The sequence below is a fragment of the Hemiscyllium ocellatum genome, chromosome 23, assembly GCF_020745735.1.
Source record: "Hemiscyllium ocellatum isolate sHemOce1 chromosome 23, sHemOce1.pat.X.cur, whole genome shotgun sequence".
In the NCBI taxonomy this organism is placed as follows: domain Eukaryota; kingdom Metazoa; phylum Chordata; class Chondrichthyes; order Orectolobiformes; family Hemiscylliidae; genus Hemiscyllium; species Hemiscyllium ocellatum.
This window is the reverse complement of record NC_083423.1, coordinates 32008691-32080779: the sequence shown is the minus strand read 5'-3', so window position 1 is coordinate 32080779 and position 72089 is coordinate 32008691.

Below are 72089 nucleotides of genomic sequence, written 5' to 3'. Positions count from 1 at the left end.
CCGCAACGACTCCTGTGGCTTTTGAATACTTTTCTGGACGTCTGGCCATAAGTTAGTTACAAAGTGTATCCTCAGTAGCCCTTCAGCTACTAGCCCTTCTGACACGGGCTGTTTTCCATTGACATATGCTTTATTTTATATCTCGTCAATTCCCTGTACTTTTCATACGTCCCCGACCACCAAGGCAATACTTAAAGGTCTATTTTCTTACCTTGGTCTGTGCACAGAGTTACCTGGTCGTTTCAGCGCACCCCGTCCCACGGCAATACCTGCAGCAACAACTGCTGCCTACCCCAGTCGCCCGGATATATCTTTTAAGACCTTTCCTTACCTGGGTCTTGTGCATAAGAGTTACCCGACCGAACCCGCTGCATCTGCCCGTCTTGTTTTCAGGGTCTCCCAGTCTGGATCATTCTCTCCCAAACCGCGAACGACAACAAGGGAGTCGGAGATCACCGAAATCAGCGAGGTGCACCTCCCCTGTCGTCCCAAGAGTGTTAAGCGGTTGGAGTTTTGGATCCCGGACGAGCCCCCAACTACGAGATACAGAACTCACTCACAAATCAGCCTGAGACAAAGCCTTGGAAACAAGAACAATTTATTACAGCCTTGCACGTACCGGACGCCTCTGCAATCAAGCAAAAAATGCGTGTGAAAACAAAGCATGTAAGCATTCTTATTCAGTTGGCAAGTTGCGGAATCACGCCTCCCTTTTCCCATCCTATCGTAAACCGATTACCTCACTTGTTTTTCTCTAATTTTCCTTATCTGACTACCCTGCTGTCCTTGTCCTTGTCTGTTACAGCCTGTCTGTTATTTTATCCAGTTCTCCTTATCATACTATAAGCTTATTGTGAAATGCCCCTCCTGCTTCTTTTGTGGTCAGCTGCAACACTTTAAAGTTATTTCTTAGTCTAAAACTATTTCTTAAACAAAAACCTCTATATTCGTTAAAATCTTAGCCTTAAGGATGCTGCAAGAATCCCGCGACCGTTTGTGTAATGTTCCCCTTCCCCTTCCCCCACAACACCCCTCACCCATCTGCAAAAACAACATCTCTAACCACCACCACCTGCAGAAACTACATTTCTAATCTCCCACACCACCTTGTGCTCTGAGTGCAATCGTAGTGATGGCCTACCACTCCTAATATTGCTAACAATACTGCAGAGCTGAGAGCCTTTTAACACTGGACCTTCTGTCCCAAAAGGGTGGATGCCCCAGCTCTAGTCTATTAACAGCCATTCTTCCCTTGCACAGTCCTCACCTTACCCTACCTTTTGACTATGAGTGCCAGGACCTCAGCACCCAACAAAATCTGCGCCTTTCTTTTGTGTCAATGTGCAAAATGCACATTATATGCACATGATCTTCTGCTACTGCAACCACATCTACTGTTCAACTATAACCAAGCATCACCCAGAACCCTGTCAATCATGCTCAAAGAAGCAAGGAAAATCAAAAATGCAACTTATGTTTCCATAGTGACTCTAATGTAGGAGAACACTGCTGGATTGTAAAACCCTGTTGTTGATCGAGTGGTTTCTTGCTGGATGTGATTATTGTCTGTTCTTCATGTATCAGAACTTTCCAACAAGCACCAATACATGGCTTGGCTCGTGGTGAGAAGGGCTCTGCCTGTGAGATCCTTTATGTATGCCCAGACTCTCTGCTGCACCACATGCTGCCCTCGAAGTGGCTGTGGAGGGGACAAGACTGTCACACACCTCCTTCTGGAATGTGCCTATGCAGAGGAAGTCTGGAGAGGAATGCAATGGTGTTTGCCGAGGTTCGTTCTGAGCAGCTCTGTGACGTGGGACTCTGTGCTGTTCGGTCTGTTCCCCGGGATGCACACCGAGACGAACATGTGCCTGGAGGATCATCAACTTGGTCAAAGATGCTCTTTGGTCTGTCTGAAACCTGTTGACCTTCCAGCTGAAGGAGCTGACCCCGACTGAGTGTTGCGGACTGGCACTTTCCAAGCTCCAGGATTACGTGTTGAGGGACGCGCTGAAGCTTGGGGCAGCTGCCGCCAAGGCACGGTGGGGAAAGACCATCGTGTAACATCTGCCTGCCTAATGAAGAACAGGGGGCCCAAGCAGTCATTTGGGCTCTGCTGACGCCTCAGCTAAATATATGGATGGTAAATGTACAGACCTGAAAATACGAATGATTAATTCCAAACTCTGTATGTAAAGAAATAGAATGTATATGTATATATGGCGCCATCAATTGTACAGATCATCAAAATATTTATGAATAAAGTATATTTTTGAAATTAAAAAAATGTTATTTGCAATTTGGCAACCCCAACCTGGATGTTGTTTAGGTCCTGCTCCTTATGAGCACAAGCTGTTTCATTAACTGAGGAATTGTAAATGGAATTGCACATTCATCAACAAACTTCTGAATGGTAGAAGGCAATTCATTAATAAAGCAGTGGAAAATAAATGGACCAAGTTGTTGCCCTGAAAACATTCCAGACTGATGTCCTGGAGGCTGTAATATTGGCCTTCAATAACCACAACATTTTCCTTTGTATCCAGTACAACTCCATGTTGGAGATCCTCCTCTTGACTTATGTTTGAATGCCTCTACCATAAAAATAAATATGAAATTCTATTTTCACAAGTTTAGCATTTGTTTTTGTCTTTAAAGTATCCACATTTCTGTTTACCACTCATTTTTCATAATATACTTAAAATAATTTTTGACATTAGATTTGATATCCCTTGAAAAGCACTTTAACTATTGCCTATTTGTATTTGACGTTTTTATATCTCTCTACAATCATAGTTCCCCAAGCCCATTAAATTTCCATGCCATGCATTTGTGTTATCCTTCTGCCACTTAACTGCATTCATTTGTTGATCTCGATGCTTAACTACACAAGTGGAGTTTATACCTTTCAGAAATGTACTTTAAATAGGTGGTTCAGTGGATAGCACTACTGCCTCACAGCACCAGCGTCCCAGGTTCAATTCCAGCCTTGGGTGACTTATCTGTGTGGAGTTAGCACATTTTCCCTGTGTCTGCGTGGTTTCCTCCCAAAGGCATGCAGGTCAGGTGAATTGACCATGCTAAATTGCCCATAGTGTTTGGTGCCTTAGTCAGAGGGAAATGGGTCTGGGTGGGTTTCCCTTTAGAGGGTTGGTGTGGACTTGTTGGGCTGAAGGGCCTATTTCCACACTATATCTAATCTAGTATTTGTAAGTTTACTCATTAACAATTCAGCTCTCTTAGCTAATTAATTTCTCAACCCTTCAAAAGGTTATCTAACCTTAGTTAAATTCTGACTTGTAGTTTGTTTCTTCGGTCTCAATATCAAATTCAAACACATTGTGGTCACTATTTAAAATATTATGATGATTTTCTTTTGTATCTATTTGTGCTATGCTGGCAAGCAAATTGTAACATTTAAGCAAAGAATGTTTTGCTTAGTTACTCCGATTGTTGATGCCCGGGGAGTTATTTTTTAACAAATCACTCAAAACAGTTTGAGGATCACTTGTAGTTGTAGTCTATGTTGGTGCGACGGTAGTTTCCCTGCTGCTGGGTTAATCATTCCCTGCTTCAAGTCTGACTTGCACCAAGGATGTATAACAATGTCTCTGAACAGGTTGATTAGAAAATATCTTAGTTTTAGTTACTGTCAAAGAGAAAGGCTGCCACTGGACTGAAAAGAAAAAGCCTTAGAGTCATAGAGTCATAGAGATGTACAGCATGGAAACAGACCCTTCAGTCCAACCTGTCCATGCCGACCAGATATCCCAACCCAATCTAGTCCAACCTGCCAGCACCTGGCCCTATTCCCTCCAAACCCTTCCTATTCATATACCCATCCAAATGCCTCTTAAATGTTGCAATTGTACCAGCCTCCACCACATCCTCTGGCAGCTCATTCCATACACGTTCCACCCTCTGCATGAAAAAGTTGGCCCTTAGGCCTCTTTTATATCTTTCCCCTCTCACATAAACCAATGCCCTCTAGTTCTGGACTCCCCCACCCAAGAGAAAAGACTTTGCCTATTTATCCTATCCAAGCCCCTCATAATTTTATAAACCTCTGTAAGGTCACCCCTCAGCCTTGACGCTCCAGGGAAAACAGTCCCAGCTGTTTTCAACCTCTCCCTGTAGCTCAGATCCTACAACCCTGGCAACATTCTTGTAAATCTTTTCTGAACCCTTTCAAGTTTTACAATATCTTTCCGATAGGAAGGAGACCAGAATTGCACGCAATATCCCAACAGTGGCCTAACCAATGTCCTGTACAGCCGCAACATGACCTCCCAACTCCTGTACTCAATACTCTGATCAATAAAGGAAAGCATACCAAACATCTTCTTCACTATCCTATCTACCTATGACTCCACTTTCAAGGAGATATGAACCTGCACTCCAAGGTCTTTTTGTTCAGCAACACTGAATTAAACTCCATCTGCCACTTCTCAACCCAGTGGCCCATCTGGTCCAGATCCTGTTGCAATCTGAGATAACCCTCTTCGCTGTCCACTACACCTCCAATTATGGTGTCATTTGTCAACTTACTAACTGTACCTCTTATGCTCGCATCCAAATCATTTATGTAAATGACAAAACGTAGAGGACCCAGCACCGATCCTTTTGACACTCCACTGGTCACAGGCCTCCAGTCTGAAAAACAACCCTCCACTACCACCCTCCTCCTTCTACCTTTGAACCAGTTCTGTAACCAAATGGCTAGTTCTCCCTGTATTCCTTGAGATCTAACCTTGCTAATCAGTCTCCCACAGGCAACCTTTGTCTCTCACTCTATCTCTCTCTCTCTCTCTATTCCTCTATGAAACATCTGTAACCAAAACTAAGCAGTTGATTTCATGGGTCTCCTGAAATCTTCATTGCTACAAATCAAGAATTCTTAAGAGAAACTTCCAAATCAATTCTCCTATCTCCAAAGGAACAAGAGAATCACTCTAATCATGTCTTAGGATATTAAAAAAAAACATTTAAAAGACATCTGGATGGGTACATGAATAGAAAGTGTTTAAAGGGATATGGGCCAAATGCTAGCAAATGGGACTAGACTTATCTGGATATCTGGTCAGCATGGACGAGTTGGACCAAAGGGCCTTTTTCCATGCTGTATATGTCTATGACTCTGAGATGTGACCGTTCCAGTGAGAAATTCCAGCACTAGCAGCTATTGTAAGCAAAAGTAGCTGTACAGGTGGAAACAAGTCTCTGGAAAAGCTACGAATAATTTTCTTTCCTGGCTTTAAATGCTCCTTGGCCAATTTTTAAAACTTAATCTTCTGCAGGCTCTTACTGTCTCTTGTATATTTGATGACATGCGTGTGTTATTTTTGCATTAATGGATAAGTAGATACATTTTGTTCATTTAAAACCTTCTGTTAATAATTTCTGCATCTTTGCTTGAGTAAGTTTTACTCAAATAAAATTGTTTACCTGTTAATTTAAATAACCTAGCTGTTTTAGTTCTCACCATGTTGCACAGAATGAAGAGTTATTTTAAATTGGCAGCTTCCTTTTAAATTCAAACACTATTTTCGCCAACTGAAGCATGGAGTGAAGAGAAGAGTCAGTTCATTCCTCCTGGCTTGGTTATCATTATTCTTTGAAATTTTTTTAACATGTCTGGTTTATTATTCACTAATACATCTGTTTTCTGTTTGCTGAATGATCATCTGTCAAAGCAATGGGAGAATCCAACACCAATAAATCTCATTAAAAACCAAAAGAACTGAGAATGCTGGAAATCAGAAATAAAAACAGAATTTTGCTGGAGAAGCTCAGTAGGTCTGGCAGCATCTGTGAAGCAAAATCAGAGTTAATCCTGTTCTCAGGGAGGGTTACCGGGCCTGAAACATTAACTCTGATTTCTCTGCACAGATGCTGTCAGACTTGCTGAGTTTTTCCAACAATAAATCTTGCATGATCTATTCCTCTTGGTTCTACAACTTCTTTTCAAAGGAACCTCTCTGAATATTCATTCAAACACTTAGCATATTATTTGCAAGGTGTTGGCATTGATTTATCAGAAGCACCCATGTGTCTGGACTAGAAAGTTGTGTCTTCAAGTCATACTCTGAAGACTTGATGCAATCTGTGCTGATGTTGCAGCAAAATAAAGTTTGCACTGTCTTTGGGATGAGATATTAAACTAAAACACCATCTGCCATCTCAGATGCGTGCAAAATACTTTTTTGTGCCATTTGAAGAACAGGGGTCTGCTGTCTAATGTCCTGGCTAACCTTAAGGCTTCAATCAGCATCACTGAAGCTAGCACAAAAGCAAAATATTGGAAATCTGAGAAATTTGACGTAAAAATAGAACTTTCCCAGATCCTGCTTCCTGAAAAGATTCTATTTCCATTCAGCTATCTTCTCTGTTTCCAGCACGGTGGTTCAGTGGTTAACACTGTTGCCTCACAGCACCAGGGAACCGGGTTTAATGCCAGACTTGGGTAAATGTCTGTGTAGATTTTGTACATTCTCCCCACGTCTGTGTGGGTTTCCTCCCACAGTCCAAAGATGTGCAGGTGAGGTGGATTGGCCAATTGGCCATGCTAAATTCCCCGTGGTGTCCAGTGATGTGGATTAGCCATTGAAACACAGGCTTACACAGATAGGGTAAGGGGGCAGGTCTGGGTGGGATGCTCTTTGAAGGATCAGTGTGGACTCAATAGGCCGAATGGTCTGTTTCCACATTATAGATTCTGGACTGTTGATGCAACCTTCCATAGCAGCATGCCTACTCTATCTTCCTTTTCATTTAACTGAAGGTTCTCTCCTGTGCTGTTTAACTGAGCAGTTGTTTGTTTGCGTCCTATTTTCTGCACCTCACTTGCTATCTCTGCTTTCTTCTGAAATCATGATAGGATTTTCCTTGCAATTACCTTCCATCCCACCAACTTCCTCTTTTGTCTTAAACCCTGTGGAATTTCTAACTTTTTCCACTTCTAAGCAAACCTTATTGACCTGAAATATTAACTATTGTCTCTCTTTCTATGCCAGACCTACTGAGCATTTCCAGCACTTTCTCTTTTTTATTTCACAAACACAAATTACTTTGTCGTTATCTCATGGTTGTATATGGGCACTTGCTGTGCAAGTGTTTCCCTAACTTACTAGAGTTACTAACTTCAAAAGTACTTACTGAGTTCTGAAGAACAGTCGCATTGGACCTAAAACATCTACTGTTGTTCTCTCCCCAGATGTTACAATACTCCCTGAGTTTCTCCAGCATTTTCTGTTTTTATTTCAAAAGGCTGTAAAATGCTTTGGGTTTTGCTGTGGTCAAGAAAGGTGTATATATGTTCAGATCCTGCTTCATTAGGTGAGCAATTCTGATTCCTTTATATGGCTAAGTAAATTGCCAGTACTTAGTCATAAAGATGCTATAGCAAGGTACTGACACTCGTGCAACTGAATCCCAATGAGTACTTATACTTTTCAGAAGAGCAAGCAACAATCTGAGAAAGGAGAGTCAAATGTTTTTGGTAAACAGGAAATGGGAAGATCTGCTTTGAAACGACTTGAGATTCTCAAGATATAAAACATTATGAGTATCAGATTGAAAATCAAATCTCACTCAGGTTATTATTTGTAATGGGAAATATTTGATCAGGTGCACTTTCTTTCTCAGAATCGATTTTAAAGATGGGTGACCTAAAAATGTAAGCCAAAAGTTGTTAAACCTTATCCAATTTTCTACAACGTTATAGTTCTTTAACAAATAGAAACATATATCGATAAGCTAATATAACCAGAAAAATGAAGGGATATCCTAGCAACTTTCTGAATTGATTCCAAAAACAGCAATGTCCATGAAAATCAGTCAAATGTGATTTTTTTTTCATTGTTTGAAAACATTCCTGACTAAATTTCAATGATTCAGAGCAATGATCCAAGCCTGACTGAAGTGAAGAGCTTTAAGAAGAGAGTCAGAGATGCCAGAAGTTCAAGGAAGGAATTTAAGAGAATGTGATCTAAGTTGTTGGAGATCAATAGTAATATTTGTAAAGTTAAAGAGTTGGAAATTGAGGTTTTGAGGACAATAGTTATAGATCTGTAGGAGATTAAAGTGATTGAGACAGCTGAGGCCATGGACAATGAGAAATTTAAATTTGAGGTTAATGTGAAAAGGAAACTAATCTAGGTCAATGAGCCAAGAGGAATCCAGTCTTACCACACAATATTGGCAGTAGATGTTTGGATGTGTTTGTAGAAGAAAGAAATACTTGAGTTTTCTGAAATATCCAAGAAAGCGTGCAAGAAAGTTTAAACACATTATCAAATATAAACTAGTCCCTTTCATGACTATCTCTAATTGTTTCAGGACTTTCCCTTTACACTTCAGATTTAAACTTCTCATTGTCCATGGCTTTAGCCACCCCAATCTCACCAATCTCCTATGGACCTATAACTACCCTCCTCAAAACCTTCACTTTCAACATTTTAACCACACTATTGACCTCCATATTTCCAACAACCTAGACCCATTGTCTCAAATTCCTTCTTTTAGTTTCTGGCACCTCCAACTCCCTTCTTAAAGCTCTTCACTTTGGTTAAGCTTTGATCATTGCTCCCAATTGTTCATATTTTAGTCAGGAATGTTTTCTTTGAGCTGTTTTCAAACAATGAACCAATGATCTAATTTGACTGATTTTCCTGGACATTGTCATTTTTGGAAATAGTACAGAAAGCTGCTGGGATATTCCTTAATTTTTATGAACATATTAGCTCATTGACATATGTTTCTATTTGTTAATGGACTGTAAGATTGTGGAAAATTAGACAATGCATCTGGAAAAAGATAAAAACAGGAAAACCAATGATTTCATCAATTGAAATGACCTTAGTTAAACCACAATTGTAGCACAAAGGCCTATAATGCCAACCTTGAATAATTAAATGGCAATATTTCGAATATTGTCTTATACATTTACTTTCAGCATTGGAAAGATTTTAGTGAGCTTTGAAAAACTGTAAGTGTCGAACTACATAAATATATTGCATAACCTTTTAAATTAGTTCCTTTTGTAAGACATCTGTAAACAATTTTCATGCCCATCATTTATCACTAACAAAATACAGACATTTTTAGGTTATTTTGGTTTTTATATCTTCAATTCTTTTTTTTTTCAACACCGTTCCAATTTTTGTTTTACCTCTATCTAGGCAAAGCAATAAATGGATTCTTATGAGGATTATGACAACTTCCTGGAAAGTGATCATTGCATGATGCAATTTCCTGTTCACTAATCAGTTGGATACTTTTGGATGAGAAATTCTTTTTAATGAATGTTGTCTTCATTTAGTGTAGAGTTCCAGAAGGCCTCATAAGTACCATCATTAACCTCCAGATATGTATGTATTAGAAGTGATTTCACGTGACAAGTAGTTTGGATTATTTTATTTTATCTCAATTTCATTTGTATAATAAAGTTCTATTTTATTGTTATAACAAAATCTGCAACATTGAATTTTTTAGTGAGAGACCACCTTGTTAAAACCAAAACCAAAAACTAAATATGATCTATCCAACTAAATTTCAGTCTGGGACCTGACTTGTTCAATAATAACATCAACTGGCATCATAACACTGTGTTATAGCATCAATTATGAATGTATTGTTGCCCAAGTCAAAAAATATCATCAATTGAACGAAAAATAAATACACCCATGAATGAAAAGAGGCTCAGTGAAAATCTCTCTCGATCAGCAGATTGTTTAAGAGGGTCAAGCACATTTTATTTGCATGATTGAGAATTGAATTGTGATGCATTGAAGCTGGAAGAAAGTGAGGAATGCAGATGCTGGCGATCAGAGTCAAGAGTGTGGTGCTGGGAAAGCACAGCAGTTCAGGCAGCATCCAAGGAGGAGGAAAATCGACATTTCGGGTGCAATGGATACAGTAAATGACATTGGTAGAGATACAGGCAAATTTCTGTTGGATGTGGAAGGATCCTTTGGGGCCTTGGACGGTGGTGAGGGGAGTGGTGTGGGTGCAGGGTTTGGACTTCCTATGGTGGCAGGGAAAGGTGCCAGGACTGTGGTGTTGGTTGGTGGGGGAGGCATGGATCTGATGAGGGAGTCGTGGAGAGAATTGCCAATGAGGTTGGAGGCTGACTGACAACCTCATTGTCTGTGAACTCTGTACCGTCCGATTCTATCTCCTACCAAAGATTCACAAACCTGACTTCCCCGGTCGACCCATTGTCTCAGCCTGCTCCTGTCTCACTGAATTCATCCCTGCATACCTTGACATTGTCCTGTCCCCCTTAATCCAGGAACTTCCCACCTACATTCAGGACACCACCCACCTCCTTCACCTCCTCCAAGATTTTCATTTCCCACCCCCAGTGTCTCATCTTCATCATGGACATCCAGTCCCTGTACACATCAATCCACTATGATGAAGGTCTCCAAGTCCTCTGTTTCTTCCTCTCACGCCGTTCCAACCAGTACCCTTCCACCGACACCCTCATCCACCTGACTGAACCAGTTCTCACCCTGAATGAATTCTCCTTTCAATCCTTCCATTCCCTCCAAACTAAAGGGTTAGCCATGGGCACCCGCATGGGACCCAGCTATGCCTGCCTGTTTATTGGATATGTGGAACAGTCCATTTTCCACATCGGCATTACCCCCCACCTGTTCCTCTACATCGATAACTGTATTGGCGCTACCTTGTGTTCCATGAGGAGGTTGAACAGTTTATCAACTGCACCAACACCTTCCACCCCAACCTTAAATTCACTTGGACCATCTCAGACACCTCTCTCCCCTTCCTGGACCTCTATCTCCAGTGATCGACTAACCATAGACATCGACTACAAGCCCACTGACTTCCACAGGTACCTTTACCACACCTCCTTCCATTCTATTTCCTGTAAAAACACCATCCCTTATTCCCAATTCCTCTGCCTCCACCACATCTGTTCCCAGGATGACCAATTCCGCCTTAGAAAATCACAAATGGCCTCCTTCTTCCAAGATCGCAATTTCCCTTCCCATGTGGTTGAAATTGCCCACTATCGCCTCCATTTCCTGCACCACCACATTTGAACCCCACCTCTCCCAACGCAACAAGGACAGAACACCCCTAGTCCTCATCTTCCAACCCACCAACTTCCGTAAACATCGCATCATCCTCCGCCACTTCTACCACCTACAAACAGGTGCCACCACGAGGGATATATTTCCTTCCCCACTACTATCAGTGTTCCGAAAAGACCATTCCCTCCTCAATTCCCTCATTAGGTCCACACCCCCCACCAGTCCACACCCCACTCCTGGCACCTTTCCCTGCCACTGCAGGAAGTGCAAAACCTGTGGCCATACCACTCCCCTCACCTCCGTCCAAGGCCCCAAAGGATCATTCCACATCCAACAGAAAATTACCTGTACCTCTACCAATGTCATCTACTGCATCCATTGCACCCGATGTGGTCTCCTCTACATCAGGGAAACAGGATGCCTTCTTGCGGATCATTTCAGAGAACATCTCTGGGCTACCCGCACCCACCAACCCCACCACGCCGTGACTGAACATTTCAACTCCCCCTCCCGCTCCATCAAGGACGTGTGGGTCCTGGGCCTCCTCTACTGACAAACCATTACCACCTGACGCCTGGAGGAAGAAAGCCTCATATTCCATCTTGCGATCCTGCAACCACACGGATAAATGTGGATTTCAGCAGCTTCCTAATTTCCCCTCCCCCCACATTATCCCAGTCCCAAGCCTGCAACTCAGCACCACCCCCCTGACCTGTACATCACCTTTCCCATCTATCTGTTCCACCTCCTCGCCCCCTGACTTATCACCTTCTCCCTCACCTTCACCTACTATCACTTTCTTAGCTACCTTAAGAATCAAAATCCCTACAGTGTGGAAACAGGCCCTTCAGTCCAACAACTCCACACTAACCCTCTGAAGAGTAACCCAGCCAGACAAATTTCCCTACACTAAATTTACCCCTGATTAATACACCTATCCTACATATCCCTGAACACTATGGGCAATTTAGCATTCCCAATTCACCTAACCTGCACATCTTTGGAGAGGAAACTGGAGCATCCTGAGGAAACCGATGCAGACACTGGGAGGACATGCAAACTCCACACAGAGTGCCCGAGGCTGGAATCGAACCTGGGTCACTACCATAGTGAGGCAGCAGTGCTAACCACTGAGCCACTGAGCCACCACACCACCCCAACCCCACCACCCCTCCCATTTATCTCTCAGTCCCGGGCCACAGGCCTCATTCCTGATGAAGGGTTTATGCTTGAAATGTCGACTCTCCTGCGTCTTGGATGCTGCCTGGCCTGCTGTGCTTTTCCAGCACCACATTCTCAGCATTAAAGCTGTAGCTGAGTACTTTAGTGTCACAAGTAGTGGTGCACCAAACTGTAATAAAAATAGAACCTTCTGGAAATTTTCTTTTATTCTGTGAATGATGATAGCTAGATGGCCTGAAGAATTAAATCCTTCTCTTTCCACTGATGCTAACTGACATGCTGACTACACCTATTATTTTTTTAAAATTCATTTGTGTGACTTGGGTGTTGCTGGCTGGCAAGCATTGATAGCCCATCCCTATTTGCCTGAGAGAAGGTGCTGGTGAGATGCCTTCTTGAATTGTTGCAGTTTACTTGCTGTGGGTTGACCCTCAATGCCATTCAGGAGGGAATTCCAGGAGTTTGACCAAATGACTGTAAAGGAAAGGCAGTATATTTCCAAGTCAGGGTGGTGAGTGGCTTGGAGGGGAACTTGCAGGTAATGGTATTCCCGAGTACCTGCTGCCCATGTCCTTCTAGATGGAAATGGTCATGGGTTTGGTGGATTTCTGCTATGCACCTTGTCGATAATACACACTGCTGCTACTGAGTGCCAGTGGTGGAAGGATTGAATGTTTGCGGATGTGACACCAGTCAAGCAGGTTGCTTTGTCCTGAATGGTGAAAAGCTTCTTGAGTGTTATTGAAGCTGCGCCCATCCAGGCAAGTGGGGATTATTCCATCACATTTCGAACTTGTCCTTGTGGATGGTGGATAGACTTGGGGTGTCAGGAGATGAGTTACTTACCGCAGTATCTCTAATCTCTGACCTGCTCTTGTAGTCACTGTGTTTATGAAGTGAGTTCAGTTGAGTTTCTGATCAATGGTAACCTCAAGGATGTTAACAGTGGGGGATTCAGTGATGTCAAGGGGCGGGGGTTAGAGTGTCTCTTATTGGTGATGGTCACTGTCTGACATTTGTGTGACATGAATGTTACCTGCCACTTGTCGGCCCAAGCCTGAATATTGTCCAGATCTTGTTACATGTCCTATTCTTAGCTCAGATTTCCAAAAACTACAGCATTGTACTTATAAAGATGTTGCCAGGGTTGGATGGTTTGAGCTATAGGGAGAGGCTGAATAGGCTGTGGCTATTTTCCCTGGAGTGTCAGAGGCTGAGGGGTAACTTAAAGAAGTTTACAAAATCATGAGGAGCATGGATACAATGAATAATCAAGTCTATTTTTTTGTCTAAGGTAGGAAAGTCCAAAATAATAGGGTATTGTTTTAAGGTGAGAGGGGAAAGATATAAAAAGGACTTAGGAGCAACTATTTCATGCATAGGGTGGTGTGCATATGGAATGAACAACCAGAGGAAGTGATGGAGGAGGCTGGTACTAATACAGCATTTAAAAGGCATCTGGATGGGTATATGAATAGGAAGGGTTAACAGGCATACAGACCATATGCTGGCAAATGGCACAAAATTTATTTAGGATATTCAGACGAGTTGAACTGAAGGGTCTGTTTCCACGCTGTACAGCTCTATGACTATATCGGAGTAATGCCCTATTCTTAGTTGGCTTTTCACATAGGCTCATTAACCTGTGGAAGAAGGTACCACCTTGTACAAAAAAAATCTCACTGCAGCTCTTCAAAATGGAGCCAAACAAGCCATGGCCAATTTTAACAACTAACTAGAGCTACTTGCAGTGTCGGACAATACACTGCATGCTTTTTGCTCTTTTGGAACCTATTGTATTCATGTTTCGATGCCAGAGGGAAATCTACTGATTTTCTTTCCCTAAAGTGTTAGTTGAATCTCCCATGGGCAAAGATGATGACCATGCTTACTTGCACATTGATTATATGAGCAATACCTGTGGACTAGCTGGTCTTCATTGATTTGCTATTTTTATTCTTATATTCAGAAGTTCAAATTTAGGCATATCTAAACACATTCTTCAGGATAATTGAAGCAAAAAAGAGGGTATTTCACTTTTATTTAACTGAATCTAAATTACTGACAGTTTGAATTCTTCCTAGATGAATATTGATCGGCATATGTGCTAAGACCTGATGTGTTATCATGCATTTTCCCTTTGCGGGTGATTCATCGAGGCCCTTAAGTGGACACATTAAGGCTGTCAAGGCGGCTTCTACATCATACAAATAAAAGACCAAGGTCGATGGTGTAGATCAACAAATCTGAAAAGTCTAGATCCTTAGAACTGTTGGCAGTGCATGAGTATATTTTCATCAGTGCAATTCCCAGACATTGTTTAAGTTGATTAAAATGACAAATGGGATGTTTTTCAGACTCTATTCCATCAAACCAAATGTGGCAAAGTGCAAAACAGGCAGTCAATCTACACCGCCAGTTCCCTACCCCCATTCAAGTCGGAAGTTATCTGTTTTGTATATTGCCCCCATATAAGTCATACTTAACCATGTTAAGAAGCTATCAGAATTTAACCAATCTTTTAAATTTTGTACTTGTCTGCTGAGTGTGCATGTTAAAGATTCAGTATATTAAAGTGATTGGTTGAAAAATTATAGCAAATGCAAACCCAAGTCTTAATTGTCACAGCGCAAAGCAAGGGCTCTACATGGGATTTTAAATTCATAAGATGATTCTACATCTGATTCATTGTGAGAGCAAGAGTGCATCTGATAAAGGAAATAACAAATGATGTAGCATGTACTTATTTGAGCACAGGAGGAGACAATCTGAATTTCTGAGAATATCAGGATCCAAGTATGTGCGCTACATTTCCTGATCAACATTAACAAAGCATTTATGTTTAATTCACCTTATTCAGACTGAACAAGTAATTAGCATTAAATTCCAATGACTAAACAACAGATTAGCCATTGATGCATTTCATTTACTGGTGGAAAAGCACATTTACTCTGTAGGTAACATTTTATGAGAAAAACTGCACCATTCCCTTAGGAATAAATACTTGCATAAACTAAAACTTTAGTTTAAGTATAAATTAACTAATTGCCTTTAATTCTCAAAATGAAACTATAGATGAAATGTCTGCCTGAATAACAGGCAACACTTTGACATGTGGTTAACTAATAAATCTACCCCCTACTCTGATCATCATCAGACCCTTGAGTACTACACTAAAGTAACAATGGGATCTTCTAATTAAAAGCATAAAGAACTATATTGATTGAATACGTGAATAAAAAATGCAGCCTTCTTTTCAGGAGCAATCTGACAGGTTCCTGATATTGCTAATTGCTTAGGGATTTGCCTTTATGTGCTTATGTAAATAAGAATCTCCTCTGAAGTACGCCTTTGTCTGAGGAAGCATAATTTTCCCAGGAGTCTTTTTTTGTAAATGAGCAGCTGCTGCAGCCTTTGTATTGTTAACCCTCGTAATACACATACATATCCAGTGGAAGAAAGGGCTAGCCAGTGGCAAAAGTTCAGGACCTTGTCTATCTTGGCATTGTGTGCTTGAGTCACTCCTGCTAATATACAGAAAAATCAGAAAAATACCTTTGGGAGCATCAGAACCTTCCAAAAGTGCCACTTACATGTAGATATAACATAAACAAATATCCATCCTGGAGACCCTGCAAAGGAAACCACTGAACTCCACACTCAGTTTAACAGTTTAAACTATAACACAATTATTTGTGGAATGTTAACAGTGTGCATATTCATTGTTCTGCAGTTATGAATCATACATAATTTGAAAGTAGAGTTTGACTTACTGAAATGAACAAATTCCATTTATTTTGACATTTTAGTGGAATAAATAATGGCTCCACATAGTTAAGGCCTTTCTTATATCAGTCTTTGTAAATAATGTGTCTGGAAATGGTGCTCACACATTATAGTGTATTCTTCAAGTGCAGTTTGGAAGCTGCTCTGATTTATTTGTGAATGGTCCTTATGTACAAATGTATGTTGTAGAATCATACTGCAGAAAGGCAGGCCAATCAGCCCATTTTGCTTGTACTGGGTCTTTGAAAGAGCTATCCAATTAGTCCCACTTTCCCCGGTTTTGCATGAAAAAGAATCTCAAAAATTTAAGTATGATGTGAGATATCTATACATAAATGCTAATGAGAACAGTATAACATTGCTTACTGTAAATCAGAAACCAGATTTCACTTTTACCTGTTGCTGCCGTTTTTATTTGAAGATCCCGAGATAATTGTCTGTAATTATTGCCTAGAATAATTCAATTATCCAGAAGAATCCAGTCTCTCTATTATATTACCTAATTATTTCTTCACCTTATAAAAAGTATCATAAAGATATGAAGGCAGATTTTGTTCCTAATGTTATTCTATGAATTGGAAGACCATTGTTTTTTTGCGTATTTATTTATTGAAATGTTAGGGAGGCAAAGTGACGGCAAAACATAATTTTTTCACTTATGAATATAAAAACTAGTCACATGCAAGTTTACTTGTCAAAGGAATGAAAGGTATTGATTGTCATTTTTAAAAGGGATTACTTTTGTTTGCTTCCACATTATGAAGTGAATTTTTTGGTGGACAGAAAATAAACTTCCTTTTGTTTCTAAAAGCATTAATGCGTTCTGCCACCTTCATGCTGGGTTGCTTATCAAACAGTTGAGGTTATTGCTAGTGGGGTTCACATAAACGGCATAAAGAATAACACTTGAGACAACGCAAAATATATCTGACCCAGCAAGGAACGGTGCACTATAAGCACCTTCATCAATAATTTATCATCTTCACAAGTCCAATAGATGTGACGTTACACAGTCAGAGTTCAGGTTTGCTGGTCTGAAAAACATAATCTGAGGGTGATGGCATAGCGTACCTTTTGAATTCACATCTGTTGTCAAAGAAATATCTGAACATGGGTAGCAATTAGTGCCAAACTGACCCTGGTTAGCCTGGAGAATAGTATGGTAATTACTAAGGGTAATGTTATCACATACAGGGCTTATTGGTCACATGAACTTTTCCCTTTTCAATCATAATGGGAGTCTTAAAAGTTTTATTTTTGCGTACTCCTGATGCAGACAGTATGGAGAAGATTATATGTGGTTTTGGAGGCTAAATGACATTTCTTTACATTTTTGTTCCCTTCTTGCATTTATAAAACAATGAAAACATTTTGGTTATTTATACACTTTGAAAGTTGTATTCAGATTATTACCAATGAAATAGTTTCCACAAACCAAAAACTGATCATTTGTGTATCATTATTTTCTGATGTAGAACTCAGACGGTCTTTACTGGAACTGTGAACAGACATTGTTGTGGTCTTTTTCAAGTCATAGAGATGTACAGCATGGAAACAGACCCTTCGGTCCAACTTATCCATGCCAACCAGATATCCCAACCCAATCTAGTCACACCTGCCAGCACCTGGCCCTTATCCCTCCAAACTCTTCCTATTCATATATCCATCCAGATACCTTTTAAATGTTGCAATGATAAGATAAGCTCAGCTGCAATTTTTTTTTATATATGGCTCATGTGAATTGCTTTCCTTCAATACCATTTAATTTTATGGTTACTTCTTCAGAGCAGAAGCTACATCAAATTGATCTCCTTCCTATTGGAAGGTTGTTGTGAAACTTGAAAGGGTTCAGAAAAGATTTACAAGGATGTTGACAGTGTCAAAGGATTTGAGCTACAGGGAGAGGCTGAACAGGCTGAGGCTGTTTTCCCTGGAGCATCAAAGGCTGAGGGGTGACCTTTTGGAGGTTTATAAAATCGTGAGGGGCATGGATAGGATAAATAGACAAAGTCTTTTCTCTGAGGTGGGGGAGTCCAGAACTAGAGGGCATAGGTTTAGGGTGAGAGATGAAAGATATAAGCTTAGATTTCCTACAGTATGGAAACAGGTCCTTCGGCCCAACGAGTCCACACCGACCCTCCGAAGAGCAACCCACCCAGACCTATTCCTCTACATTTACCCCTGACTAATGTACCTAACACTGTGGGCAATTTAGCTTGACCAATTCACCTACCTACCCTGCACATCTTTTGGATTGTGGGAGGAAACCGGAACACCCAGAGGAAACCCATGCAGACACAGGGAGAATGTGCAAACTCCACACAGACAGTTGCCCAAGGTGGGAATTGAACCCGGGTCCCTGGCACTGTGAGGCAGCAGTGCTAACCACTGAGCCACCGTGCTACCCCAAAAGGGACCTAAGGGGCAACTTTTTCACACAGAGGGTGGTGCATGTACAGAATTAGCTGCCAGAGGAAGTGGTGGAAGCTAGTACAATTGCAATATTTAAAAGGTATCTGGATGGATTTAAGAATAGGTAGGGTTTAATGGGCCAAATGCTGGCAAATGGGACTAGATTAGGTTGGGATATCTGGTCGGCATGGATGAGTTGGACTGAAGGGTCTGTTTCCATGCTGTACATCTCTATGACTCTGTAAATGAACCATCTCATACAAGCTGTATTTTTCTGAAGGTCCTCCATTTAATTTTGTAGTATGTGTTAGTATGTTGAAGGATGCATATCTTGTTGTGAAGGCCATTCTGAAATAAATGGCATGAAGACTAACACTAGGGCGTTAGGAGTCTGTACAGATCTTGGATTAGTTGTCAGAGCGAAATTAATCAAAAACTCACATGCATGCAGAAAATTATTAATACAAGGAAAATAAATGAATAAAATCCAAGAAAGCATTAGTTTTATAAACAATGAGGTTACTGTGTCGACTAATCCTACACTTCAGCAAAATTACCTGGAAATACCTCTTGTCTTGGTCTTATTTGCACCCTCGAGAGTTGAAATCAGCATGACCTTACCTTAAACGCACCAGCATGCTTAGTAAAGGCTTATTTACTTTTGGTTCCAGTTCATTTTCTCTGTGACTACACAAGTAACATAAGTCAATAAAATAAGATGGGTAATTGTTGATCATCTACTAAAATTGCTGGCACCTTTAATATTGAAAAATGCCCCAAAGTACTTCAAAGTTACCCCTCAAATCTAATGGGATTAGGAAGAATACTCGAGGAGATGGTGGAAGGCACTGTTGGAGAAGATTTGAAGATGAGAAGAATTGCAGCTTAAAAGCAGAAACACATCAAAGACATTTGAAAGAACTGCAAAAGATGTAGAGAATGGAAATGTACAGCCAACCCTTGTTGAAAGAACAGATGGCATAGATGGAGAGCAGATTTTTAAAAAAAGCATTACTTGCTTTCATGGCCATGGAGAGGGGATAACAGGATGTTTGAAAATGTATGCATTGGGGAATGTGGTTTTTGAAATGGTACTGGGGTACAGTCATATAAAGTGTGAAAAGTGAGGGATTTTGGCCTCCAAATTCTAAGCTTCTCAGTTGATAGGAAGTGGCAAATGTAGTTCCCTTAGCATGTGGAGTTTTATAGTATACAGTATACCTCAATGCAGCCTGAGATCCATTCAGTAATGCGACTTTAGGACATGGATGGTCTGAGCTATCAGATGCTTTGTAATAGCATGGCTCAAGAACCATGTGCCAGCAGTCTATAGCCCTTTTCATCAGAGGTCACTCTCTGTGGTAATTGCAATACAACTGTTGCAGGGGATTTCCACAGAACGAATGCTACATAACCATTGCCAGCATAGACTACATCATGCACTATATGTGGCTTTACACCAATTACATAGTCACGGAGTGGAATTCTTTCAGTCTCGGTGCATGACGTGTTGACAGAAGTACACACAAAGTAATGAATATGTAGAGAGTGATGTTCTGAATGAAAGGAAAACTTACAATTCTTGTAAACACCCAAGCTATGTCTGCTTGTCTGTCTTTGACAAAAGAAAATGAAATGAAGTTTCGTTTCTTTGCATTGACAACCTTCACGACTTCTCTTTAACAGCAGAGATATTTCATATATTTAAAGCAGCTGTTTGCAAGAGCTAACTGTAAAGAGATTATCACTAGAGGGATCCTGATAACCACAGGAAATACAACAGACTTGTTAGGAGATTGAAGTTGTGACTGCAGGCAGAATTCAGGAGCAACCTCTTCAGTATAGAAAAGACATTGATCATTGGCATTTTATTCCAAAGTGCTCTTGGATAATATGGCCTCCTGTTGAGAGCCCTTCTATTCCTCCTCCCTCTGAAAGCCTATCCTGCTCTATTTGGCCTTGCCCCCAGTCATGCCCAATACCTGCAAGTCCAATCAGGTCTGGGAAAAACTGATCGACGCAGAAGCCTGTAAGTCAGTGAAGCAATGCTTCAGTACCTGTCACACGCATCTCTCTTGAATATTGAAACTTTAACCAACTTTAATAGAATTGTGCTAATAGCCAAAAAGAAATCTAGCAACTAATGTATAAGTAGTTCCTAACCTCTTAACTGGCATTGGTGAGGCAAGGATAGGGGGTGGATTCATTGGTTTTTCACGGCATTTGAAGTCTTGTTCAGCTGTTTGATAGGGCATTGTGTAGAGATGTAAAGTGGCAGTGACTGGTATCAAATCATGATTAATTAATGTTTGAGCTCCTCATTCCACCTGTTGCAAGACAGCATTATACATACTTGAATTAACATCTAAGAAATTGGCATCCAGCGTACTTGGTATTAGAAGTGTGTGTGCAGCTTTCAGACTCCATTTTCAACACTTAATAATTAATAACCAGTCACATTGTACATAGAACTATGGGTGTCATAAAACCTCATTGCCTTTATTGGTCAGTGCATTGACTATAGGAGTTGGGACACAGGACATTGGTTAGGCCACTTTTAGAATACTACATTCAACTCTGGTCTCTCTGCAGCAGGAAGGATATTGTTGAAAGTGTTCAGAAAAGATTTACAGGAATGTTGCTGAGCTTGGAGGGTATCAGTGATAGAGAGACACTGAAAAGTATAGAGCTTTTCTCTCTGGGGCGTTAGAGGATGAAGGATGACCCTGTCGAGGTTCATAAAATAATGAGGGGCCTGGATAAGATGAATAGTTAAGTTTTTTTCCTAAGGTTGCGGAATCCAAAGTTAGAGGGCACAGGTTTAAGGTGAGAGAGGAAGGATTTAAATGGACCTGCAGTGTAACTTTTTCGCAGAGAGTGGTGCATGTATGGATTGAGCTGCCAGAGGAAGTGAAGGAAGCATTTAAAAGGGAGTTAATGGGTACATGAACATGGAGGGTTTAGAGAAATATGGAGCATATGCTAGCAAATGAGACCAGATCAGTTTAGGATATCTGGTTGGTAGAGATGAGTTGCAGCGAAGGGACTGTTTTCATGCTGTAAAACACTATGACTATATGACTCTAAGGAGAGAAAATAAAATTAGAAAACTGTTCCTGTGTGTCTCCTAAAACATAAGTAAAACAAAATCAAGAATAAAATTAAAAGATGTCAATGTATTGACTCACAAACTCAAAGGGAATGTTCTCCAGGGTACAAATATAAGTAACACTAAGGTTTGTCTCTCTCACCAAAAAAAAACAAAATTTGATTTGGACTACACACTCCACATGTGCTTGTGGCTGCTTCACATAATTACCACCATATGCTCAATGTTTCCAATGTGGTGGTGTGCACACTTGGGAAGAAGTGCATGCAAGCACGTGATTTCAGATGCTTTTCATGTGGCTTTATTTAGTGTTTTACTTTTTTTGTTTTGCTGCCTTTTCAAGACAATGATCATATTGTGTTTGCAGACTCCAAGAAATATTGGGCAAAGCTGAAGTGATCACTCAGTGGGTGGCAACACTAGTTGTACCCATTTTCTAAATGGTTAAAGATGCAATACCTAACTGCAAGACAGAAGAGTAACCCAATTTTACAAACTTATCTGTTAACTATGTGGGTTAAAAATTCCTTTGCCAAGTCATTTGTGGTTGTGATTTACCACCTGCCCACATTGATTCTCTTGGAGATAGGCTGCACGGAAATTTTGAACTCTCATACTATTAACACTATTCCAAAAACAAAATACTGGGAATTCTGGTAAAATGCTGGAATTTAGAAATCAAAATAGAATATCCCAGAAATACTTAGCAGGTCAGGCATCTCCACCAGGGGGCGAAACAGAGTCATGACCTGTTAATGTTGCTGTTACATCAGCCCAACCATCTTTAGTGCTACCTATTCCTGTGTGGCCTCAGCTACCTCTGAACTCAACAGGGGGCCAGACAGCTTTGTGACAATTGTATACCATGCAGTTAGCTAGCTCTTCTTAAGGCCCCAAGGGATCCTTCCATATCCGCCACAAATTCACCTGCACACACATCATCTATTGCATCCGCTGCACCCGATGTGGCCTCCTCTATATTGGGGAGACAGGCCGCCTACTTGCAGAACACTTCAGGGAACACCTCTGGGATGCCCGAACCAACCAACCCAACCACCCCGTGGCTCAACACTTTAACTCTCCCTCCCACTCCACCGAAGACATGCAGGTCCTTGGACTCCTCCATCGCCAGAACATAACAACACGACGGTTGGAGGAGGAGCGCCTCATCTTCCGCCTGGGAACCCTCCAGCCACAAGGGATGAACTCGGATTTCTCCAGTTTCCTCATTTCCCCTCCCCCCACCTTGTCTCAGTCGATTCCCTTGAACTCAGCACCGCCCTCCTAACCTGCAATCCTCTTCCTGACCTCTCCGCCCCCACCCCCTCTCCGGCCTATCACCCTCACCTTGACCTCCTTCCACCTATGACATCTCCATCGCCCCTCCCCCAAGTCCCTCCCCCCTACCTTTTATCTGAGCCTGCCTGGCACCCTCTCCTTATTCCTGATGAAGGGCTCTGGCCCGAAACGTCGAATTTCCTGTTCCTTGGATGCTGCCTAACCTGCTGTGCTTTAACCAGCAACACATTTTCACTTCTTAAAGGCAGCCCAAGCCTCTGAAAGGGAAAGTGCACAGCATTATATTGCCACAAGTTAAACATAGGAAATAAGAGAGAGGGTATCCAACATGATGTATGCAGCACAAGAGGATATATCGATGTAGGTGGACAGGATTCACAATGCCATAGTCCTGTAGGGAATCAGGAAGACTTCATCTAGACAAACAACATCTGGACCTGTGGACCCAGCAGTACTCTTACAAGAAACTGAATGACTTTATGGGATGCTAAGGTTAATGAATGTTGTCTTGTGACATCTCATACACACTCCTTCCTATCTTCATTTATTTCCAAATAATCCACTAAAAAGGATGCCAGATGGGTGAAGGGTAGGCTAACAGGTATAATATAGCAGCTGAGCCTCTGGCAGAGAATTATGAGTACTTCTGTTTCCATGACCCTTATTCCCACCTCTGCTCCACAACAGCTTCTGTTGAGCTCCTTCTTGTTGTATTTTGGATGCTATACAACAAAATAGTGCATCACTTATTTATTAGTTGATGTAATTACATTGTAATAATAACCTCTGCAGTTACATTGACCTATTGTGCATTTGTAACCAGAAACAGAATAATAAGAATTCATCAACATCCTCAATGAACAACTCTTCATTAAACTTAGAGTTGACAGCAGAAAAGTAAAACACTAATTTCCTGGACACTGAATTCAAATTCTCACAAGGCAACAGACATAAGTTAGCAATTTTTTCCCCAAAATGAATAACCACTTCTACATTGAAAAAAAATCACCCGACACACACCTTTCACAGACTGATGAGGTCACAATTAATGCATTTCCACTGCATCGCACAAAGCCAGGTAATATTCAACCACACAAATCTTATTCTTTTTACTGTATCTTGGATCTCAATTCTAGATTTGTGCTTAATAATTGACACAACATTCCTTATAATTATATCAATTACATTTTTCCCATCTTGTGCTTACGAAAACATAAGCTAATATTCACTTTTAAGGAATTCATTACCTCTTTGATTACACGGTTTCGTCATTCCCAGTTAGTTGAATATTCTAATGTTGATAGGTTTAAAACCAGGTTTCTGTCCTTTGCAGCTTTCCTCTTCCCTTTCTTCCTCTTACTGCTTCCTTCTTACACCCAGTTTGCTAGCACTTCCTTCCTGATAACCCTCCCCTTGAAGCCTTCCCTTAGTTTATCAATCCCCATAGCAACAGGTCACAAGCTCTGACCCAGTTAATGACATCCTCTGAGGCCTCAATGCATTCCCATTGCCTGTCCCAAAACATATCCCTGCCAAGCCTGCAAGTGACTTCATGTGACCCATCCACAGGCCTCCATCCTGGACCATTTGACTTCTCAGTCGCTCCTGCAACCACTCAGAGCAAGATCATCTTCGTACATGAGAAGGAAAGAATCTATTGAGGAGCTGCGTCTCTAGCCACAGGTTGGCTCTCTCCCATTATGCTGTTTATGGATTCATGAATGAATCTATCGGCTAACCTGTAACTGGAGTTAAAGCTTTTCATAGATTCTATGTCTCTTATGTATGGGGGTGACCTTGCAACTGCCTGATCACCAGTTTGGAGAGTGGGAGGTGGTGTCTGAGCTTCCAATCCCTTGAAGGCACAAGTGACATTGATTGACAGTATGTGCTCTCTGTCTCGTGCACCGATAAGTAGGTGGAGGTGGCTTGTTTGAAGACTAACCTTACCAGTGTTTTTTGTACATCTACAGTAATTTAGTTTATATGTTTATAGAGATCCGTCTCTTGATTAAACTTTCTTAAAATATAAGACATATGTACCAAGTGATCACAGAGCAGTGTTTTTAGAGCAGTATAACAGTGCTGTCTTCTGGGTCTGTAGATTGTTAAGGTGAAAAAATGGCTTTTAATAAAGTGATGTGCTCTGCCTGCCAGATGTGGGAGGTGAGGCAGAATTTTGATATTACTGATGATCATATCTGCAGAAAGTGTGTGGTTGTGAATCCTATTGGATTGCATGGATTTCTTGGAGTGGCAGTGAGAGGCACTGAGGAAGTTACAGGAATGTGATGGATGGCAATTTCAAGAAGGTATTAAAAACCTCAGATTCAATCAGGGAGATGGGTTACCCTGAGGAAAGGCGGGAGAGGTGGGCAGGTAGTCCAGGAGTCTCCGAAGGCTATCCCGATCTCAAACAACTATGCAATTTGGGAAAATGTAGGGGGTGATGAACTCTTGGGAATGTAGCATGGACAGCCAAGTTTCTGGTACTAAGACTGGCTCCAATGTAACGAAGGGTACATCAGATCCTAAGCGATTAATTATAATAGAACACTATCTCATCAGAGGAATGGACAGACATGTCTACAAGCCAACAATGAGACATCAGAATGGTGTTGTCTTTCTGGTGCGAGGGTCAAGGATGTCTCAGAGAAGGGGCGAGGGATGAGCAGGAGGTTATTGAACATACTGGAAGCAATGACATAGGAGAAGAAAAGGATGAGGTTCTGAGGAGAGAATTCAGGATATTAGGTAGGAGATTAAAAAGCAGGTGCTTAAGGGTAGTAATACCAGGATTACTCCTGGTGCCAAGTCCCAGTGAGAGTAGGAACAGGAGGATAGAGCAGATGAATGTGTAGCTGAGGAGCTAGTGCAAGGGAGAAGAATTCACAATTTTGAATCATTGGAATCTCTTCTGGGGTATACATGACCTGCATAAGAAGGACATACTATACCTGAATTCGAAGGGGACTAATATACTGGTGAAGGATTTGCTAGAGCTACACAGAAGGAGTTAAACTAATAAAGTGGGGGTTGGGACACAGAGTGATAGTGAGAAAAGAGATCAGTCTGAAGCTGATTCATTTAGGATATCTGGTCGGCATGGATGAGTTGGACCAAAGGGTCTGTTTCAAGCTAATCTATGACTCTAAGTCCAAGTTAACCACATCCTCTGGTTCTTCCTTATCAACTCTACTCTTTACATCCCCAAAAGATTCCGGAGGATTGATCAAGTCCAATCTGACTCTGTCTGATCCTGTCACTATTTTACAAACACTGTTCTGCTTTTAAATCTTTCAGAATGGACCCTGACATTTTCTCCACTGACACATTCAATCAGTGTACCCTAGAACTCTGTGTAAAGTTAAAGAAGTGATTGCTGGGCTTCTTGCTGAGATATTTGTATCAACGATAGTCACAGGTTAGGTACCGGAAGACTGGAGGTTGGCTAACATGATGCCACTGTTTAAGAAAGGTGATATGGGCAAGCCAGGGAACTATCAACCAGTGAGCCTGATGTCGGTGTTGGGCAGGTTGTTGGAGGGAATTCTGAGGGATAGGATGTACATGTATTTGGAAAGGCAAGGACTGATTAGGGATAGTCAACATGGCTTTGTGCATGGGAAATCATGTCTCACAAACTTGACTGAGCTTTTAGAAGAAGTAACAAAGAGGATTGATGAGGACAGCATGGTAGATTGATCTGTATGGACTTCAGTCAGGCATTCGACAAGGTTCCCCATGGGAGACTGGTTAGCAAGGTTAGATCTCATGGAATACAGGGAGAACTAGCCATTTGGATACAGAACTGGCTCAAAGGTAGAAGACAGAAGGTGGTGGTGAAGGGTTGTTTTTCAGACTGGAGGCCTGTGACCAGTGGAGTGCCACAAACATTGGTGCTTGGTCCACTGCTTTTCATCATTTACATAAATGATTTGAATATGAACTAGGAGGTATAGTCAGTAAGTTTGCAGATGACACCAAAATTAGAAGTGTAGTGGACCGCGAAGAAGGTTACCTCAGATTACAACAGGATCTTGACCAGATGGGCCAATGGGCTGAGAAGCGTCAGATGAAGTTTAATTTAGATAAATGTGAGGTGTTGCATTTTGGGAAAGCAAATCTTAGCAGGACTTATTCACTTAATAGATTCATAGAGTCATGTATATGTACAGTACCGAAACAAACTCTTCGGTCCAATCCAGCCATGCCAACCAGATATCTGGTAAGGTCCTAGGGAGTGTAGCTGAACAAATAGACCGTGAAGTGCAGGTTCAAAGCTCCTTGAAAGTGGAGTTGCAGGTAGATAGGATAGTGAAGCAGGCGTTTGATATACTTTCCTTTATTGGTCAGAGTATTGAGTACAAGCGTTGGGAGGTCTTGTTGCGGCTGTACAGGACATTGGTTAGGCCTCTGTTGGAATATTGCATGCAATTCTGATCTCCCTTCCTATCAGAAAGATGTTGTGAAACTTGAAAGGATTCAGAAAAGATTTACAAGGATGTTGGCAGAGTTGGAGGATTTGAGCGAGAGGGAGAGGCTGAACAGGCTGGGACTGTTTTCCCTGGAGTGTCGGAGGTTGAGGAGTGACCTTATGGAGGTTTACAAAATCATGAAGGGCATGGATAGGGTAAATAGACAAAGTCTTTTCCCTGGGGTTGGGGAGCCCAGAACTAGAGGGCATAGGTTTAGGGTGAGAGGGAAAAGATATAAAAGAGACCTAAGGAGGCAACTTTTTCATGCAGAGGGTGGTACGTGTATGGAATGAGCTGCCAGAGGAAGTGGTGGAGGTTTCAATTGCAACATTTAAGAGTCATCTGGATAGGTATAGGAAGAGGAAGGGTTTGGAGGGATATGGACCGGGTGCTGGCAGGTGGGACTAGGTTGGGTTTGGATATTTGGTCAGCATGGATGAGTTGAACCGAAGGGTCTGTTTCCGTGCTGTACATCTCTATGATTCTATGACTGTATGACATCCACTACTGATAGGAGGCTAATTTTCCCCAATATCAATGTCAGGCTAACTCTTGAATCTCATCATGGGAACATTTAACACATACTGTTAAAAATTTTGTGCAGATTATTAAAACTATCATGTGAAAAATGAGAACTGAGAAAATGAAGAAAAGCCAAAAGCAGGACTTTTTAAAAACATTTTTATGTATCCGCGTCTTGACATTAAATAAATAGCCGTCATAAAATAAACTGAATTTGCAGAACATCCTGTTGTAGATTTATGCAGCTTTAAATATTGATTCAAAGATGATTAAAATATTGCCCAGATTACATCACACGATAACGTACACAACATTATTTTGTTAATTTGTTTCTGTGGTGTTGGAAACAATTTCAGTGGTATTTAAATCTGTCATCTGAATTTAAAATGTTAACATTTTCTTTAATGGACCTTTGAATATATTCAATCAATACTATAAAATTAATTAGCAATCAACCAGTCAAATATCACATCAGCAACAAAATAAAAGTTGCCTGTAGAAGTTATCTTGGAGTGGAAGTGGTTCCCCTGTGGATTTTTGATCAAATCAGTTGTCATGTTATTCTGTCTCTCAGTGCCCAGATTGTGTTTGAAAGGAAGGCAAGCATTTTTTTTTTGAACACATTGGTTTCAAGGAGTATCACATAGAACAAATAGAAAAGATTATTTTTGTCCTTGAACAAATTGAGCATTGATGTGTGGTCAGTAAGGTCAAAGAAGCTCTTGAGAAAAATCAATACAATCTATTATCCTGACCTTACAGTCTTCCAAGAAACTGTTTCTTCAGGACACTTGAAGTTCAGCACTGAATTGCTCTGCAAAAGAGGTACACTTGTTTAAAAGTCAGGGAACTTTTAAATCACAACAAAAGTGACAGTCAAATGAAAAATTTAAACTGAGTAAATAAGTGGAAAATGGAAAGTGATGATATGAAATTTAACATAGAAATCGGGTATTAAAATTAAAAGTGTGCTGGGCTTGACTTAATTTACCTAAGTTACTAAATTTACAATGACAAATCATAAAAATAGCTTTTGCAAACTAATTTGACATATTTAATTTGTAGTTGTCATGATGAAACTGTCAGCACTCAACATCATTGCTGTGTGAAACTGACAGCAACTCCCATGTCCAGACAAAGAGCGAGGTCCAGAGGTTACTGTTAGGGATGTCCCATTACAGTGTGTATAGTTGAAGTCTTCACAGATACAATAAATCCAGAATCAGTTATTTGCCTTTTCGATAAGTGATTCTCACTGTAAAAACCTTGGAAAAGTTTGTGGGTGGTAAGTGTCTGGAATTCACTGTCTAGTGTGGCGGTTGTGGTGGAAACTCATTTGAAAGGAACCTGTGTTTGCATTTAAACACTGTAAGCTGCAAGGCTATGGGCCAGGTGCTGGTAACTGGGATTGGAATGGGCAGCTACTTTATTCAGCTAGTGTAGACAGAACGGCCTGAATATCTTTTTTTTCTGTGCTCTGATTTTTCTCTGGCTATGTGGTGTCACTCAACAGCCCAGAGTATGTGCTATCTTTTGTGACTCAAATTTGAAATAGTGCGAAAGCAATTTGTATTAATACTGTGACCTATAGTCTTAAATTATAAAATTAATGGTACTTCTGTGCCAACCCTTCAGACACATGGACATGCCTGTGCATGTTCAACCAGCTGAAAGGTTGCTGCATGTTGCTTCACTAAAGCAGCATCAAAATAAGAATGAGTGTTTCTGAGCAATCAAAAGACCAAATATTAAAACTAGCCCAAACATTATGAATCCAGTATCTGTGCTTGTAATGATGTGTCAGTATCCAACATCATTGCTGTGTGAAACTCACAGCAACTCTGGTGTCTGTTTCAATAACCTTTCAATGCATGGGACTCCATTGATGTAGATTAGAGTGGTGCTGGAAAAGCACAGCAGGTCAAGCAGCATCCGAGGAGCAGGAAAATCGATTTTTCAGGCAAAAGCCCTTCATCAGGAAATTCTTGATTTTATTCCTGCTCCTCAGATGCTACCTGACCTGCGGTACTTTTTCAGCACCACTCTAATCTTGAGTCTGATCTCCAGCATCTGCAGTCCTCACTTATGCCTGCTCTATTGATGAATGTGATTATAGGCATTCATGTAATCCAAGGCAACACAATTTTTAGAATGTTTTTTAGGCCTTAAATAGGGGATGTTCAACACCAGTTTGTCTTACATTTAGCTCAATATTCTATCTTAGCAAAGAAGTTGAAGGTCCAGTTAGAAACAACCTTCCAAATGATCACCAAAAGGCCAATATTGAAGAAATGGCATGGAAATTTAGTGGGTAGTGCTTCAATTAGTCAGTTTTTATCGGGGGTGGGGGGGGGGGGTGGAGGGATGGTTACTGAACAGGAATAAACCAATAGATATTCAGGAATGCATTTTGAAACCAAGTGTAGCTTTCAATGTTCACTGGCTGTTTGAGCTCGACTGACTATATAAGTGTTCAAAGACAATTTTTTTAATGTGAATTGGGAAACTTCATGTACATTTTGCCAGACTTTAATAACCAGTTTCTCAGAAATGTTCAAAGCACTTGAGAAAGAAGAAGTGCTATGGTGCTCTATCTCATTGGACTGTTGATAACGTTCACCCAAGGAAGGGGGTCATCAACAGCTTTGTCTTCTTGAAGAATTGGACGAGGAGTTGTGCTTGGGAAGTGCAGTTCTGGTTGTGAAGGAGGTGGATCAGAGTATGAGGAGGTCTCTCAGCAGGAAGCCCTATCCACCCAGGGTTTTCAGACCAATACCCTTCCATTCACATGAGCCAAGACCAACGTATGAAGCTCCCTCAGCCAAGAGATCATTGCAGAGATTCTTGACTTCATTGAGTGGAATAGAAAATGCCATCACACAGCTAGGACAACATTGCCATGTTCAAGGTCACAGGAGCACTTCATTTGTTTTTTGCTGCTTGCAGGTTTTCACAGTTTATTTGCACACATATCACAACACACTCTGATGAATATCTGCCTTTCTCTCTGTGTTGCTGGGGAAAACCAGAGTTAGAAGGCTTTAGGATTGGATAGGATTGTAGGATTTCTCCTGGTCTAGGAAACTATTGATTGTACTCATATCGTCATACAAACCACTCATTTAAATTTGCATGTGTTCTGGACGAGAAAGAAATTGCATTTTCCTCAATGTGAAGTTTGTGGCAGGACATCAGTTTGGTAAATGTCTCTAATCCATGCAGTTGCCATGATCTCCTTCTAATGAGAGGACCCTAAACGACATGAATTACAGTGGTGCAAGAAAGGTGGTTCATTATGGCAAGTAGGAATGTGCAATAAGTGAGTGGGTGAAACCCATGAACAAATTTTCTTCTAATCAGAGGACCCTCAAGTATCTGCAGGCCATGGGCAGGGAGTATTTCATTTGTTTAATTGAATTCTGGATAATTGAATGTCAGATAATATAGTTTAGCCAAGAATCAGGACCTTGTGATCTTGCCGGATAATCTAGTATATGGATAATCGAATGCCAGATAATCAGAGTTTCTCAGTGAATTGTCGTCCATCCTGCAGAGCTTTGAACTCTTGTGCAATGTGTACAGCTGGCTATGAAAATGACAAGGAACATCCTGTGTTATCGTGGCTTATGACATGCAAGAGAAACCTTCACAAACTATTTTGTAAGGGGTAAGTCTGACAGTGTGATAAGCAAATGGTCAGTTTACATCATCACATGATCTTGCTCCCACTCTTGCAGTCTCATAGCAAGATGAAGTCACAGTAAGATGTTTCCTAATTAAAATGAACATTCTCCTTGTCACAGCTGACTTAAGTTTTCTTTAGCCAGAGTGAGAAATTATAGAACCTAACTGAATGCTCAAAGTGAGAGTTACTCAGCCATCAGAAATATCATTGAATTCCTCAAGCAGAGGTTTGAATAGTTTACCAGGCAGATGGTGTTCTGCAGTACTGATCTGTCAACAATTTGCAATGTTTTTTAAGATTAGATTCCCTCCAGTGTGGGAACAGGCCCTTCGGCCCACACTGACCCTCCGAAGAGTAACCCACCCAGACCCATTTCCCTCTGACTAACGAACCTAATACTATGGGCAATTTAGCATGGCCAATCTACCTGACCTACACATTTTTGGACTGTGGGAGGATACCAGAGCACCCGAAGGAAACCCACGCAGACAGGGGGAGAATGTGCAAACTCCACACAGACAGTCGCCCGAGGCTGGAATTGAACCCAGCTCCTGAGCGCTGTAAGGCTGCAGTGCTAACCACTGACCCACTGTGTCGCCCATAAAAAGAAATCTCTTGAATTTAGATTAGATTCCCTACAGCATGGAAACAGGCCATTTGGCCCAAATCCACACCGACCCACCAAACAGTAACCCATCCAGATCAATTCCCCTACCCTATATTTACCCCGACTCATGCACCCAACATTAGGGGTAATTTGGCATGGCCAGTTCATCTTTGGATCATGGGAGAAAACCCATGCAGACAATGTGCAAGTTCCATACAGCCAGCTGCCCAAGGCAGGAATTGAACCCAGACCCCTGGTGCTGTGAAGCAGCAGTATTAACCACTGTGCTGACTTGTTGCACACCCCACAAACTAGCAAACATGAGGCACCAGGTAATTCCTCCTGCAATTGTATAACTGGATCAATCTTGCAAGCCACAGGAGGAACAAGAAGCAGCAGCAGTGGAGGGCTAGGGCAGCACTGGACTCTTTCTGGCAACTGGTTCTCACCTGGGAAAATACTGCCACCATTTCTTGCAGCCACAGTGCACCTCCACTTTAGCAGGGGTAGACCAACTTTAAGCAACATTACTCCTGTGTGATACCAGACCCCTTGCTGATGCATGCAATCAATAACAGTGGAGTTAGTGCTGACTGTTGCAACAATCTTGTAAAGCACTGGGCAGCACAATATATCTTACTATTTGCATTGCAATAACCTAATAAAATTTACTCATGTCTGGCAATCCACTTTTATACAAAGATTACCCTCCCCTCCCCAAATAGTCCACATTTTGGTTTGTTGCAAAATCATTAGTAAAGGCAGCTTTGTTACTTTTAAATTTTGTGAGTAGTCAACCGTCAATCCTCAGAAAATGCATCTTCAGCAATTTCCATGCTATTTTTAACATAAACATCCCACAGTCTCCGGTCTGCGTTTTTTTTTGCAATCGAAATAGCATTGTTGTGGTTGTAAAAGTGCAAAAAAAATAAGTCTACACACTAGGCTCTGGTGTATTTGATATGTATAGAAAACATTACATCTATTGCAATTTGTCAGCTTCTAAGTATTTGCCAGTTAAGAGTTGATGCCCACTGCACGATCATTCTTATCGCAAATACACAGACCTACTATTTGCTTACTTTATGCTTCCAGTAACTTTTCATATTCTATTACACTGCACATCACCAAGCCAACATATTCCCAACCTGACTTTAATGCGTTTGGCAGGGAGCCCATTGGTAGATAGAGAAACAAAAACAATTCAGTGTACAGAGAGCAATGAAATTCAAAGTCAATTATTAGTTTTAATTTTTATTTTGTTTTTTGCTATTTTAATGCTGCTTTTACTGTAGGTTCTCCTGGGGATGTTGTTGTAATAATCTCCACCAGGTGAGATGTTGTGTTCATCACAATTAAATACCATTCTGTATGACTAAGGCTGGGCAGAGTCTTGTCGAACATAACCCGGAATTTGAAGCATTGACTCCTGTTCCATTTAAGTAATGTGATATTGTTGTGAGGGTTGGAAACTTTGGAATTAATCAGCTGTTGCAGCTTGCTAGTCTTAAAATGGGTGTTAAGATAGAACACAGAAGGCTTAATACTCACTCGAGTCAGATGAGTTCCAGTCTGCAGCAATGATACTAGCATTAACTGTCGTTATTTAGAAAAATAAATCTAGGGAAAGATGAATGTAACCCGCAACACATTCATTGGATAATGATTTTACCCCAAAAATACAAAATACTGTTGTACTTTTAGCATTGAGTAGAGGAAATGGTTAGGAAAGAATAAATTGAGTCAAAGTACATTGAAGAATACTCAATAGAATAAACTCAATATTTGTAATTTAGCTACAGATGATTTTTTTAAAAAGTGTTAATTTTGTGTACTAGTTTAATTTGTGAAATCATATATAAAATATCCATTTCCTTGGCTTCACCAGTTGTATGTACCCTTAAGATCATTTTGTGTATAAAGATTTGCGGACAATTTCTCAATCACTTGTATACAATTTTAAAGTTCAGTTCATTCTAGTCTAGGCTGTGCACACACAACATGCAGTTTTGATAAAACAACACTTGGCATGACGAATAAAAGTCTGCATATTTAAGCATGCCTCTGTAATATTTCTCTTGAATAAGTTGAAAGACAGATTTAACAAGCATGTTGAGAGATCCTTGTGTGTACATTATCTTTTTCTGTATCATTGGCAGTTGTCAGTGTTCGGTTATGTTCCAAATAATCTGAATGCATAAAGGTGCCGGATGTTAGTTCCTGGTGTGACAATAATTTATGGCTGTGGCCCTTAATTAATGTTTACAATGTTGGATGCTTGATTTTTCTTTTGTCAATAAACTCTGCTTCTAAGTTTGCATCAAACACAATAAAATTATATGAAAAACTTATTTGAACATTTGTGTAAACATGCTTAATGTGAGAACTGATATCAGTGTATTAAAAAGCCATTGATCATTCTGTATTCATCAAGTTAATGTATTGACAGCATTGTGTCGTCATGCACAGACAGACAGCAAAGTATGAATAATATTTTGTTCTTTCAGGGTAAAGTCACAACCCCATTTATCACAGGTTGAATCTTAATTGTTTTTGATTAAGTGAGTCTGGTGGAGTGATTCTCACTGAAAATGTGTTGCTGGTTAAAGCGCAGCAGGTCAGGCAGCATCCAAGGAACAGGAAATTCGACGTTTAGGGCACAAGCCCTTGATTCCTGATGAAGGGCTTGTGCCCGAAACGTCGAATTTCCTGTTCCTTGGATGCTGCCTGACCTGCTGCACTTTAACCAGCAACACATTTTCAGCTCTGATCTCCAGCATCTGCAGACCTCACTTTTAACTCAGAGTGATTCTCGTCTTGGGGTTGAATAAAGTTTCTCGGCATATCTTACTGAATTCATGACTTAGAGTCAGAGAGTCAGAGAGATGTACAGCATGGAAACAGTCTCTTCAGTCCAATTCATTCATGTCGACCAGATATCCCAACCCAACCCAACCCAATCTGGCTGCCAGCACCCAGCCCATATCCCTCTAAACCTTTCATATTCATATACCCATCCAGATGCTTTCGATGGTGCAATTGTACCAGCCTCCATACATCCTCTGGCAGCTTATTCCATATACGTAGCACCCTCTGCATGAAAACATTGCCCCTTAGGTCTCTTTTACATCTTTCCCCTCTCACCCTAAACTTATGCCTTCTAGTTCTGGACTCCCTCACCGTAGGGAAAAGACCTTATCCATTTATCCTATCCATGCCGCTCATGATTTTATAAATCTCTACAAGATCACCCCTCAGCCTCCGACGCACCAGGGAAAACTGCCCCAGCCTATTCAACCTCTCCCTACACTTCAAATCCTCCAATCTTGGCAACATCCTTGTAATTCTTTTCTGACTTAATTGCCATTTGAGACCTCGCAGTGAGAATCACCCTAATTCTGCTCTGTCTAACTGTGCACCGTTCAGTGAGGAACCTGTAGCTCAACAGGGGACCTCCATAAGATCAGCATGTCTTGGGGTTGTGCCATCTTTCGAACCCCACTGTGCACCAGCTGGAATGCTGCCAGCTATGCTGCTTGGCTGTGTTAGGAGACATTTAAGAGAAGGGGAAGCTGACACCACACCTTTTGGAGTGGAACCTGGTGGGTTTTGTGGACGGAGTGGTGGAGAGGAAAGGATAGCAGTGGAAACCATGTCAGCATACCATTGCCAGTCTTGTCAGAAATCATCACCTGATCAGCGCCATCTTTGCTACCTCACACTTAGCAGTGCCACTGCATCCACCCCCAACCAATGCTTGTGCTTTTACACATCCTCTATTGCATGCAACACTTCTCCATCACTGGCTTTTGCTAGCCCTCATCCTCCCATGACACTAACTCTGCATCACTTCCATGCTGCCTCTTCTCTCTTGGAACACCTCAATGCTATTCCCTCACATGCACCAGCGCTAAAAGCTGGGCCACTGACCTGCAGCTTACTCATTCACCACCTTTAGGTCATGAGAGGAGAAGACACCCTATAATAGGGCAGAATGTCCTTAGTCTCTCTGAGCAAAGGATTCTTGCCCTGGAGGAGAAAACAGGGAAAGCTCCTGCAGAGATGCAAAAAAAAAGTTTGTGTCCTGACGCCTGAGTAAATTTCACTTCACATCCCAGTGTAATAGTCACTTTAAGCAGGCATCGATTACCACAACGATCTAGAATCCACAGTGTCTTATGTCTTACAGGTCAACCCATTCTCTCAAGGTTCAGCTTCAGTAAAGAACACTGCTTTCATGCGCAATATGGAATGTTTACTTAAAGGAACATAAGGCTTTACCAGTAAAAGAGCAAACAGGATATGTCATTAAGCACAAGGGATTAAATGAATGATAAGCTATTGAAAAATTATTAAAATTTAGAAATTGATGAATTAAGCAATGGACTGACTATGGCTTGAATACTGAGCACATAGGAGCTTATCTGCATAGGATTATCAATTATTTGTTCAATCTATTCTATTCTGGATTTATTCATATTAATTTACATTACATTCCATTGATCCAGAATAGAAACCACGATTAATAAAGTAAAAAAGTTCACACTCATATAGCACCCATTATGTAAGATTTACTTAAAAGTAACAACATAGACATTACATCTTGAAATAGACCATTTGATCCAACTGGCTATGTTTATGTTTACCCTCTTATTGCCCTAAAGCCATGTTCCCACATGCCTTCATTTTCCTTTATTTCATGCACTTAAGGCTGATGGTCTAGCCTGTGTGATACACAGTGCAAAGCACAGCCTCAAAATCGTCTGTATAAAATGTGTTCTCCTGTCCCCTATCCAAAGTCTCCCTATCTTTGGATCTTCACAAATATCCATAATGAAAATAGAGGCTGTGTCAGATAACATTAGTTTAGAAGTATTGGCCAAGGACTAGATTAAAGAGGTGGACTTTTAAGAGGTTTTTAAAGTTCAAGGGAGATGCAGAGATAGAGATGTTCAAGGAGGAAATTTCAAAAAGTAATTTGGGGTAATCAAAGACTCTATGTCAGTAATGGTAAGGCAAAAAAAAGCCAATGTTGTATGTTGAACTAAAACTTAATACATGCTCAGCCGCATGCAAACTCATAAGGGGAACAAATGAGTAGACTATGGGATGATTCTGTAAAATAATAGAAAATTGTCTCACCCCTATCAAAGAGAGGCATGAAAATTAATGCCATGTCTATCACCTGGCAAATGGTTATAGACCTCTTTACAATTTGTACAGTTCTTCTTGCAGCACCATTCAATATTAGGTGATTTGGTTGTATTAAAGTGTGTTTGACTCCATTATAACTTGAAGCTATTTTAAGCTCTTCTAATATAAACTGTGGACCTTTCACTGGTACCAATAATTCTGGCAATCTGTAAATTGCATACCAATTTCTCAAAACCACAGTAGTCTTGGCATTTGTGATATTGGGCATACAGTCAACGTTTACCCAGTTGCCATAGTTATTGATCAAAACAAAGTACTCTTTCCCTTTTCACTTCAAAATAAAATTCAAAAAGTATTTGTTTCCATAGTTTGTGTGCGTTTGACCATGGAATGAAACAAAACTTAATTGAATCATTTCTCGTTCTGAGACATACTTCACAATATTTCACCAACTCTTCATCATCTACTTTTTATACCAAAAACAATTTCTTGTTACAGCTTTTATTTTGTGTGCTGTCTTTAAACCTTAATGAAATAATGACTCCTGAATTTTACTATCGCAATCTTTCAGCTAGCTATTCATGACATAATGCAGCACTTTACTTGAATACCATGTTCTTACGAGATGTTTCACTAATTTCTCTGACAGAAACTGACATGCTCTTTGTGCATTTAAATTTACAAGTAATGCAGTGGCTAGGAATGAATCAGTTGTAATGGAAAATCTCAAACAAATGTTCACATTAGTACGATTTGCTGACTCGTAATTTTTAATATAATGCTTATAGGCCATCATAATCCTGGATGTCTCTAAATCCATGCTGCATTTGTGCTCCATTCTTCAAAGCAAATCTGATTGTAAGAGCTTCCTAGTTAGATAACAAAGTGAACTTTCTACCCGTGCACATAGTTGGGGAACATAGTGTGACGCCATATATGCTAATCATTCCCATTTCTCGAATTCTGAGTAATGTTGCTTGGATCTTGTTAAAGCACATGATGCATGTGTTACAGGATTCCCCACACTGTCTTCCACTATGTAAGTAAACACCACACCTAACCCCTGTGGTTAGTCATAGCCCATTAAAATCAATTGCTTCTTGGCATTATGGTGGATCAAAATTGCATTGTAAGTTAGCATTTTTTTTCAGTTTTCCAAATACTTTCTGATACTCCAGAGAACATGACTAAGCTACTCCAATTCTGTGAAAATGTACTAGATGCACTTAGAATAATATCCAACAGTCATAAAATCATAGAGATGTACAGCATGGAAAGAGACCCTTCAGTCAAACCTGTCCATGCCGACCAGATATCCCAACCCAATCTAGTCCCACCTGTCAGCACCCGGCCACATCCCTCCAAACCCTTCCTATTCACATACCTATCCAAATGCCTCTTAAATGTTGCAATTGTACCAGCCTCCACCACTTCCTCTGGCAGCTCATTCCATACATGTACCACCCTCTGCATGAAAAAGTTGCCCCGTAGGTCTCTTTTATATCTTCCCCCTCTCACCCTAAACCTATGCCCTCTAGTTCTGGACTTCCCAACACCAGGGAAAAGACTTTGTCTATTTATCCTATCCATGCCCCTCATAATTTCCCAGAGAGTTTTTTTTCTTTCCTTGATTTCTGCATTTTCTTTCAAAATCTCCTCCATCTTATCAGTATGTTTGGATACCTTTGCCACCTTTTGCTAACCCAAGTGTGATATATTTAAAATGATGAGACAAACCATGAGTTTTGATGCCATACTTTTGAAGTAAACCTCGGACTTTGTTCAAACTTACAATGTGCTCCTTCTTTGTCTTACTGTTCCTTATAATCTCACCTAAGAAGCAGACTACTCCTTTGATCCACGATGTACTGGAAAATTGCAGCAGTAGGATGTACCCCAAATGATAACCTTTCATAGTAGTAAAACCACATTGTGTATGGATATAGAGTGGCTCCTTGCTCTTATCAGTTAATTCTAATTGCTAATATCCATTTGATAAAATTATCCTATTGAACAGCTTTCTATTGGCTAAATTAGAAAGCAAATCTTCACTGGTAAGTAGTGGATACAGATAGTTTTCAATCACCTTACTTACTGTACGCATATATTCACCAAACAGATTCACACAGTTCAGTCTGCTTTCTGAGCTGACACAACAAGTGCAATACATTCACAGCTATCCTTGAAGCTAGGAAAGACCACTCCATCACACTCTTCTGCAATGTATTTGGTGAAAAGACTTTGGGGAGTCAGAAAGAGAGTAACTCACTGCAGAATATGCAAACTCGCAGATCTATTCTTGTAGCTGCAGCAAATAGGTTATGGATGGCAGAGCATTCAGTAATAATAATGCCATTGAATTTCAAGGAGAGTGGTTATATTTTCACTTGTAGATAGTCATTGCTTTGCACTAGTGTAACATAAATACTACTTGCCACTTATCACCTCAAAGCTAGATGTTGTCCAGGTCTTGCTGCATATGGACACAGACTCACGTTAATGTGAGGAATTACAAATGGAACACCTAACAATCAATAGTGGATATCCCCACTTCTGACCTTAATATTGAGAGAAAATCATTGGGTCTAGGATATCACAATAAGAAACCAATAATATTATGAAATTGGCATGAATCAGGACATTCTGATGTTGATGCTAGAAGTTGCTCTTTATCAACCTATAACCAATGTCAAACAAGTGGCCAACAGCCCTATGGAAACAATAGGTACAGAGCCTTATAGCCACTGATTATCACCCATGTAAAAGATGTTCCCAAGTCTGTAGATGGTACTGCTTAAGTTCGGCACGTGCTCAAAGTTGGACATTATAAATTGATCCATAGCCACAGATATTAGGCCTGACAGAAAACTGGCCCAACTGAATTAAACAGCAGCCATCGGCTACAGAGAACACTAGAAACCAAGAACAAAGAAGATCACAAATGTTCAAGGCGAACCAGTTACAACCAGCCCAAAGATGTGTATTTGTTCAGTTTTGATCAGACTTTGTGGCAACAATGAAGGGTACTGAAATGACCCCATTGGATGCTTTGAATCCTGCTCATGACCCCATTGGCCAAAGACCTCAGAATACCCTAGAAGATCAGGGGCAAGGGGCACTCCAAAAGCTGGTGCTTCCAAATAAACATGTTAGACTATATCTGCTGTTGGGCGACTTTTAACTTTGTACACTCCAGTCCAACACCGGCAACTCCAAATCAGGAGAAGATCCATGCTGGAAACCCACCTTCATTGAAAAGAGACAGCCCTACATCAGAGAGGAAGAAGATTTCAGCAGCCCAGTTCAAACACTTGGGTCATAGTGGGTATTATCCTTTCTCAGATGATGTGTAGTTCCTGAGGACCTGAGGAAGAGATTCTGCTCGAGGGCTGCAGGTTCAACACAGCGGACGTGTGCTGGTGGGGGAGAAGCCATGGGGATTGCATTGCGAGTTGTCGGAGCTGCTGGAGACCATCGCTGGATCGTGATTGGATGTTGGAGGATTGTTTGGTTGTGCTGACCTGCTCTTGGTGGATCTTTATGCTGGCTTCGGCCTAACGCCAATTCAGGTAGCAGCCAACCTCAGAGCTATGGCCTCAACAGCTGCTCGCAGCTCAGGCCAGGGCATTCGCAACACAGGGTGACTGTGAAGAAGGTGGAGGAGCACACACCGGTTGATCGGACAGTGTTTGTGGAGAAGATTTTGCTGGAATGCTGCAGGTCTGAAGCAGTGGACATGTACTGCCTGCAGGTATTCTGATGTGACCTTCAGGAGTGTGAAGAGTGGCGAGCAGCTACTGAAGGTCTTTATGGAGAAGGAAGGGGAAACCTCTGTTCTCCATCTTGTCAGCGGTCCTGTTGTGTGTGCTACCTGCGCAGAGGAGTCCAGTTGTAACAATCCAGATGTACGACCCTTATGTACCAGCAGCAGATGTCCTGACCTTCTTGAGAAGATACGTCCAGGTAGAAGGAGAGAGTACCGATGTGGTCGATCCTTTCGGTATCTGGACCAGCAAACGACAGGTCAGGGTAACACTGAGGGTCGATGCCAGTGGGAACATCCTCCACCCACCCTCCAGCTTTGCCATGTGAGGAAGCAGAGGTTACCTGACATACGCAGGGCAGCCAAAAGTGTGCTGAACCTGCAGGAGGTCAGGCCACATGGCGGCAGATTGTAATGTGACCGTCTGTCGAAACTGCAAGCAGGAAGGCCACCCGACCAAGGAATGTAAGAAGGCCAAGAACTGTAATCTGTGCGGAGAGGTGGGCCACACGTACAAGGCCTGCCCAAAACGAGGGGCCGCCACCTATGCACAGATGGCCGGAGGTGGCAACACGAGCCATGGACCACCTAAGACCAGCAAGGTACTACAAAACAGCACGGGAACTATGTCTGGGGCACCCAGAAGGAAGGACAGGCTGTAGCAGAGCAGACACCAGACAGCAGGGAGGTGCAGCAGCCGATCCAAGCTCCTTCAAGATAGACAGAGGAAATGGAAGACGAGGGATCAAAGGAGGTAGAGGATTGGATTACTGTCAAAAGCAGGGAGAGGAAACCTCACAAGGCCCCCAAAGCCACCCAGCGAAGGGGGAAGCGACGCCTACATGACGATGATACAGGCAGCTCTTCCGATGGTGAGGACAGGTGCAAGGAGTGTCGAAACCAGAGGAAGAGACAGAGCGCCACGGGGAAAAAGGAGGGCAGCACCACCCAAACTGGAAAAGGCGATCCCTCTGAGAGGGAGGAAATCAGAAATTGGAGACCAATCTCACTGTTGAATGCGGATTACAAAATTCTGTCAAAGGTAATCGCCAACCGGGTCAGGTCTGCTCTGGGGTCAGTGATTCACCCTGACCAAACCTGTGCTGTACCGGGCAGGAAGATCGTTTTGAGTCCCGCACTCCTCAGGGATACAATCACCTACGTGCAGGACTGAGGGTTGGACACCTGCCTGATCAGCCTGGACCAGGAGAAAGCCTTTGACAGGATATCGCATACGTATATGAGAGATGTTCTCTTCAAAATGGGCTTTGGGGAGGGAATCTGCATTTGGATCAGACTGCTCTACACCAACATTGTCAGTGCAGTCTCAATCAATAGATGGGAATCAGATAGCTTCCCAGTCAGATCTGGAGTCAGGCAGGGCTACCCTCGCTCTTCTGCCTTGTTTGTGTGCTGCATAGAGCCATTTTCCGAGTCCATCAGGAAGGATGCGAGCCTGAGAGGGGTGGTTATTCCTGGCAGCGGGGGCCTGCAGGTTAAGGCCTCCCTGTACCTGGATGACATCGCTGTTTTCTGCTTGGTTCCGCTGTCCGTGCGCAGACTCATGTGCATATGAGACCAGTTCGAACATGCCTCGGGGGCAAAGGTAAACTGAGGCAAGAGCGAGGCCATGTTCTTTGGGAACTGGGCCGACCAATCCTCAATCCCCTTCATCGTCAGGACCAACCACCTGAAGGTGCTGGGTATTTGGTTCGGGGGGGCTGGGGTGTGCGCCAAGTCTTGGGAGGAGCGTATCATCAAAGTGAGGCAGAAACTGGGCAAATGGAAGCTACGGTCGCTCTCCATCGCGGGAAAAAAACCTGGTCATCAGGTGTGAGGCACTGTCATTGCTGTTATACATGGCACAGGTCTGGCCTTTCCCAGAACCTGTGCCGCTGAAGTCATCCGGGCCATCTTCCATTTTATATGGAGGTCAAAGATGGACCGGGTCCGAAGGGACTCGCTGTACAAAGATCTGGGCAACAGGGGAAAAAAATACACCCAATGCCACCCTCGCCCTGATGGCCACCTTTCTGTGTGGCTGCATCAAGCTGCATATGGATCCCCGGTACGCAAACACCATGTGTCACTACGTACTGAGGTTCTACCTGTCCCCAGTGTTGTGAAGGATGGGCCTGGCCTCACTGCTATGTAACGCTCTGAGTAGTTGGACCGTTCCATATCCCCTGTCCTTCGTGGAGAAGTTTATGAAGAAAAACACCTTTGATCACAAGTCCATCAGGAAGTGGTCAGCACGTAGTTCCTTCAGATCTTTCGGGAAAAGGAAAGGGCGGATTCTGTTAAGCAGTTCCATGGGCAGACTGTCAAAGCCATTTGGCAGAATGCCTCATTGCCAGAACTTTCCAACAAACACCAAGATATGGCTTGGCTGGTGGTGAGAAGGGCTCTGCCTGTGAGATCCTTTATGCTCGCGTGGACTCTCAGCCGCACCACATGCTGCTCTCAAAGCAGCTGCGGGGTAGGGTCGAGACTGTCACACACCTCCTTCTGGAATGTGCCTACGCAGAAGTCTGGAGAGAAATGCAGTGGAGCTTGTCGAGGTTCGTCCTGAGCAGCGCCATGACGTGGGACTCCGTGCTCTACGGTCTGTTCCCCGGGACGCGGATGCACACTGAGATGAACATCAATTGTGCCTGGAGGATCATCAATTCGGTGAAGGACGCTCTCTGGGTGGTCCGAAACCTGTTGATCTTCCAGCTGAAGGAGTTGACCCCGACTGAGTGTTGCAGACTGACACATTCCAAGGTCCAGGACTACGTGTTGAGGGACGCGCTGAAGCTTGGGGCAGCTGCCGCCAAGACGCGGTGGGGAAAGACCACCGTGTAACATCTGCCTGCCTAAAGAAGAACAGGGGGTCCATACAGTCATTTGGACTCTGCTGACGCCTCCGCTCATTATATGGACATATGATTGATAAACGTACAGACCTGTATATACAAACAATAAATTCTGATCTCTATATTTTAGATTAGATTAGACTTACAGTGTGGAAACAGGGCCTTCGGCCCAACAAGTCCACACCAACCCGCCAAAGCGCAACCCACCCATACCCCTACATTTACCCCTACCTAACACTACGGGCAATTTAGCATGGCCAATTCACCTGACCCACACATCTTTGGACTGTGGGAGGAAACCGGAGCACCCGGAGGAAACCCATGCAGACACAGGGAGAACGTGCAAACTTCACACAGTCAGTCACCTGAGTCGGGAATTGAACCCGGGTCTCAGGCGCTGTGAGGCAGCAGTGCTAACCACTGTGCCACCGTGCCACCCATATGTTTACATATATATGGCGTGACCAACTGTACAAACCATCATATTATTTTATGAATAAAGTATACTTTTGAAAAAAAACATGAATACATGTAGGCAAAGATTAAACATTGTGGGAGTTTCAGGAAATGCACACATGGTGTTATTAATAAGGCGTATTTTGTTACTAAAATCAAATTGAACCCCAAACCAAAATTCTGCCCCCTTTTGTCCGCCTCACTGACAGCAGCACTTGGGTAAAGTATTTTTAATACATCAACTGGTCGAAGTGTGCAAAGCATAGACAACAATTCTTTTTTTTTCTTTGTTTTCTTCTTACTCAATCCTGAAATGTGTTTTCTAGTGATTTTGAATGCATCCTTATGACATTTGAATGATTGACACTAAAAATGGAAAATTCTCTTTTTTTTTAACACTCTTGTTTCTTTTTTTTAACCCCCACACTACCGCCTAACTGCAGTAGTGCTTATTTTTTCACCAGCACCCATGGTGTGTATGTGTGTAGGTATGAGACACAGTGAGAGACACAAAGTGCACGAATCTTTATTCAATTTCCACCACCAGAAAGATAGGAAAACACCCGGGTGGCTAGTGACAAGCAGTGCCCTTCACATCAAAGGGCAATGCTGTGTGATCAAACAGTGAAGGAGAGTGCAGGGACTAAATCAAAATAGAGTTGGAAGGGGATATAATGCACTCCACTCCCTCCGGCGCCCACCTTGCCCTGAACAACTCCAGGGTGTTGGTGGACACCGCGTGCTTCTTCTCCAAGGACACCCGGGCTCTAATGTAGCTGTGGAAGAGGGGCAGGCAGTCGGCCTTAATGACCCCCTCCATTGCCCAGTGCCTGGACCTGTTTATGGCCAGTTTGGCCAGGCCCAGGCCCTTCATCCTCTATGAATGGGTATGCAAGGAAGGTGTTTCCATATTGAATACAAATGAATCTAATGCCATAAAGATGTAACCAAACATGCAGAAATGAGGTCTCAATGAGGTTAAACAAATTCTAAAGAGTATTTTCAAATTTTAGGTGTAACTTTATGAGCCAGGCAAAAAAGGCGTAAGATGTCGAGGTGTACTTTTGCTTGATGGTGATGCTTGGTTAATCAGTGGCAAAAAAAAATGTCAATGGAAGTTTCATTAAAATTTCAGCATTGCATAAAAATGTTTGATAAGTCACTTCAGAATTTTGAATGTCTTTTCTCCTTTGGGTTGGAAAATAGCCCAATGGAGCAATTATGTTACTTTTTTGCTGAAATTTGCAGAAAATTCTAGGCATCCATAAAGCAGGAAATAGACTGCTGTTCAATTTAATAAGTATCGTGGGCCTACATTGTTATCGAAAGAAGTTGTTCTGCCGAAATACTTGATCATTAAATCCTTACAGAAATAAAGAACGTATGAAATATTTTGAATTGGCTATGTTTGAGCCACAGTTTGGATCCCATTGAGATTTGCATTGGCTAGAGAAGTGCAGAAGGCGAGGGTTAATCCAAAAAAATAAAACTCAGCCACTTGCTTAATAATTTGGACTCCATGCTACTCAATAGAATTATATAAATACCTTTTCAAGTTGATTCACTTTCTTCATGTGACATGGGACAGGATCACATAGGACATCTAAAAATTGTGAAGCAAGGATTCTTCATTCCACTGGCAGAAAGAAAGGAAAATAAGTAAAAACAAAATCTATTCACAGTACTTACATGGAGTGAAGCTTATGGGTTATACTGGGCTAAGAAATTCTTGTCCATCTGTTCCCCCTTCCTTATAGTTCTTCTGCCACCAATGACACCTTTTTTCCAGAGCAAGTCTGTTTGACTGATCTAGTTGCCCTCCCTCACCACTGCTAACTGCTGGAGGGGGTCCTGGCAAACTGCTAAGCTATTTTACACTGCACCTACCATTACTGTCAGCACCAGCTGCTGGAGGTCCCATTACAGAAGTTTCATTTAAAAATCCTCTGCTTAATCAAAGGCATGTTGGGGCTTAACTGAATGGCACATTATGGATGCATTAATGATGATTTGGAATTGAGATTTGAAAGTCTGTACGCAGAAGCTTTAACAGGCATCCTGTAGCTCAATCTCAGAGGTTGGCATCATTTTGGTCATAGACTGGACATAATGTAGATTTAATATATCCCATTTTTTCATGCAGATTAGCTCCATGACTCTCACAATCTGTTACGAAGACTATGAAACAATCAAATGTTCAGCAGAGCATATGCCAATATTTGAAGTGCAATTAAATAGAAGTTGCTTTTTACCTTTCATCATCAGGCCACAATATTTATAGGCATGCAGTGTTGGGGAGAGACAAAGTCATTCATTCAAATAATTTACCCTCTGCCCTATTTGTTCTTAGTGACTTAAAAATTCGCCTACTCAGCAATTGTTTTGAAGATCAGAAAGCACCTTAACACATTTTTAGCAAAATGTTTACCTGTATGTGTGCAATGAGTGTCAAGATTAAAGCCAACTTTGCATACCACACACAAGTTCAATTCTTTGGTGCTGTCTGCCAAAATACCATGTACAATGGGCTATTGTGGATCATTAAAGTGAGAGAGCAGTAGAAGTTGAAGTGGCATTAGTCTGCTCCAGACATCAATGGTGAAAATTTTAGCTTTTTGTTGTTAAAGATAATTTCTAAACTATTCATCACAATCTACCCTACTTACTTGGGGGTAGGAGATGGTGCATTTGTTTCAGAATTTGTCTTTTTTAAAAAATCTTAACACTTTGTTTGTTGTCATCATTTTCATGTCTCCTCAATAATATGTTAATCAAATAATTTAGTAATCCACAATTATTTAATATATTTTAAATAAATGCTGATAAACATGTCAACAGTATAGTGCAACATACTGTTTTTTTTCTTTTTGGAATGTGGGCATTACCAGTAAAGACAGGATTGGTTGCCCATTGCTAATTGCCCTTCTATTGGGTGGGTGACTAGGCCATTTCATTTCAATTTCATTTCACTTCAGCTCTGAAGAATCATCTAGATTTGAAATGTTAGCTTGTTCTCTCTCCATGGATGCTGACTCACCGTGATCTCCAGCATTTGTTGTGGTCAGCAGGGATCATGGAAAGATGTATACAAGAATAGTTTCTAGGCATCCCCTTCATTAAGGGTGTTGGTTGCTTCCTTTACAAAGTTGGCTGTTTGATGATTAATTGCCTTCCAGCACTGCCTGAACAAGTAATGGTGCAAGTAGAGTTGTAGAATCAGCACACCTTCAGCCCAACTCAGCCCTGCTGTCAAGTTTAGATTAGATTAGATTACTTACAGTGTGGAAACAGGCCCTTTGGCCCAACAAGTCCACACCGACCCGCAACCCACCCATACCCCTTACCTAACACTACGGGCAATTTAGCACGGCCAATTCACCTGACCCGCACATCTTTGGACTGTGGGAGGAAACCGGAGCACCTGGAGGAAACCCACGCAGACACGGGGAGAATGTGCAAACTCCACACAGTCAGTCACCCGCGAATTGAACCCGGGTCTCAGACGCTGTGAGGCAGCAGTGCTAACCACTGTGCCACCATGCCGCTTTTAATGAAGGCATTGAATTTATTAGCCCAGAACAACATTAAAACAAAATATTCAGCACATCAGGCACTACCTGTGGGGGAGAAAAAGTTAGGTCAATAACCTTTTATCATGACTGTTGAAAAATAAAAAAATGATATTCTGTTTATCTTACTGAATAGTCCAGGTCTTTGTTCTTCATTGAATTGACAATAGAAAGAAGAGTAAGTATTTTAAATCAATGGAAGGTGGGAGATGCCTGGAAAACAGCAAGCCTGTGCAAGAATGAAGGTTAACTTACCAGAAAAGTGCAAAAGCCAAAGAATGTGTGCACTTTCGGAGACTAGATTACTGCCATGCAGCTCTCTCTGGAGCCCCAAACTTTAAGCATACCGTATTAAAGGATAGAAAATGTGGATGCTACAAATCAATAAACAAATCAACACGTCTGGCAGCATCCGTGGAGAGAAAGCAGAATTAATGTTTCAGGTCCAGTGTCCCTTCTTCAGAAGTTCAGCGTTCTGGAAGAGGGGCACTAAACCTGAAATGTTTAACTCTGCATTCTCTCCACAGATGCTGCTAGACCTATTAGGTTTGTCCAGGAATTTCTTACTTTATTTCTGTGTTAACTAATCCTTCTCTTTCACTTATGTCTTACTGCAATTTCTTTTCAGTGCTTCACCAAATAACTTAAAGGCTGTCTGCCCTTCTGCTGACTTGGAAGCCAATCAATTATCTAAGATATTTCCATCTTGAATACAAATGGTGGCGGTAATGCCTATCACTTTAAGCTATTGCATCTTCTCAATTCTGCAGGAGTGTGCCACAATCATTTTGGGTGGGAATATGAGTATGACCAGATAATTACAGATTTTTTTTAAGTGTCTGGCAAGAGCTAGCAATAACAGTCATGAGTCTCAATTTCTCCCATGTGATCAGAAAACACAATTTCTGCATCTTGAGTCATTTGGCTGAGGTAGGTCATTATGCAGAAGGTAAGTAGCATCCAAGGAACTGTACCTCAGCATCAGAACCTTCAAGAGAGAGGAAGGAGCCCGTGTAAAATTAGAGTAAATATGGATACAAAGGACTATTAAGATATGTACATACAGTAATTAAACTACTGGTACTGTAGTTAATGCAATAATTCAATACCATCCTCTTACTCAGGAGTTCAGTGTTCCAGTATTGTGGTTACCTAGCTCTTTGTTACTGAGGTGTAGGTTTCAATTCTAACCATTAAACAAAAGAAATGGAATTCTACATATTCTGTAAACACTAACTGCTAAAATTGTAGCATTCAGCATACCATTATTCAGGGACATGCAATATGTAAGGAAGTAAGTACGTTAGAATGCCTGATTAGTAGCAATTATCCTTCTTTTCTGCTGACTGCCAGGGATTTGATTTCTTTTTCCCCAATATTCACTTTTAAAATGTTTACTGCTACTAATTTGGCCAAATTCTATTCTCACTGGGATGTGGGCATGTAACAGAATCACCCCTCCCTGTCTAAACATTATCAGTTATAACTGACACATACACAATACTTTACTAAATTCTCCAGAATATTTCAAAATGTTTACTATGTTACTTTACAATTGAAAATGTTACCCATGCAAGTATGTAGCATATATGTAACATTTTGGTTTAAAATAAAACATACCAATTGTTTAGTTATAGGCTGTTGTTGGTAAACAATCCTCAATTAGAAAGAGAGGTGGTTGAATTGACATTTCTTATCATGTAATCTTCTTTAAAAATTGGATTCTGGCACAAAGTATTAATGGTACAGAGGATTATATTTCTGTGGTCTCCAAACCTATTGATCAACATTACCTTGTCACTTCTAACCTTTCTTTTTGTCTGGGAAAGAAGAATTAAAAATATTCTAAAATATTTTCAGTCATCTGGTTTGGCCTCAACTGATGTACGGTGTCAAACTTCAGTCACTTTAGGGAGGACATGAAGGCTATAAGAGTGGAGGCTGAGAAGATTCAGAGATATGGGACTTCAGTTACTTGGATAGATTGGAGAACCAGAGGTAATTCTCCTCAAAGTGAAATTGATCAAAGTCTCAGAGAATCAAGACCAGAGAAATTAAAGCCTGTCGCTCAACCCTTTGGGGTTCTACTAACTGATTCTTGACAGTATCATGGCATTGAACAATGGAGAGAATTCCATTAGTCCTTTCCAAATCTGCCGACATGAACTCTTCACAAATCTAAGAATCTAAACTTTCTTAATAATTGGGAGACTTCTAATCAAAATCTCCAAGATTTTAAGGTGAGAGGGGAAAGATATAAAAGGGGCCCCAATGGGCAACGTTTGAACACAGAGGGTGGTGTGTATATGGAATGACCTGCCAAAGGAAGTGCTGCAGGCTGGTACGATTACATTTAAAGGCCAGCTGGATGCATATATCATAGAATTCCTACAGTGTGGAAACAGGCTCTTCGGCCCAACAAGTCCACACCAACACTCCAATGAGAAACCCACCCAGACCCATTCCCCCTACCTTATTATCCTCTATTAACCCCTGACTAATCCACCTAACTTACACATTCCTGAACTTTATGGGCAATTTGGCATGGCCAATTCACCTAACCTTCACATCTTTGGATTGTGGGAGGAAACCGGAGCACTCAGCAGAAACCCATGCACTCATGGGGAGAATGTGCAGACTCCACACAGACAGTCACCCATGTCTGGGGTCGAACTCAGGTCCTGGTGCTGTAAGGAAGCAGTGCAAACCACTGAGCCACCATGCCACCTATATGAACAAGAGGGTTTTTAAGAGGGATTATGGGTCAAATGCTGGCAAATGGGACTAGATTAACTCAATCTCATTGGCATGGATGAGTTGGATCAAAGGGTCTGTTTCTGTGCTGTATATCTATATGACTGTCTATGACTCTATGGATTTAGAGATTTCACTAACTAACTCCTTCTTTTGAGGTAAGTTCTTCCTTGAACTGCCCTAAATCCTCCTTCTCAAAGAAAAATTAAACTAGCTTCTAAATTCAATGCTGTTGACTTGTTAAAGTCCATGTGGACCATAAATGTATTACCATCAATGCCTGGTTACCTCCTCAGAAAATTCAACCACATTTGTCAAACATGATCTTTCTGTAACAAACCTATGTTGACTATTCCTAATAACTTCTAATTCTATCTCAGGTTCTATCCCCTCTGAACTCCAGATCAAGATCCTTTCACCTAGTTTAAATCCACCTTAACATCATTTGCAAACTTCCTTGTGAAAACTTTGATCCTCTTTCTGTTCAGATGTAGAGATTAGAGTGGTGCTGGAAAAGCACAGCAGCTCAGGCAGCATCTAAAGAGCAGGTAAAATCAGTGTTTCATGCAAAAACCCTTCATCAAGAATCTTTTGCGAAGAATGTCGATTTTCTCTGCTCCTCAGATGCTGCCTGATTTGCTGTGTTTTTCCAGCACCACTCTAATCGAGACTCTAATCTCCAGCATCTGCAGTACCCACTTCTGCCTCTGTTCAGATGTAACTCATGCAACTTGTTTGGGTCCCACCTTCCCTCAGAAACAGTTCCAATGCCTCAGGAATAGAATATAGAACAATACAGCGCAGAACAGGCCCTTCAGCCCTTGATGTTGTGCCGACCTGTAAACTATTCTCAGCTCGTCCCCCTACACTATCCCAAAATCATCCATGTGCTTATCTAAGGATTGTTTAAATCTCCCTAATGTGGCTGAGTTAACTACATTAGCAGGTAGGGCATTCCACGCCCTTACCACTCTCTGCGTAAAGAACCTGCCTCTGACATCTATCTTAAATCTATCACCCCTCAATTTGTAGTTATGCCCCCTCGTACAAGCTGACATCATCATCCTAGGAAAAAGACGTTCACTGTCTACCCTATCTAATCCTCTGATCATCTTGTATGTCTCTAATAAATCCCATCTTAGCCTTCTTCTTGCCAATGAGAACAGGTTCAAGTCTCTAAAATCAAGAATCTAAAGTCCTCCCTCCCTCCCATTTCTCCTGCAACAAATTCCATCCTTCCATTCCTATACTCAATACTGCTTGGCACCAGGGAAAAAAAAAACTGGAGATCACAACCTTTGAAGTCCTGCTCTTCAATTTCCTACCCAGCTTCCAAACATCAACTTGCAGAACATAAATGATCAATCTTCATGTGTTATTTATTCCAATATGTACCACAGCCCCTGGCTGTTCACCTGCTCCCTTCAGAATGCCTTGCAATCATTCAATGGCATCTTTGACCTTGGTACCCAGGAGACAACGTGCTATCCTGGAATCACATCTATAGCCATAGAAATGCCTGTCAACTACTCTCAGTAATGAATCACTCATCATTATTGCCGTTCTGCACATCATCTCCCTTGCTGGGCTTCCCACCTTGCCTTGGCCTTTGCTCTGGCTAGCCTCTACAGAGGAACCATCACTATGCCTATTGCAAACAAGATACGTTCAGGGAATCCCATCAATACTTGCCTGCCTGACCGTTTTTTTTGTCTGGCAGTCTCCCATTCCCTGTCAGCCTGCACATCCTTAAACTGTGGGGTGACCATGTGCTGAAATGTATTACTTTCAACCTCACAACCTTCACATGAATGTTCAGAATTTCTCCTAGCTGTTGCTCAAGCTCCAAACCCTGGAGATTAAGTTGGTCAGGGGGAGACGTCCTGAAAACATGGCCATCCAGACTGCCAATGGTCTCTAGGTCCTGCCACTTGGGGCAACATGTGCATATCGTGGGCCTGAGCGCTCCACACATATGTTAACTAAATAGAAAATAGATCCCCTAACTTTGTTTTACCAATTCTGCCACTTAATTATAGTCTTGAAAACTTTATTCATTTTTATGTCCTGAGTCCCACTCAGGTCTGCTGTCTGTCTGTTTACTTCTCTGTGAGGATGCTCCCCTCACACACTCCTCTTAGTGATGCCTGTCACATGGAGCTTCACTTTGCGCACTCCCCTCCAACTTGCTTATCTCTTCTGAAACATGTACAAAGACTAGTCACCTTATATTTTTTTATAAGACTGCTCATAAGTGGAGAGTGTTACTAGCATTGTCAGCACTTGTTCATTCTTAAATGCCCTGAAGAAGATGCTTGGTAGTTTTCTTATTAACCATTGTAGTCCATCCCAACTGCACCCACAGTCTTGCTAGGAAATAAGTTCCAGCAATTTGTCAGATTGCAAGGAACAGAAATATAATTCTGAGTCAGGACAGTGTGTGGCTGACCGGGAAACTTATGGATGGTAGTGTTCACTTGTATCTGCTGTCTTTCTCTCTTTATATAATGGAGATCACAGGTTGGAAGGTGCAATGAAAGGGGCATTGGCAAATTGCTGCAGTTCATTTTGTTGATGGTGCACACTGACACTGCAATGTGGTGAAAGTGAAGGGAATCAATGGTTAAATTTATGTATGGGTTGCTAATCAAGTTTTGACCTGGATTGTTTCTTTTTCCTGCCTTGGTGAGCATTTTCAGCTTTTTTGTTACTTCACATTTTCAGCCGAGTATTTTGCTTTGTAAGTTATTTTCCTAGGCTACTTATTTTTGTCCCTTGAGCAGAAATATTTGTACATCACACTGGGGATACAAATAACATTATCTTTTATTTATAGTGTGACTACTTGTGAATTGACAGCATGGCATACATAGTAATTTGCTTATCTTTATTATTATTCTGTGCGTCACACTATGCTTAAGTATGCTTAGAATAGGATAACATATCTAATAACTGTTTAACAGCTTTCTGTATGCTTGACCTGCAATAAGCATATGAACTGCAATGGAGAAAACAATATGATGTGTTATCATGCTTGCGGAATGGAGACCTTTGTTTTAACTTGTCCCATGTTAACATATTGCTAGATAGAATTCAGCAGATGAAATTGGAGAAAAAACTGAAATATTAAGTGTGTCATACTTAGTAAATAGGTCCTGATGAAACCTCTCTACATCACATACTGTTAGCCATAATGACTTTAATAATTGTTACACATGGATAACACAACAGAAAAAAAGTCCTTCTTAACTTCATCAACGTTTCTATATTATGTTAGCTATGCCAATATTGGCTGCCTTTACCTTGCTCGTGAATGCTGAAAAGAACTCTTGCTATCCTTGTATTTTTTTTGTTAAAAGATGAGAATGCACTGCAGACTGAAACAGTTCATAACTAAAATCTGTATGAATAGATGCCATGTTAATCCACTGGCAGAAATGCTTTATGCTGATCACGAGACAATCAAATGTTTAGGTTTGTCCACTTTCCTCTCAATTTCCCCTCAGGCCGTGTAATGAGCCAGGTTCTCAACAGTCCGTTCATATGTTGAAAATTGTGTGGTTGAATTTTCTCAGGGATTCTATCTGCCTTTATCAATGAGGAAAGGATTCGCTTCTGATTTCCTTTAGTATAAACAAGTGTAGTAAAGCTCTTACTTTGGCCCCACCCCTGACCTCGGAAATTGGAGTTTTGCTCCTTACTGTGGTAAATCCCGGAAACAGGGGTTACCCTGGAACTTTACTACTTCGCTGTGGATTATTCAATTTAAGTTTTAACATTATGGTAGAAGACAAACAGACAGCCACTACCCATCAACTCACCTGCAAAAGGTCAGGATGAATGCTACCATATATTTGAATACATCTTAAGTTATAGAAATCTATTTAATAGTGAGGTAACAGTGCTTATAGATCTTTCCCAAAGCCATAACTCTCAAAATGTAACAGGCAACCTGGCAAGTACTACAAATAAATACATAGTGAGAGTAATGTCTTTAATGTGTCTTCTTCACAGATGTGACTCATCACATCTCGCTAGTCAATATTTCCAAGCTTTCCCCACTGGTGTTTCACAAAGCTAAAGCATGTGTAACTTCCACAAGTTTCTGTGTTTCAAGGGTACAGTACACAATGAATGTTGTGGACTTCAGTCAGAGGTGAAATTCAACTTCGTGAAAATTGGTAGCTTGTTTTTTTTTAAAGATCATGATAAATAACTAGTCATAAAATTGCAGAAACATGCAGCTTTATAACATGCAAATTCTGCCAATGTAATTAGCAGACCATTAATTATGAAGGATCACAGGTTCACTAAAGTTTTATAGTCAATGTCTCATTTAACCTTAAAGTTTGTCAGAGTTTTTGGAGAGCTGAATACGCCATTGTCGAATTAATACTAAAGTTACAGAAATCTTTGTCTTGGCAAATCCAGCTTTTTCTGCTTGATTTTTGTATGAATGTCAAAACAATGAAAAACAATGCAAAGTAAGATTTCAAAATGAGGCTTAAGTTGAGAAGGAACAAAAGAGACTGGCGTGTTTTTTTATGAGAACAAAGAAAGTTTTAAGAGGAGATCTGACATTTCTGGAAAGGGCTTAAGTGGATTGCATTTTCTAGAGTCAGTACAGGTGCATTGGATGTCATGACCTTCTACTCTGTAAAATTTTATAGTTTGATCACAATCATTTTCAACTTGATGACAGAGCTTTTCTTAGTTAATGGAGTTTATTATATGTTTTGTTCTGTACACATCCATTTGATTGCCATTTGTTTTTAATAATGATTTAGCCATTGGGTTGGGAAAATAAAACAGAACATAATACCAGCCAGGAGCACCTGGGTGATGTAAATTGTATAAGAAGCATTATATACCTTGTATCTCAATTAAACTACGGCATGAACTGAGTTCTTATCAAATACAAACTTCTAAAAGTTAAATTATTTGTGGCTTTCTGCAATTGATCCATCCAAGTTAAATTCTCTCCTTCTATACTTGCCTTCCCAGCACTCATCTCAGTAATTAGGCATGGTGGCACAGTGGTTAGCACTGCTGCCTCACAGTGCTGGAGACCTGGGTTCGATTCCTGCCTCAGGCAACTGTCTGTTTGGAGTTTATATGTTCTCCCTGTCTCTGTGTGGGTTTCCTCCTATAGTCACAAAGATGTGCAGGTCAGGTGAATTGGTCATGCTAAATTGCCCATAGTGTTAGGTGAAGGGATAAATGTAGGGGAGTGGGTTGCTCTCCAGAGAGTTAGTGTAGACTTGCTGGGGTGAAGGGCCTGTAAGTAATCTAATAACACAAAAGGTGGAACAAATTTCTTCTGACCTATTTCTTGGCTTGAAATAAAGTGGTGTACTGACAGTGTGCACAAAGTTTAATTGAAATTGGATGATGGGCCATGTCAAAATACTTCTAAACAGGCTGCAGGTATATTTAATCTTTTAGGGCAGTCCATTGAGTCCACTAAAAGATGAAGTTAGGTTTTCTGCCTCACGAGCAACAGCATCAGATCAATTCTAGAATGGAGATAAGCAGAAGGGATGGAGGCTGTGGATGCTGTGTATTATGTGAGCAGAGAACTTTTCCAAGGGGCAGCTTCAATCTCAAAACTGACTCCACATTCTGGTAGCAATTTTTTTTAAAAAAGACGGTCAGGCCGTATACAGAGTCGGTTACACTGAATGCAGCTGGTGTCCAGTGTTTTTCCTGCTGGTTACTATGTTGGACACAGGTTGATAAAGGAGATAACACATCATATTGTTTTCTCCATTGCAGTTCATATGTTTGTTGCAGGTCAAGCATACAGAAAGCTGTTAAACAGTTATTAGATATGTTATCCTATTCTATGCTGGTTATCCATTTTGTATTCAATTAAAATGATTCGGACATAAAATATTTCTTAATTATGTTCCCCCTAATTATCGCATTACGTGAATACTTCAGTTCTAAACAAAAGAAGTCCAAAAGATCTGCGAATGCTGGGAATCTGAAGCAAGACCAGAAAATGCTAGAAAAATTCAGCAGGTCTGGCAGCAACTGTGGAGAGAAAGCAGAGGAAACGTCGGGTCTGGTGACGCTTCTTCAGGCTTGTTGAGTTTTTCCAGCAATTTCTGTTTGTCTGTGTAAGGCTGAGACTCTGAGTAACGCGGAGGTTGTTATTGACTTATTGTGGAGCCACACTAGTGCGTACTTTAACTTGTAAATAAAGATTGAAAAGTTATGTACCTTCATGGCTCAAATCAAGGTTTTAGTAAAATGTTAGATGATTCATAAATTAGAACAATGAAAATGCTTATCTATGAAATGTTCTGAAACTGTACCGTGTCAACATATGACTAAATAGTTTATAGAATTGGGTCACCTTTCCTCTCTACTCTAAGTTGTCTGATTAACTTGTTACCTTATTGAGATAGGGGATTGCATGTCTAAAGCCCCATTTGAAAATAAAGTGGGTCAGTCTTAAGCTGTTCTTGTTTGGGCCATCTCTGTGTGTGTTGAGACATTAAAAATAACTCCATCAAAAATTAACCTAATTTAATTTTGTGTCAGAAAATAGGCCACATTAGTTAACTGTGGCTGTACAACATATATCAGGCAGAATATGCATGAATTTATAGGAGGAGGTTGATTTTAATCGGGTGACCAAAGTGCAAAAATATGAGCTGACACATGATTAGGTTAAGATATCTCAAAATACTGCAGGACTTAATGTAATATGGCTTAGTGACATTTTACATATTTTTCAACAAATGCTTGCTGTTAGTTTTAGAACAGATTCAAGTAGACCACAAGGCAGCCCTGTTTTCTGATTGGCCCATTGATGCTCTTCTGCAAGAAAGGAGGATATAGGAGGGCCATCTTGTGACACTCAACAAGGCTATCTCAGGAAGAATGAATGCAGTTTGCCCATTGTTGTATAGGCATGTCAGCACATGTTACACTGTAGGCTGCTGCTCATGATGAAGGCTGCTGTCCACATCCTTTTGAAGTGATGTTACTGGATCCAGATTACACCACAGGCTTCGCTGGAATTAGGGGAGAGTGTCTGATTCCGGTAGAGTAAGGGAATATATTCCTGTTCCTCTTGGTCCTCAAGCAGAACTGGAAATGTACTTTATAGTGTCCTAGCACTTATTCTCCTTGTGAAGCTCTCCTCTGCTCCTTTTGGGAGTAAGGTTTCTTATAGGCCTGGCAAATCTTGCTGCCCACTGCAAAACATGCTACCCGAGTTAATTCAGAGGTTGCCCAATGTTGTAACATTTTTACTTTATCAACCCGTGGAGACATGAGCCCATCTCCATTAAACCTGGAAGTGGGCTTGTCAGGGTTCAAATCTTAATTTTTTTTTAATACACAGTGCACCCCATGCTCTTCAATGGCTGATACAAAATGGAGTCCACTGTTGTTGGTCACTTGCACTTCTTAAAGCTAAACTGCACTTCTTAAAGGGATACAGCATTGCAGCTTTGGCAAGTGCTCTCTACTGTTCTGACTATGACCTGACAGAGAGAAGAAGCTGACCATAGGAAGTAGAACAGGTCACCAGAGATTCAACTATTAACACTAGAGGTTCGTTGAAGGAGATGGAAAGGAGGTGAGATGTTCTGTATTGTGAAGAGACACAATACCCTCCAGGCACGTGAGGATAAGGCAATGGGAGCAGATAACCATACAAGTCAATGTTAGGACTCACGCCCCTAAGAAACTGGATGTCGTGCCAAAAGAAGTTTAGTATCTGCAAAATGAAACAAATATCATTCCCATTTCATATTCACCATTGTGACGGGTGAGTTATTGAGGTCATACCCTTTAGTGTAGGTGAGGTGACTGAAATTGATGGTTCTCTCTTCCAAAGTCTTCCGGCTCAAATCCTATTTCCCAAACCTTTTATTATGACCAGATGAAGAAAAGTGAAATGGCTTCCCTTATTCCCACTCCTCATTTTGTAAATTTCAAAATACGGTTCGCATCAAAAGACATGTAATTGCCATTTCAGCATGTTCATCTGTTTATGTTTCAGTGAGAATCAAATAGCCAGACAGATTTCTTTGACTGAAACAACGAAAGAGTTTTGTGTTTAAACGCACGCGGATAAACTGTTAAAACAGGAAAAATATGCCTTAACTTTCAGCAACTCACACAAATGCGCACACTCAAACCAAATATGCAAAAAATATGAATTTACCTTTGGCCAAATGAAAGTTTGATAACAGAAAAAGAAACAGAAAAGGACAGTTTTAGATTATGACTGGCCATCCAAAAGCCCTCAGCTGACAATTTAACATTGTGACGGAGGTCTGCTCCAAAATTGCTGCAAATCAAATGAAAGTCTTCCTTTAAAAAGGTTCTCTGTCTACTTGCAGGAATGTAAACACAACCAAACTCAGCAAGTTGGTTGCTGTCTTAGGTACAGATAGTGAGATCAATAACAGCAGCTTCTTGTCACACACCCTCAATAGACAAGGTCAAAAGTCACATGATGCCAGATTATAGTCCAACAGGTTTATTTGAAATTGCAAACTTTTGAAGTGCTGCTCCTTCATCAGGGTTGAGGTTTCAAATAAACCTGTTGGACTATAATCTGGTGCCATGTGACTTTTGATCTTTGTTATGGACTAAGCCAGACGACACAAAACATTCTTAAGCAGGCAGCTCAAGACTATAACTTTGCAAATTTATTTCAGTAAGAGTACACTGAAAATTATGTCGATTAAGTTAGCTAGGTTGACTACTAGATTTTTAATTTTATTCACAAAATTGCACAATGAAACACAAAGAACAGAATAAAGAACCCCTACAGAACTCAGTCTATCCAAAATATAATTAACTATGCTGTTTCGAACATACACAATAGTCCCAACAACCAAACTCCCTTTGAAAACCAGTATAAATGGAACACATGTTTACAGGTTGAAGTTGAAGGGCAGAAAGAGGAGAGCTTCCACATCGCTCCCTATCGAACTTCCAACCAGTCCAAGAATGAACGAAAGCTGCTCAGCTCAGCTAGAGAGCTGACCACTCCCCTTCCTTTATACAGATCACTTCTAAAACATGACCACTTTGGCCTGAAGTCTCGTCTGCTTGCAGATAAGCAAAAGGCCTCTCAAAATCCTTTTCATATCTGTACCAAACCAGACTGATTGGAGCCCAGATTGGTTTATTACCACTCTGAAAATAACCAAGGACAGAGTCTCCTTGAGCCAATGAACAGCTTTTAGAAAAAAAAGGACTAGCTTTATGATAACTTGTCCACCCCAGTCCAACACCAGCACATCCACATTATGTCCTCGGTAAACACACACAAATCTTAGTTGATTACATACATTCTCTCTAACAGCAATTAGAAATTTTAAAATGTCCATTATAACTTGCAAAATGTAACTTTGATTAACCAACACATATCATTCTGTATTATGACCTAGGTAATTCATTTTAATGCCCATGCAATTAACCTCTGAATGATTCGTCCTTCAAGGTTGCATATGGTGAAGCTCCATTTGCGATAACACAGAAAGACAACTGCCTACACACTTTCAGGTCTCTAATGGGGGTTTTCATCCCAGCATCTCTGGAATGGAGTGGAATGCAAACTGTTAGTAGTGCACTTTGTAAAAACTATTTTCATTTTTAGGCTATATCCTTGTTTCAGTGAAAAACTGGCTTTTTAAAAAGAAATGAAGAGCTTAAAAATGTGTTGCTGGAAAAGCACAGCAGGTTAGGCAGCATCAAAGGAGCAGGAAAATCGACGTTTCGGGCATAAGCCCTTCTTCAGGAATTTCTCTTGCTCCTTTGGTGCTGCCTGACCTGCTGCACTTTTCCCGCAACACATTTTTAAGCTCTGATCTCACACGTCTAACTTGTGCCATGAAAGTGAAAAAATATGGCCAATAGATTGTGAATCCCATCAGAGACTTTCCTTCACCAGGATGGTTAAAAAGTAAAAGCAACACTGAATTAAAATGGCCACAACAATTGGCTAATCACACAGGAGAAAGTGAGGACTACAGATGCTGGAGATCAGAGTCAAATATGTGGTGCTGGAAAAGCACAGGAAATCAGGCAGCTTCCGAAGAGCAGGAGAATCAATGTTTGGAGAATAAGCTCTTCATCAGGAGCTACACCGGTTAGTCAAGCTTCATGAAATCAATATCGAAAAAGTTTAGTTCAGATGATTTTGATTAATATGTATATCAAAAGGCAATGAAACTAGTGCAAATTTATCGAGCATGAGGAGAATCTCACATTGTATTTTGATTTACATTTGTATGATAGGTTTCACATACCAGAGAAGAAAGACTTTCAACTTTAACTTCTTGTACATACATATGACATCACAGTTTAGGACTTTTCTTGAGGCCAGCAGAATATAAGACTGTTCTTTATTTCATTCAAGGAAATCTTATATTTGGATTCTTCTTGATTTTGTTGAACTAATTAACTACATTTTAATTGGAGTGAAGTAAAGCCTTGTGCCGAAAAGAACATAACTCATTGTTGTGACCAACTGAGGAGGTCAAAACAAAAGAGGTGATAATTCATCCACTCTAACTCGGCCATAACACTTGCAAGCTCCAAATAGTATAAGCACGCTCTTCTTACTATTTTTCTCTGTTTTACTATGTTTGTCTCTTTTTCATTTCAGATACCCAATAACAGTGCAATGACAGTGATGAAAGAAAAGAAATACAGCCTCCACCACTTCCTCTGTCAACTCATTCCATACACATACCACCCTCTGCGTGAAAAAGTTGCCCCTTAGGTCTCTTTTATATATTTCCCCTCTCACCCTAAACCTATGCCCTCTAGCTCTGGACTCCCTCACCCCAGGGAAAAGATTTTGTCTATTTATCCTATCCATGCTCCGCAAGACACATACTCACTTGATTTCATGCCCATGACCGCTAGCTCAGTTACTGACATTGAACACTTCAGAGGAACTTCATGTGGTAAGACACCAAACACAAGTGTACTACATCCTGGGCAGGGGAACGGATATTGGAGGTGCAAGACATTCTTCATGATTGATCTAAGTTCAGAGTTGAAGTTATAACTAGAACCAAGAGTAAAGTACATCAATCTATACTGAGGCAAAGCGGAAGAACAGACATGAATAATAGAACATAGAAAGATACAGCGCAGTACAGGCCCTTTGGCCCTCGATGTTGCACCGACCGAATCCTACCTAACCTACACTAACCCAATAACTTCCAAATGCCTATCCAATGCCCGCTTAAATGACCATAAAGAAGGAGAGTTCACCACTGCTACTGGCAGGGCATTCCATGAACTCACAACCCGCTGTGTAAAGAATCTACCCCTAACATCTGTCCTATACCTACCACCCCTTAATTTAAAGCTGAGTCCCCTAGTAACACCTGACTCCATTAGCGGTAAAAGGTTCTCAGTGTCGACCCTATCTAAACCCCTAATCATCTTATACACCTCTATCAAATCTCCCCTAAACCTTCTCTTCTCCAATGAGAACAGCCCCAAGTGCCTCAGCCTTTCCTCATAAGATTTTCCTACCATTCCAGGCAACATCCTGGTAAACCTCCTCTGCACTCGTTCCAATGCCTCCACATCCTTCCTATAGTATGGCGACCAAAACTGCACACAATACTCCAGATGAGGCCGCACCAGAGTCTTATACAGTTGCAACATGACCTCAGGACTCCGGAACTCAATTCCTCTACCAATAAAGCCCAGTACACCATATGCCTTCCTCACAGCACTATTTACCTGGGTGGCAACTTTCAGAGATCTGTGTACATGGACACCAAGATCCCTCTGCTCATCCACACTACCAAGTAGCCTACCATTAGACCAGTAATCCATCTTCTTGTTACTCCTACCAAAGTGAATGACTTCACACTTAGCTACATTGAATTCCATTTGCCACATTTCTGCCCAGTTCTGCAACTTATCTATATCCCGCTGTAACCTACCACTTCCTTCCTCACTATCCACAACTCCACCGACTTTTGTGTCATCCGCAAACTTGCTTACCCAGCTTTCAAGCCCTTCCTCTAGATCATTTATAAAGATAACAAAAAGCAATGGTCCCAAAACAGATCCTTGTGGTACACCGCTAGTAACTGCACTCCAAGATGAACATAATCCATCAACTACTACCCTCTGTCTCCTTCCAGCCAGCCAATTCCTAATCCAAACCTCTAATGTATCCTCAATGCCATACCTCCGTAGTTTTAGCATTAGCCTACCATGGGGTAGGCTAATCTTTCTCCCTACAATGTAAAAGAAGGCAACAACTGATCCAAGTTTGAAAAAGTGAGTATTATAGGATATCTCGAATCTATCAAACCAATCCTGACACAAGTCACAGAAAAAAAAAATTCAATGTAATTTTATATATTAATGAGAAATTACCTGTAACAAGACTTCACACCCTTCCACTGCCTTAACGTTTGGAAATTTGCACAAACAACAAATGACTGGCCTAACATCACTACTCTCTTTTCTGGCACTAAAGCCAACTCCGGTGCACCAGCTCACTAATTTAACAACAACAAAGCAAAAAAAAAGCCAGCAACAATAAAAAGCAAAGCAGAAATAACATTACAGTACAATCTTTACATTAGCTTTTCAACTCATACAGTAAAGATGTAAGTCAGATGGATGCAGCAGAAATCAAGAGATTAGCGCATGAATTCATTCTCTGGTCCAGCACAAGGACACTGACAACTAATCAATCACGATACTTGTTAGTTCCATCAACCTCTTCAATCAAGAGAAACTTTCATTGCATACAATTTCTTCTGAGCTGTGGCGAAAGATTGAAATTAGTATTTCCCTTTACTTTCATACTTTGAATGATTAAATTCTGGTGACTATTTCACTAAATTTCCTTTTGTACAGCTAACCAAAGATAGCACGAGAGCATGTTTGTAAGGACATTAACCACAGTATATGTTTGGTGTTCCTCTAAAAGTTGTGTCTGACCATGGTCCACAGCACACTATGCATCCTTAAAAGATGAGTGCAGGAAATGGGACATTCGACATTTTAGCCTTTCTCCTCACTCAGTTGAGTGGTATCACAGAATAGACTGCACAGTCAAATCTATGATAGTTAAGAGTAAAATGACTTGCCAAGATTTTTGGATGGCCGTGTTAAATTGATGTTAGTTCAAGGCAATGTTTTGCTCTCACTAGCACCTTTCACAATTGGGAGCCAGATCCACTCCATTCTTCCCTTCCACACTCTAATATTGACACTATGTAGGAATTGGGCATTTAGTTTGACTATAATACCGAATCAATGTGTCTAATTGTACTTTTTACAGGTTTAAATTCTGGGTGATTAGTGAATTATGTAACTTAGTCATAGAGTCATAGAGATGTACAGCACGGAAACAGACCCTTCGGTCCAACCCGTCCATGCCGACCAGGTATCCCAACCCAATCTAGTCCCACCTGCCATCACCCGGCCCATATCCCTCCAAACCCTTCCTATTCATATAGCTATCCAGATGCGTATGATAATTGTACCAGCCTCCACCACTTCCTCTGTCAGCTCATTCCATACATGTACCACCCTCTGCGTGAAAAAGTTGCCCCTTAGGTCTCTTTTATATCTTTCCCCTCTCACCCTAAACCTATGCCCTCTAGCTCTGGACTTCCCCACCCCAGGGAAAAGATTTTGTCTATTTATCAGAATATGTTGTATATAGAATTTAGATTATACTCACCACGTAGTCCTTCATACTGTTTTGATAGTGCTCGGCTTTAAGTTATAACTAACTTAGCAATCTGTTTTTAAAAGTAACATAGCAATTCCAAGCACAGTAGCCATAGTAAGCACACTCATATAAGCTAACCAGACTTCCTATTACTGGATGGATGGACATCAGGAGGTGGCCATACACTTCACATGCTTCACCTAGGCAGATCTAACCAGGCACTGTCTGTATCAGAGTTCAAGAATAGCATTACTGTGGTAGTGATTCCAAAAGGCTTGCTATTCAGTGGTGCAGTGTGCAGAGAGCTTAAAGAAGACAAGGGAAGAATTTCAAAAGAGATAGCACATCAGCCAACCATAGACCAATATTTCATTAAATAACTCAAGTCCACTGCTTTGCTGTGTGCCACATCTGCTGTACTTGTTTTGACTACTTAATAAATTTGTGAACCTTGTCAAAATACACTTGTAACTGAAGTAGTTTCCTATTTGGTCAGACTGAGTCTTATAATTAACGTTAAATTGAATTACAGAACCCTGTAATTATGATCTATTGTTTGGAAAGAAAGGAGAAATTGGTACAAGAGCATGATTAACAAGCAAAGCATTGGAGTTTGAGACACTTATAAAAATACATAGGTTTGTGGCAAGATACCATTTCATTATGGTCAACCTAGCTCATAAGATGTGACAATGAGCAATGGATAAGTCCTGTGAAAAAACAGGTAACATATGTACACTGTACATTGTTAGCCACCTATCACTCAGGACGGTGACTTAACATTGACAATATCATACTAGACAACAACCACATACTTGTGACAAATGATATATATCAGAGTGAAACTAAATGGCCAATGATAACTGTGTGTAAGGACTGATTATGTTGTATGTCCCTGAAAATGTTATCCAAATGTATGGAGACAAACTAACTATATGCATCCTTTTACATGTTATTCAAAAAGGGTTCCATCCTTTAACGGGAAAGTGGGGGTGGGTGGGGGGTGGGGGGGGCTGGTATTCTCTTATTACATAGATTCCAGATCAAACTACAGAGTAAATTTAAGACAGTTACATGACATTATGACATGTGACATTCTAATATAAAAAGATACCTGCTTCGCCTTCAGTCCCTCGGAATGTAACAGCGTCAGTAATATCAGGAAGCAGAGAAGTCTGTGAAATGATAGCAATGTAAATATTCAGATATCATAAACTTCAAGACATTCGTCTCAACAAGAACCTGATCTTTGTGTTAAATGCTACATGAGCTACTGCGTAAGACAGCACTCAGGCCATATCGTATTGGCATTAGTGTTTGACCCAAGAAATTATGTCAGAGTTGAGCAGGAAGTTGGCATGGGTTTTACACGCTGCTTGGAGACTATCCTTTTCAGTTTGGAAGGGGTGTCAAACTCTAAACAATTTGCAAGACAAATAGGAGTGCAGCGTTTGACAGCTGAGTGTTCCGTAGCAGCCACCTCATGCCTGAGTACTACAGTGGAAGCTCACAATGCTGCTATCATTAGTTCTGGATCCCAGTGGTCTAGGGAATTTCCAGCATGTCACAGTAAGCCATTCTCCAGCCGTTTACTAATTGCTCAGATCCCACCCAGAGGAATTCAGATGCTTCATGAAAGAAGAGCCTGCATCCTCTCTCCAGTTGGCAGTGTTCATGCTCTTACCTCTGCCACTCTATCAATATCCTTTCTATTTCCTGACAGCAACCAGTCAGTTGCCAATCTTGGTACGATGGAATAGTGTAAACCAAGCTTTCCAGACAGGAAGCTGCAAGGTCATCTGTAGTCTCCTCCACTCAAAGTCAGCAGCCTTACACCAGATGGAGGCACCAAAGAAATGCACAAAAGCAATTATTTTGTTTTTCTATACAGTGTGGCATAATTTGATTTATATGTTTGGTTTGGAATTGTTATTTTTAAAATTTTTGCACTGTGGGAAGAGGACAATATGATGATGCAATTTTACAGGGCCTTGAAGAGGCCATGCCTAAGATCATGAGAGGCAAGGATAGGGTGAATGATTAGATTCCCTACAGTGTGGAAACAGGCCCTTCGGCCCAACCAGTCCATACCGACCCTCCGAAGAGTAACTCACCCAGACTCATTCCCCTCTGACTAATGCACCTAGCACTATGGGCAATTTAGCATGGCCAATTCACCTGACCTGCACATCTTTGTGACTGTTGGAGGAAACTGGAGCACCCAGAGGAAACTCATACCGACAGAGGGAGAATGTGCAAACTCCACACAAACAGTCGCCCAAGGCTGGAATCAAACCTGGGACCCTGGTGCTCTGAGTCAGCAGTGCTAACCACTGAGCCACTGTGCCGCTCAGTGTTTTTTTTTACCCAGGATTGGGGAATCCAGGGCTCGAGGCATCAAATTAAGGTTCGAGTGGAAAGAGTAAAAGGGAACCTGAAGGGCAACATTTTTACAGAGATGATGGTAGTATATGGAATGAGCTGCCAGTGATTGAGATGGGTACATTAACAACAATTGAAAGACATCTGGACAAATACATAAATAGAAAAGGATTAGAAGGATATGGGCCAAGTGCAGGGATATATGGGAAGCATGGACAGACATTTTATCTGGCATGCACTAGTTTGGGCCAAAGGACCTGCCTCCATGCTGTAGGACTCTGTGACCTAGAGTACTATGTGCAAATATGCTCTCCTTATCTGAGGAAGGATGTTCTGGACATGAAAGGAGTACGGCAAAGATTTCTAACAGGACTGGACAGGGCAAACACAGGAAGGATGTTCCCGATGACTGGAGAGGCCAGAATCATGGATTACAGTTTAAGGATATGGGTCAGACTGAGGAAACATTTCCTCACCCCAAGAGCAGTGAGCCTGTGCAATTGTCTGCCACTGAAGGCGGTTGAGGCTGAAATATTGAATGTTTTCAAGATGGAGGTACAAATAGATTCAAGAGCTAAAGAGATCACAGGGCAAGGGGAGAAAACGGGATCACACTATGGAGTTGGATGATCAGGCATGATCATATTGGATGGTGAAGCAGGTTTGAATGGTCAAAAGTACCTATTCATGCTCCTACTTTCTATGCTTCTATATTTCCTACAGTCAGTGAGAGAGGAAAATGAGTGAGTGTAGGACTTTTGATGAATTATGATTTGGTATCATTTTATTAGTTGTTCACATCCTGCCTGGGCAGAAAGGGGCTGTCAAGATTGCAATTTTCCTTCTCCTCAACCCCCTCATTTTTAACTTTCATCACTTACTCCATCCTCTACTCCAGAACTTCATACCTAATTCCTGATGTCAAGGGCAGTTCCCTTCAGATTGCCAAATGAATCTAACCCATGTAGTTTTCAAAGTGACTTATCATTCCCTGCAATATTTAAATAAAATCAAAATATTGTGCAGGCTGCAGGTCTGAAATACAAACACAAAATGCTGGAGAAATTCAGCAGTTCTGGCAGCATCTGTAAACCCAAGAAACAGCATTAATATTTCAATCCAAAGACGTTTCTGAGTTTTAAGAGGTCTCCTTGGATTCAAAACATTAACTCTGTTTCTCATGCCAAACGTGGCTGTTACACCTGCTGAGTTTCTTTAGTGCTTTCTGTTTTTATAATTACAACATTTGCATGTCCAGTTAAATCACAGTTTTATTTAGCATTGACATTTACCTATTACATACGCCAATGAGTCATGCTGCATATTAAGTAACATGACACTCACAGATTTAAGAAAATTCTGGTTTAGCTCTTGTACATGAAGCATAGGTTGAAACATGAGTAGTTGTCAACTTAAGTTAAAGCCACTGTGGGAAGTGTTCGTAATAGGCAAATTTTAATGCTTGTAGTTGCGTTAAAAAAACTTTCAAAATGTAATGATTATTTGTACCTGCCCAAAAAATCTTTGCCTCTGGATTAGAAGACAACAGCAGAAAATAATCAGCTTTCTTTCTTTAAACAGTTTTGCCTCCTACAGTGAAATGTAATACAGATGTGACATGTGTACAGAAACAAGATACACATACAATGTCATTTCAATTCTTTGTTGTATTTCCTAGCATCATAGAGTCAACGATAATTAGAATGCTCTAGTTTACAGCAAAGAGAATCAATTCCAAGCAACAGTAATAAGAAAATGTAGACAGAGCCCAATCAAACATGATTTTAACTCAATGACTGGCTAGTGTTGGTTTATGACCTGTTCATTACCTCACTCTGACTCACTAATGTGAAACCCAAACCATTTCAACTTCTTGGCATCACTGAACTGCTTGCCAGGCCCTTATCTAAACCTTGCATCAATGGCATCAAGTAGGTGACTGGCACCAGCCAAGTCCATTCTGATCAAAGCTGATAGCAGTCTGGTCAGAATGGTTAATTTAAAATTAAAGTACTAGTAAAATGGCTACCTGCGATGTGTATGTGCCTCATGCTATCCAGCAGAGAAGTAAGATCATTTGTACATGAATGCAGTTCAATCTAAACCTCCCCTTTTGAAACAAAGTACAAAAAAGCACATGCATTACATACCTTCAGTTCCCCAAGTTATCCAACATATTCACTTGTTTTTGTGTTCATGCAGTTCATTATTCTTTTCTTAATTCTTCATTTTTGAATTACCATGTTAAACCACATTGCACAAGTCTTGAAGGTTACCGATGCTGCATTTCAATCTAAGACTTTATGTTGACCTGATGTTCTCCTTCTGTAGTCATTATTCCAGCTGGTACAAAACATGTATCACCTTTAAACTTGCTTGAACCAACCTGCTGTACTGCGTAAAGTGATTTCTCAGAATCTTCAGCTGATGCCACTGCAGTGTTGTTCTGAACATTTCTCATTGCGCTTCCTTCTCGTCAACATTTGTGCATTCAGGTTCTTGTAGTGAGAACACTGCTTTCGCTATGCTGGACAAGTCTTTATCTCATTTGCATGAAGGCATCTACAGTTTATCCCTGGTTGTTTGAGCATATGGAGCTGGATTATCTATAAGTATGATGCAAGACCTCATCAGTTCTCCCATGAATATGAACCAGTTGCTGTCTTACAACATAAGCCCTGGACAGTTGTTTACCTGAGAATGAGCTTCTTCTCACTCAGTCCTCATTGACACACACTAATGAGTATGATTAGTTGTAATTGTATGGACAGTCTTAGTATGGAAGGGGAAAACCTGTCGGCACATTTGGAGGACTGTAGAGCCTGACCCTGTGCTGTGTTGCTCTTTGATTGTCCACCTGGGAAATTCTGTGTCACTGGTTCGTTGGGTCCTTGCATGACTGATAAACCTTAGAGCTGCATGTCTGACCACAGGTTTGGCAGTTTTTCCAGGAGGTGGAAGTGGTCCTTGGCCTGGAGATTGCTGGCATTCCTTTCTCTTGCCACCAGGTGGTGTTCTCAAAGAATTGTGTCCCTTCACCCTCCAAGTCAGTTCCTTCTCATCGCCGCTCTCCCATATGTTGACATCTGTGTTGCATTTCTTGAGGGAAGCCTTCAGTGAGTGTTTCTAATGCTTCCTTTGTCCTCTTTTCGAGTGCCTTCCTTGAGCCAGGTGAAGAAGATTTGCTTTGGTAGTGGGAACTCAGACATGCCAAAGACCCACTGGAGTTGATTTTGCATGACCATGACCTTGATGCTGGTGCTCTTAGCTGCTTTAAAGATGATGATGTTCATAAGTCTGTCCACCCAGGTGATGGAGAATCTGTCTCAAACCACGTTGATGGTACTTCCAGAGTCTTGGAGGTAGAGTCTGGATGTGGTCCAAGCTATGGAGCCATACAGAAGAGTCAGAAGGATTACTGCCTTATTGATAAAGATCTTGGTATCAGCATGGAAGTCAAAGTCAAAGACACTCATCCTGAGGCATCCAAAGGTGGTTGCATTGTTTGAGTGTGATGTTGAATCTCCACAACATCAGCCTTAGATGAGAGGTAGATTTCTCAGAATAGAGCAGAATTTATATTGCCACTTGTATTTTTACAAAAGAACAGCAGTGAAGTGTGTTCAGATCACCAGCACCTTTATTAATAACAAATCATATATAAAGATAAATTAAATAACATCCATCTTTGTTCAATTCACAGCTCATGGGTTCCCAAAGTTGAGGAAAAGACAGGAACCACATTGCAGAAAGCCACCATCGAAACTGCGAAATGGGCCATTCCAACATGCTGCCAATGAAACCACATCAAGGACCTAGCTCAATGGTGAAGCTGCAGTTGAAGCAGGCCATTGGAATCCTGGGCTGGAAGATACAGCAAATGCCTCATTAAGGTGGATGGACAGGAACTTGACCTGGGACAGTGAGTAAAATGGACTTGACGCTTTGAGATGGAGGCGAAGACTAAATTTTTGGTATGCACAGCAAAAGCACTAAGTGAGGCTTACTTTTTTTTTTCCGAGGGAGCAGAGCTGAACTTGTCTTTCTGGAGGTTGCATAAGCAAGGTCAGTGTGATTTTCTTCTTGACTTTCAACTTGTTGAGATTCAAATATTTTCCATCTATCGTCAAATACCATACTAACGGGAAGCTTGTTCTTGACAAGAAGAAGAATGATGGCAATGAAGGTGGAGAAAAAAAAGATGGGGTAGTGACTCATGAGGATTGACCTCTGAGGATTCTGTAATTTTACCGGTGATGACCATTGCTGACATCATGTCCTGGAGGAGACGGAGAATGTTGATGAATTTCACTGGACAGCTGGCCTTTGACAAGATTCTTCACAGCATTTCCCAAATGACTGAGTTAAAATCCTTGGTTAGGTCAACAAAAGCCATGTAGGGTGGTTGGTGTTGCTCCTAGAATTCCTCTTGGAGTTGCTCAGCCGTTCCAAGGCTTGGTCGGAAGCCACACTGGCTTTCAAGTGGGATTTTCTCAGAGACCAGGAGAAGGTGCTTAGTGAGGATTCAGGTTATCATCTTCCCAGCGATGGAGACTGGGAAGATTCTGCTGTATTCCTCTCTGTCTAATTCTGTCTCCTTTCTTGAATATGGTGATGATGGCAGCATCCCTGAGATCAGCAGTGATTTCTTCCTTACCCAAGATTTTCAGGATCAGGCGATGGAGATGACAGGTAACTCTGTTCCTCCAAGTTCTGAAAATGTCTGTACACTCCTGCAGCTTTTCCATATTTCATGTGTGCAAAGGTGTCTTCAACATCTGCCACACACGATGGGAGTCTAAGACCATCTTGAATGGGGAGTTAGGGGATTTCCTCAAACATATCTTCATCAACAATTATATCGTGATTTAGGGGCTCTTTGAAGTTTTCTGTCTGTTGGAGTTTTCTGTAGTTCAAAGTGTTGCTTTTCTTACTCTTCACTGCTTTGAGGTCAAGAGTGTTGGGCCCATGTATAGCTTTGGTAGCACTGGAGCAAACCCGAGCATTGTGTTCATCACCAAACACTTGCAGTTCCTTAGCTTCTCAGTCCACAATTGGTTCTTGATTTCTCTAGTTCTTCTTTATAACATGGCCTTTGCTGTTCGATAGTTGTCCTCCTTGCCTAGTTGGTGATGTTATTTTGCTAGGTATGGAGAGCTTTCCTGTTCTCACGATGGTTCAGAAAAAAAAGCTCAACATTGAGCGGCTTCAAGAGCTGAACACACTAGTGAACATCCAACAATATCTTCACTAAAAATCTCCAACAAGGGTTCATATTAATGGAATGGAGAAAATCTGGAAAGAGCTGAAGAGA